General features: G+C 40.9%; 3 protein-coding genes across 3 annotated transcripts; all 3 read right to left on the bottom strand.

Moving 5' to 3' along the window:
* Positions 1-10,047: 10,047 nt before the first annotated feature.
* LOC119480960 (CD5 antigen-like) lies at positions 10,048-28,058 on the bottom strand. The gene is made up of 5 exons (XM_037757618.1): positions 27,710-28,058; positions 22,204-22,236; positions 22,088-22,103; positions 10,859-11,139; positions 10,048-10,079 (listed from the first exon to the last, which is right to left on the bottom strand). The coding sequence occupies exons 1-5, from the start codon at positions 27,753-27,755 to the stop codon at positions 10,048-10,050; spliced, it is 408 nt and encodes a 135-aa protein (XP_037613546.1). The 5' UTR covers positions 27,756-28,058.
* A 5,250-nt stretch (positions 28,059-33,308) lies between these two features.
* Positions 33,309-38,368, bottom strand: LOC119480959. Its single transcript, XM_037757617.1, has 5 exons — positions 38,363-38,368; positions 38,153-38,309; positions 33,846-34,175; positions 33,621-33,703; positions 33,309-33,497 (listed from the first exon to the last, which is right to left on the bottom strand). The coding sequence occupies exons 1-5, from the start codon at positions 38,366-38,368 to the stop codon at positions 33,309-33,311; spliced, it is 765 nt and encodes a 254-aa protein (XP_037613545.1).
* A 4,329-nt stretch (positions 38,369-42,697) lies between these two features.
* On the bottom strand, positions 42,698-45,921 carry LOC119480958 (scavenger receptor cysteine-rich type 1 protein M130-like). Its single transcript, XM_037757616.1, has 3 exons — positions 45,633-45,921; positions 43,063-43,368; positions 42,698-42,741 (listed from the first exon to the last, which is right to left on the bottom strand). The coding sequence occupies exons 1-3, from the start codon at positions 45,817-45,819 to the stop codon at positions 42,698-42,700; spliced, it is 537 nt and encodes a 178-aa protein (XP_037613544.1). The 5' UTR covers positions 45,820-45,921.
* Positions 45,922-60,948: the final 15,027 nt, after the last annotated feature.

The raw sequence follows: 60,948 nt of genomic DNA, 5'->3' as shown, positions 1-60,948 counted from the left end.
AATTATAAGTAAATTACTTCAATAGGAAAATTTGCTAAATCCTTGATTACAACATTAAGTGAAATCCTTATGAAATAAGCAAATCCTTCATATGAAAAAAAAGTAGTAAAAGTAAAATCCTCAATTATAAATTTTCTTTATGTACAAAATTAAGCAAAATTCTAATGAAATACTAAAATTCCTTCATCACACTACAAGCTGTTAGTACTCTTTTATTTTTGCTCCCATTTGTATTATTATGGTTATTTGTTTTAGCTTAATGTGGTGTGTGCTTCCAACAATAAATGAGCCATGTGAACCACAAGGGAGTGCTAAAGTGAGGTTATAAAGTTCACGTGTCACTAACAAGATGAAACTGATGTGAAAACAGCCTCTGGCTTTTAATACTGTACTTTGTTTGCTAGCTACATGACTTTGATTCATTCATTATATATATTGGTGAATCACAAACATCAACAGATTGTCAACGTGGCAGCAGATGTGCTTCACCAACCCTGGATGTGCTCCAGATCCAACAGTCGGTGGCTCTGTGACATGTTTTTACTCTTATCTCAGGATTTCATTCTTCAATTGTCTTCAAATTTGATTTGCACATTGGTAACTCAGAGTTTAAAGGATATATATCAATGTTTCACAGTTATTTTGATGTAATATATAGCATTGTTCCCGATCGGCCTGGGTCAGACTCCTGCCGGTATTCCTGCTTTCAAGTCTAGTTTTCAATGACACTTTATGTTTGTGAGGTGTTTTTAGAGATTTACATCTTCGGTAGGAACCAATGGCCTACATACGTTCTGACAGAAAGTCAGAAAGTATGAAAAGACTAACACATTGTTGGTTTTCATGTTGAGAGTAAGACAAATATAGTATATAAAGTGACATAATGAATCCAGCCTTCTTGTTTAAAGGTCCCATATCATGCTCATTTTCATGTTCATACTTGTATTTTGTGTTTCTACTAGAACATGTTTACATGCTGTAATGTTAAAAAAAGAACTTTATTTTCCTCATACTGTCTGCCTGAATATACCTGTATTCACCCTCTGTCTGAAACGCTCAGTTTTAGTGCATTTCAATGGAATTGCAACGGAATTGCGTTGCTAGGCAGCAGTTTGGGTCCATGTTTGCTTCCTGTCATCTAATGTCATTCACATGCACTGCAACAGGAAATAAACTGGGACACATTTCGAATGTTTACGTTTAAAACCGTCAAATTATCTAAATATTGTATATTTGTGACATCACAAATGGACAGTAATCCTAACGGCTCGTTTCAAACGCACAATTTCTGAATGCGGGCTGTGTGTGTTTCTCCATATATTGAGCGTTTTGATAGTTTAACAGTATTTATATAGCACTTAAACCTGCTTTATAATATTAAAGAAAAAGAAAATCTCACTTTTTACAATGTGGGACCTTTTAAAGGGAACATTCATCTAAAATGACCTGCTGCTGGGTTGTGTGTTATAAATCCATCTGGATGTGAGATGAGCTCCTTGGAGGTGCTGCTCTGCTCCCCGAGCTCCTTCCTCTTCAGTCGGCCCTCCTTCAGTTGCAGGAACACCCAGGTTATAATAATCCGGCTCAGCCTTCTCACGTCTGCCTGGCCTCTGCCCCCTTTTGGCCTGGAGACACATGAAAGCACACAGATGTGACATCCTGCATCACTCCTCTCTCTTCATTTCAATAAACACGGACTGAGTGCTTCATGTCAGTCAGCGGTCTGAACAACAGACGTGTGTCAGTACCTTATAGTAGAAGTAAAGGGCAATGTTCGCCAACAGCAGAATCAGCGGCAGGATGATCGCTCTGATGATAAAAGGCCTTAGATCTGATCAAAAAACATGGACAGTCATCACATCACATCACATGACATGACATCACATCACATCACATCACATGACATCACATCACATCACATGACATCACATGACATCACATCACATCACATCACATGACATCACGAGTCCAACAGCTCCCGTTAAACACAAACTGTAGTGACCTGAAATCTAAAATCACTTCTTGAATCTTACCTGCGACGGTGAGAGAGATCGGACGGCTCTCAGAGAAGAAGTTGTGAGAAAAAACATAGACGTGATAAACACAGCGGTAGTTTCCTTGGTGGGCGGGCTCTGCGGCAGGAAACAGGAAGTGGGCGGAGTGATTGACAGCTGGCTTGGTGTAGTTGAGTGCTGAGCTGGAGGAGGTGAAGGCGAGCCGGAAGGAGCCTCCTGGGTACTGTGGCTGGACGGAGCAGCTGATGTTGAAGGCGGAGCCCCTTAACACGTGAAACCCTTGCTGCTGGGCCTCGGAGACCCCGTCCACAGAGGAGGACCCAGAGATGTTGGGCTGAAGCAGCAGATCTGTAAATACAGAGAGATGATTGGCTGAGAGCTGGGGGCACGTTCAGTCTGAAAACAGCGTCCACTGGTTTGCTACGGTTTCCGGGTTGAACGGCGTGTTTCCTCTAAATGGTGATCAACAGGCTTTTGAGGTGCGTTTCCTCTCATTTGGTGGGTGTGTCAGAGGTGAATCCCAATCAGCAGCGACGTGCACAAACCCCGTCGTATTATAAAGGCAGTGCATTTGCGTAGCACAGGGGTTAGCAACCTTTACTATCAGAGAGCCATTTTAGAAAAAAAAACTAAAAAAAAACTGTCTGGAGCCGCAAAACATTTGCAGTGAAGTATGGGGCCACATTGAGGGGAAAAAAATTTAGATTTCGAGAATAAAGTTACAACTTTACAAGAAAAAGTCATAATATTACGAGAAAAAAGTCGTAGTATTACGAGAATAAAGTAATAACTTTACAAGAAAAAAGTCGTAGTATTACGAAAATAAACTAATAACTTTAAGACAAAAAAAGTCATATAACAAGGAATAAAGTCATAACTTTACGAGGAAAAAAGAAAATAATACGTTAAATTACTACTACCATACATATGTATACTAATATTCTGATTTTATTCTCATAATATTATGACTTTATTTTTCATAATATTATGACTTTATTTTCATAATATTATGACTTTATTCCCATTATATTATGATTTCATTTTCATAATATTATGACGTTATTCTCATAATATTGACTTTATTTTCGAAATCTCAGATTTTTTTTTTTTCCTCAATGTGAACATAATACTCCGTTGTACCGTCGTAGTTTGACCTACAACAATGATGAATAAAAATGAAAATGTAAACAAAAAAAAAGTTATTTATTTCCACTAATTTTTTAAAAAATCCACAGGGAGCCACTGGAAAGGAGCTAAAGAGCCGCATGTGGCTCCGGAGTCGCAGGTTGCTGATCCCTTGCGTAGCACAACAGAGTCTTCAAAGAATTTACTTAAAATAACACACAAATTGATGAAATAGAACTGCGAACAGAGACACCTGTGACGTAGCAAAGAGGCGTGGCAATGTGCCACACGTCATATTGAATTGATGTGGCTTTAAAATGATGTCTCATTTTGTTAAAAGCCTTGTGCCTCAACTCCTCTCTTCCTCGCGTCTCTTCCTCGCCTCCTCAGCTCGCATCTCTCGTGGGCGGGATTAATACGCGAGGAGAGGAGGCGAGGAAAGGAATGGAGGATGTACACGCGTAGGCAAAATTGTTGGTACCCTTCCGTTAAAGAAAGAAAAACCCACAATGGTCACTGAAATAACTTGAAACTGACAAAAGTAATAATAGATAAAAATTGACTGAAAATGAACTAATGAAAATCAGCTGTTGCTTTTGAATTGTGGTTCAACAGAATCATTTAAAAAAACAAAGTAATGAAACTGGCCTGGACAAAAATGATGGTACCCCTAGAAAAGATTGAAAATAATTTGACCATAGGGACATATTAAACTAAGGTGTGTCCTGTAATTAGCATCACAGGTATTTTCAAACTTTTAATCAGTCAGTCTGCCTATTTAAAGGGTGAAAAGTAGTCACTGTGCTGTTTGGTATCATGGTGTGTACCACACTGAACATGGACCACAGAAAGCTAAGGAGAGAGTTGTCTCAGGAGATCAGAAAGAACATTATAGACCTTCATGTTAAAGGTAAAGGCTATAAGACCATCTCCAAGCAGCTTGACGTTCCTGTGACTACAGCTGCACATATTATTCAAAAGTTTAAGGTCCATGGGACTGTAGCCAACCTCCCTGGACGTGGCCGCAAGAGGAAAATTGATGACAAATTGAAGAGACGGATAATACGAATGGTAACCAAAGAGCCCAGAACAACTTCCAAAGAGATTAGAGGTAATCTCCAAGGTCAAGGTACATCGGTGTCAGATCGCACCATCTGTCACTGTTTGAGCCAAAGTGGACTTAATGGAAGATGACCAAGGAGGACACCAAATCATAAAAAAACGAGACTGGAATTTCCCAAATGCATATTGACAAGCCACAAAGCTTCTGGGAGAATGTCCTTTGGACAGATGAGACAAAACTGGAGCTTTTTGGCAAGTCACATCAGCTCTATGTTCACAGACGCAAAAATGAAGCATCCAAAGAAAAGAACACTGTACCTAATGTGAAACATGGAGGAGGCTCGGTTATGTTCTGGGGCTGCTTTGCTGCATCTGGCACAGGATGTCTTGAATCTGTGCAGGGTACAATGAAATCTGAAGACTATCAAGGCCTTCTGGAGTGAAATGTGCTGCCCAGTGTCAGAAAGCTTGGTCTCAGTTGCAGGTCATGGGTCCTCAAACAGGATAATGACCCAAAACACAGCTAAAAACACCCAAGAATGGCTAAGAACAAAACATTGGACTATTCTGAAGTGGCCTTCTATGAGCCCTGATCTAAATCCTATTGAACATCTGTGGAAGGAGCTGAAACATACAGTCTGGAGAAGGCACCCTTCAAACCTGAGACAGTTTGAGACAGTTTGCTCACGAGGAGTGGGCCAAAATACTTGTGGACAGGTGCAGAAGTCTCATTGAGAGTTACAGAAATCGCTTGATTGCAGTGATTGCCTCAAAAGGTTGTGCAACAAAATATTAAGTTAAGGGTACCATCATTTTTGTCCAGGCCAGTTTCATTAGTTTGTTTTTTAAAATGATTCTGTTGAACCACAATTCAAAAGCAATATCTGATTTTCATTAGTTCATTTTCAGTAATTTTTTTTCTTTCTTTAACGGAAGGGTACCAACAATTTTGCCTACGTGTGTACAAACTGTGAAATGGGAAAGGCCTACAGACAGACAGGTGTGTCCTGTCAGGTGAAGCTCAGCAGTCTGTGGAGAGTTTGAAGCTTTCAGAAACAAGCCCACTTCTACAGCAAGCTGTTTTAACATTTAATAGCTAGACAGGAGATTCAGTAGAGATATCTGCAACGTTGTTTTGACTAGTCATAACTGTAATACAGATATCTGTATTTACATTTTGACTAGTCATAACTCTAATTTTAGATATCTGTAATTACATTTACACTAGTCATAACTCTAATTCTAGATATCCGTAATTACATTTTGAATAGTACCATTCAAACTATTTTTGCCATTCATGTGTATGGGGTTTCTCATTATGGATATCCACAACTGATATCTTTAATTTAAAGCCGTATGGGTTTATAAAGTGTGTCTGGAGACAATAAAACTACAATAGGCTGTACATTTCTACCACAACTCTCTAGTGAACAAAGCTCTCGTTGGCCACAGATTCCTCGATGATGAGCTCTTTCTATTTCATGTTAATCTTTGTTAAACTATCTGATCCACAGCGGTCCCCGACCACTCGTCTCACAGCCAGCTCCACAAATAGACCGATCTCATGTATGTGTCCAGCTCGGAGGACTAAAGGCTCTCTGTGATTAAAATGAGCTTGTAGCTCGTTGTCTACCTCACTACGGTTAGAAAGAGCCCTCGTTGGTGTTTTGGCTATGTTTCTCTAATGAGTTATTGATCCGGGAAGTTTGAATCTGTGAATCTTCCCAACTTTACCAACTATCCAAGTTAGAAAAAGCTTCTGCTGACACTGTTCAGATGCTTTGTTGGGCCGATATCCAATGGGAAGCCTTGATGAGAAACGTCATAAAAGCAACTCTGACTAGTCATGATGAGGTTTGAGAGATCTGTAACTGTTATTTAGGATAGTCAGGACTGAACTACAGATATCTCTAAATGTCCTTTTGACTAGTCACAATGACGTTATAGATATCTGGAATAAGAACTCTGACTAGTCACAATGTAATTACGACTAGTCAAAATGTAGTTGTAGATATCGCTAATGTTAATTCTGGATGACTTTACAGTTCAGTCCAATGGAAATCACCGACTGTTACTGTGACAGAGGAAGGAACATACTGGAAACTTTACTGTCATAGATGATGTCACTGATGGGCTTACCTGAACAGGTGAGATTCAGGATGGAGTAAGAGGTATCGGATGTTGCACACTCCCTCAGAGCAGATCCAGACTGAACACAGTCAGACCTGATACTCCACACAGATATGGATGAGGACGCCGCTCTCAGTTCTACAGAAACAGCAGAGCCACAATTTAACTCTCTGCAGGCAACAGCTGCTTCATTCAGGGTCCAGCTAGAGTAACGGCCACGGTCATCCACTGGTCTCCAGTCTCCCTGTTTCACCTCCAGTGTTCCTGCACAGCGACTGTCTCCTCCCACCAACCTGACAGGCTCTGAACAGAAACAAGAGAGTCGTCAGTAAAAGAGTAAAGTGAGTTTCATTAGAACAGAAATGAACCAGATCAGAGCTGCAGCTCCTCTTCTACCTGAACAGGTGAGTCCAACAGCTTTGCCAGGTGAGCAGGTGTTTCTCTCTGAGCCTGAGCTTCTACAGTCCAGGAGAGCAGACTCTTTTCCTCCACACTGGAACTCTTTGGTCCACATTGGATCCTCCACTTCTCCATAGAGCGCCCCCTGGAGGACTGAAGGAGCCCCACAGCTGAGCTCCCTACAGACCACCTCTGCATCCTGCTGGTCAAAGTCAGCTTCACACACTGAGGACCACCGGCTAGACTGGTTGGACTTCACCTCCAGTCTGCCTGAGCACAGACTAGTCCCATTCACCAGCCTGACAGAGTCTGGAGAGATGACAGAAGATAAAATAGAGAGAGATAAAAGACACCAGACACTCAATAAAAAGATGTCATGAAACAACAATTCAGTGATTCAAACTGGACTCAGAACAGTTCCAACATGAGTTCATCATCAGGACACATCTTTTCACTGCTCACTGACAGTGGCTAGAAGAGGGTCAATAGTAGAGGCAGGGGGATGGATGGGAACCAGGAAGAGAATAAACATCTTGGTGCATTCAGCAGCTGATTTACGGAGGCAGCAACTCATCAGACTCCATCATGGCTGCTCAGACAGTCTGTTGTCATTCTACCTGGTGCATGTGTGTGTCAACCTGGGTACATTATTAGATGATGTCATAGATGATGTCACTGATGGGTTTACCTGAGCAGGTGAGATCCAGAATGGAGAAAGAGGTATCTGATTTTGCACACTCCCTCACAGCAAAAAAAGTTATTTATCTCCACTAATTTTTTAAAAATCCACGGGGAGCCACTGGAGAGGAGCTAAAGAGACGCATGTGTCTCCAGAGCCGCAGGTTGCTGACCCCTGGTGTAGCACAACAGAGTCTTCAATGCACCACCGTTTCCGTTTAAACGTTTTTCTACGTTTGTTGACCCTCCGTTAAACTAAATGGACCTGATTTTGTGCCTCCTCGACCCTCAATACTCCGGCTTCTGAACCAGAAATCGATCTCAGCGCTCCATCTTGAAGGACATCCCAATTCCTAAAATGCATCAGGAGGAGCAAGGAGGCTTGCTGTGTATACTTTGTGTAAGTCTTCTCGACACCCGTGTTTGTTTAAAAATTTGTTATCAACTTTATTGAGGCAGTTGTCAAGTTTAAAACACTTGTGTATACAACTCAAGTCTACAATTACAAACACGCCACGGGGACTAAAGGTTGTAATAAAAGAGATTAAATAATAAATAAAAGTTAGATAACTATCTTGTAAAGCTTACAGTGGTTTATATGTTTTAGTAGCTTTTTGGTTTGTACATTCAGATCAATAGGAAATATATTGTCTGACATGGACATGAAGAATTTTGATTTGTGAATATAGAATTTAGTTAAAATAACACACAAATTGATGAAATGGAACTGCGAACTGAGACACCTGTGACGTAGCAAAGAGGAGTGACAATGTGCCACACGTCATATTTAACTGATGTGGCTTTAAAATGACGGCTCCGAGGCGAGGATGTCTCATTTTGTTAAAAGCCTGTTGCCTCAACTCCTCTCTTCCTCGCGTCTCTTCCTCGCCTCCTCAGCTCGCATCGCTCGTGGGCGGGCCTAAGACCCGAGGAGAGGAGGCGAGGAAAGGAATGGAGGGGGGAGTGAAGCTATTCAAACATACTTTGGCGCTGCATTGCAGCCGTGTGGGTTTATAAAGTGTGTCTGGAGACAATAAATCTACAATAGGCTGTAAATTTCTACCACAACTCTCCAGTGAACAAAGCTCTCGTTGGCCACAGATTTCTCGATGATGAGCTCTTTCTATTTTATGTTAATCTTCTGACTATCTGATCCACAGCAGTCCCCGACCACTCGTCTCACAGCCAGCTGCACATAGAGACCGATGTTGTGTGTCCAGTTAGGACGACTAAAGGCTCGTTGTGATTAAAATGAGCTTGTAGCTCGTTGTCTACCTCACTACGGTTAGAAAGAGCCCTCGTTGGTGTTTTGACTACGTTTCTCTAATGAGTTACTCATCCGGGAAGTTTGAATCTGTGAATCATCCCAACTTTACCAAACTATCCAAGTTAGCAAAATCTTCTGCTGACACTGTTCAGATGCTTTGTTGGGCCGATATCCAATGGGAAGCCTTGATGAGCAACGTCATGACAACAACTCTGACTAGTCATGATGAGGTTTGAGAGATCTGTAACTGTTATTTAGGATAGTCAGGACTGAACTACAGATATCTCTAAATGTCCTTTTGACTAGTCACAATGACCTTATAGATATCTGGAATAAGAACTCTGACTAGTCACAATGTAATTACGACTAGTCAAAATGTAGTTGTAGATATCTCTAATGTTAATTCTGGATGACTTTACAGTTCAGTCCAATGGAAACCACTGACTGTTACTGTGACGGAGGAAGGAACATACTGGAAACATTACTGTCATAGATGATGTCACTGATGGGCTAACCTGAGCAGGTGAGATTCAGGATGGAGTCAGAGGTATATGATATTGCACACTCCCTCAGAGTAGATTCAGACTGAACACAGCCAGACCTGATACTCCACATAGATCTGGATGAGGACTCCTTTCTCAGTTCTACAGAAACAGCAGAGCCACAGTCTAACTCTCTGCAGGCAACAGCTGCTTCCTTCAGGGTCCAGTCAGAGTAAGGGTCATTCACTGGTCTCCAGTCTCCCTGTTTCACCTCCAGTGTTCCTGCACAGCGACTGTTGTCTCCTCCCACCAACCTGACAGGCCCTGAACAGAAACAAGAGAGTCGTCAGTAAAAGAATAAAGTGAGTTTCATTAGAACAGAAATGAACCAGATCAGAGCTGCAGCTCCTCTTCTACCTGAGCAGGTGAGTCCAACAGCTTTGCCAGCTGAGCAGTTGTTTCTCTCTGAGCCTGAGCTTCTACAGTCCAGGAGAGCAGACTCTTTTCCTCCACACTGGAACTCTTTGGTCCACATTGGATCCTCCACTTCTCCATAGAGCACCCCCTGGAGGACTGAAGGAGCCCCACAGCCAAGCTCCCTACAGACCACCTCTGCATCCTGCTGGTCAAAGTCAGCTTCACACACTGAGGACCACCGGCTAGACTGGTTGGACTTCACCTCCAGTCTGCCTGAGCACAGACTAGTCCCATTCACCAGCCTGACAGAGTCTGGAGAGATGATAGAAGATAAAATAGAGAGAGATAAAAGACACCAGACACTAAATAAAAAGATGTCATGAAACAACAATTCAGTGATTCAAACTGGACTCAGAACAGTTCCAACATTAGTTCATCATTAGAAAGCTGTCAAGCTGAAGAAGGAGTCCTTTCAGGCTGGTGTCTGGTTGGCCGAGGGGACTCCTGAAGCAGCAGACATGTATGTTTCATATCAGTGATGTGACGGTGAGGAACTTTTCCCACCAGTTAATATTCTTATGACAACATTGGTGTGTTACCGATTACACTGGACATTTTAAAAGAACAGATGACGGTCAACATGTGTAGCGCGCTGACTCTGATCTTTACCGTCTGGTGGCGGTGTGTCTCACCTCTCCAGTAGAGCATTTGCTGAGGGGCTGTAGGGGTTTACCAGGCGCCGCTGCGCCACACACACCGGCTCTGACCGCTCCGTCCTCATCGCAGCGATTACCTCATTAACATTTTGGTCCCCTCATAGCATTTGGGTTTAAATGAGAAATATTGCCAAATAGGCGCGTTTGCTTTTCACTTCGACACCAAATCCTCCGTCATCGTCTTGTCTGTCAACTCTCTCTCGTCTCGTGTGTGTGAAATCTGACTCCTGCTACTCTGAGCTGACTCCTTACGGAGCAGATGAATTCACTTTCACATTGTAGCGTCCGTCGTCAGACTATCTATTGATAACATGCTGCTGATACGCCAAAATTAACTAAACAGGTTTTATTTCTGTAAAAAAAAGCAAGACGACGGTGGGGAAGGTAGGGATGTCATGTAATCGGTGTGTGTCAGATCACCGTGTAACACCGATTACCTAGCAGATCAACAGACTCCATCATGGCCTGCAAAGACAGACTGCTGTGATTCTAGCTGGTGCATGTGTGTCAACCTGGGTACATTACTGTCATAGATGATGTCACAGATGATGTCACTGATGGGCTTACCTAGGCAGGTGAGATCCAGGATGGATTTAGAGAAACGTGGTGTTACACACTCCCTCAGAGTAGATCCATACTGAACACAGTCAGACCCGATACCCCACATAGATCTGTATGAGGACTCCTCTCTCAGTTCTAGAGAAACAGCAGAGCCACAATCTAACTCTCTGCAGGCAACAGCTGCTTTCTTCAGGGTCCAGTCAGAGTAACGGTCACCCACTGGTTTCCAGTCTCCCTGATGTTTCAGCTCCAGTGTTCCTGCACAGCGACTGTCTCCTCCCACCAACCTGACAGGCTCTGAACAGAAACAAGAGAGTCGTCAGGAAAAGAATAAAGTGAGTTTCATTAGAACAGAAATGAACCAGATCAGAGCTGCAGCTCCTCTTCTACCTGAGCAGGTGAGTCCAACAGCTTTGCCAGCTGAGCAGCTGTTTCTCTCTGAGCCTGAGCTTCTACAGTCCAGGAGAGCAGACTCAGTTCCTCCACACTGGAACTCTTTGGTCCACATTGGATCCTCCACTTCTCCATAGAGCACTCCCTGGAGGACTGAAGGAGCCCCACAGCCAAGCTCCCTACAGACCACCTCTGCATCCTGCTGGTCAAAGTCAGCTTCACAGACTGAGGACCACCGGCTAGACTGGTTGGACTTCACCTCCAGTCTGCCTGAACACAGACTAGTCCCATTCACCAGCCTGACAGAGTCTGGAGAGATGACAGAAGATAAAATAGAGAGAGATAAAAGACACCAGACACTCAATAAAAAGATGTCATGAAACAACAATTCAGTGATTCAAACTGGACTCAGAACAGTTCCAACATGAGTTCATCATCAGGACACATCTTTTCACTGCTCACTGACAGTGGCTAGAAGAGGGTCAATAGTAGAGGCAGGGGGATGGATGGGAAACCAGGAAGAGAATAAACATCTTGGTGCATTCAGCAGCTGATTTACGGAGGCAGCAACTCATCAGACTCCATCATGGCTGCTCAGACAGTCTGCTGCCATTCTAGCTGGCACATGTGTGTGTCAACCTGGGTACATTATTAGATGATGTCATAGATGATGTCACTGATGGGTTTACCTAAGCAGGTGAGATCAAGGATGGAGGAAGAGGTATCTGATTTTGCACACTCCCTCACAGCAAAAAAACAGTTATTTATTTACACTAATTTTTAAAAAATCCACGGGGAGCCACTGGAGAGGAGCTAAAGAGACGCATGTGTCTCCGGATCCGCAGGATGCTGACCTCTGGCGTAGCCCAACAGAGTCTTCAATGCACCACCATTTCCATTTAAACGTTTTTTCTATGTTTTGTTGACCCTCCGTTCAACTAAATGGACCTGATTTTGTGCCTCCTCGATCCTCGATGCTCAGGCTTGTGATCCAGAAATTGCTCTCAGCGCTCCATCTTGAAGGACATCCCAATTCCTAAAATGCATCAGGAGGAGCAAGGAGGCTTGCTGTGTATACTTTGTGTAAGTCTTCTCGACACCTGTGCTTTTTTAGTTTTTTTTATCAACTTTATTGAGGCAGTTGTCAAGTTTAAAACACTTGTGTATACAACTCAAGTCCACAATTACAAACACGCCACGGGGACTAAAGGTTGTAATAAAAGAGATTAAATAATAAATAAAAGTTAGATCACTATCTTGTAAAGCTTACAGTGGTTTATATGTTTTAGTAGCTTTTTGGTTTGTACATTCAGATCAATAGGAAATATATTGTCTGACATGGACATGAAGTATTTGGATTTGTGAATATAGAATTTAGTTAAAATAACACACAAATTGATGAAATGGAACTGCGAACAGAGACACCTGTGACGTAGCAAAGAGGCGTGGCAATGTGCCACACGTCATATTTAATTGATGTGGCTTTAAAATGACGGCTCCGAGGCTCCAAGGTCTCATTTTGTTAAAAGCCTGTTGCCTCAACTCCTCTCTTCCTCGCGTCTCTTCCTCGCCTCCTCAGCTCGCATCTCTCGTGGGCGGGATTAAGACGCGAGGAGAGGAGGCGAGGAAAGGAATGGAGGATGTACAAACTGTGAAATTGGAAAGGCCTACAGACAGACAGGTGTGTCCTATCAGGTGAAGCTCAGCAGTCTGTGGAGAGTTTGAAGCTTTCAGAAACAAGCCCACTTCTACGGCAAGCTGTTTTAACATTTAATAGACAGGAGATTCAGTAGAGATATCTGCAACGTTGTTTTGACTAGTCATAACTGTAATACCAGATATCTGTAATTACATTGTGACTAGTCATAACTCTAATTCTAATTAATAGGCTGAGAATTTCTAGCATAACTCTCTAGTGAACAAAGTTCTCGTTGGCCACAGATTTCTCGATGATGAGCTCTTTCTATTTCATGTTAATCTTCTAACTATCTGATCCACAGCAGTCCCCGACCACTCGTCTCACAGCCAGCTGCACATAGTGACCGATGTCGTGAGTCCAGCTCAGAGGACCTCACTACGGTTAGAAAGAGCCCTCGTCGGTGTTTTGACTATGTTTGTCTGATGAGTTATTGATCCGGGAAGTTTGAATCTGTGAATCTTCCCAACTTTACCGAACTATCCAAGTTAGAAAAATCTTCTGCTGACACTGTTCAGATGCTTTGTTGGGCCGATATCCAATGGGAAGCCTTGATGAGCAACGTCATGACAACAACTCTGACTAGTCATGATGAGGTTTGAGATATCTGTAACTGTTATTTAGGATAGTCAGGACTGAACTACAGATATCTCTAAATGTCCTTTTGACTAGTCACAATGACCTTATAGATATCTGGAATAAGAACTCTGACTAGTCACAACGTAATTACGACTAGTCAAAATGTAGTTGTAGATATCTCTAATGTTAATTCTGGATGACTTTACAGTTCAGTCCAATGGAAACCACCGACTGTTACTGTGACGGAGGAAGGAACATACTGGAAACATTACTGTCATAGATGATGTCACTGATGGGCTTACCTGAACAGGTGAGATGCAGGATGGAGTCAGAGGGAAAAGATGTTGCACACTCCCTCAGAGCAGATCCAGACTGAACACAGTCAGACCCGATACTCCACATAGATCTGAATGAGGACTCCTCTTTCTGTTCTACAGACACAGCAGAGCCACAATCTAACTCTCTGCAGGCAACAGCTGCTTCCTTCAGGGTCCAGTCAGAGTAAGGGTCATTCACTGGTCTCCAGTCTCCCTGATGTTTCACCTCCAGTATTCCTGCACAGCGACTGTCTCCTCCCACCAACCTGACATCATCAGAATCTGAACAGAAACAAGAGAGTCGTCAGTAAAAGAATAAAGTGAGTTTCATTAGAACAGAAATGAACCAGATCAGAGCTGCAGCTCCTCTTCTACCTGAGCAGGTGAGTCCAACAGCTTTGCCAGCTGAGCAGCTGTTTCTCTCTGAGCCTGAGCTTCTACAGTCCAGGAGAGCAGACTCTTTTCCTCCACACTGGAACTCTTTGGTCCACATTGGATCCTCCACTTCTCCATAGAGCGCCCCCTGGAGGACTGAAGGAGCCCCACAGCCAAGCTCCCTACAGACCACCTCTGCATCCTGCTGGTCAAAGTCAGCTTCACACACTGAGGACCACCGGCTAGACTGGTTGGACTTCACCTTCAGTCTCCCTGAGCACAGACTAGTCCCATTCACCAGCCTGACAGAGTCTGGAGAGATGATAGAAGATAAAATAGAGAGAGATAAAAGACACCAGACACTAAATAAAAAGATGTCATGAAACAACAATTCAGTGATTCAAACTGGACTCAGAACAGTTCCAACATGAGTTCATCATCAGGACACATCTTTTCACTGCTCACTGACAGTGGCTAGAAGAGGGTCAATAGTAGAGGCAGGGGGATGGATGGGAAACCAGGAAGAGAATAAACATCTTGGTGCATTCAGCAGCTGATTTACGGAGGCAGCAACTCATCAGACTCCATCATGGCTGCTCAGACAGTCTGTTGCCATTCTACCTGGCACATGTGTGTGTCAACCTGGGTACATTATTAGATGATGTCATAGATGATGTCACTGATGGGTTTACCTGAGCAGGTGAGATCAAGGATGGAGAAAGAGGTATCTGATTTTGCACACTCCCTCACAGCAAAAAAAACAGTTATTTATTTACACTAATTTTTTTAAAAATCCACAGGGAGCCACTGGAGAGGAGCTAAAGAGACGTATGTGGCTCCGGAGCCGCAGGTTGCTGACCCCTGGTGTAGCACAACAGAGTCTTCAATGCACCACCATTTCCATTTAAACGTTTTTTTATGTTTTGTTGACCCTCATTCAACTAAATGGACCTGATTTTGTGCCTCCTTGATCCTCGATGCTCCAGCTTGTGATCCAGAAATCGATCTCAGCGCTCCATCTTGAAGGACATCCCAATTCCTAAAATGCATCAGGAGGAGCAAGGAGGCTTGCTGTGTATACTTTGTGTAAGTCTTCTCGACACCTGTGCTTTATTTAATTTTTTTTTATCAACTTTATTGAGGCAGTTGTCAAGTTTAAAACACTTGTGTATACAACTCAAGTCTACAATTACAAACACGCCACGGGGACTAAAGGTTGTAATAAAAGAGATTAAATAATAAATAAAAGTTAGCCCTCCTGTTGTCTTCCCGTCGACCATGCAACTTTTGTCTTCCCGGGTCAAAACTGACCCGGTTTTGTTTGACTGTTTTCAAGGCATACACTGTAAATTATCACCCAATTCTGTATTACACCTTTTTGGCCAACTTCATTCCAACTTATTACCGCAAGTTTTACACTTTTTTTTTTTTAAATTAGGGTTATAAACTTAATATCCGTGAAATTTTACCTATTTTTTGAGTAAAAATAAGCAGAAATTATGACTATAGTTATTATCAGAGTAACATAATGTTGATGCATTATCACAGGCTGGTATATGTCAAAGTTTAGTCAAAAACATTTTTTGAAACCATTTCAATTTTTTGAATGGCAGCAAATAGTGACACCTATTTTCCTCCCGGGTCAAAATTGACCCGGGAAGACAATAGTTGTCACTATTTACTGCCATTTTTATTTTTTGAATGGCAGCAAATAGTGACACCTATTGTCTTCCTGGGTCAATTTTGACCCGGGAAGACAATAGGTGTCAAAATTGACCCGGTCTGGTTTGACTGTTTATATAAGGCATGCAGTATAAATTATCACCCAATTCTGTGTTACATCTTTTTAGCCAACTTCATTCCAACTCATTACCACAAGTTTTACACTTTGTTTTTAAAATTCATGGTCAATAATCTTCATTTATATGAAATTAAACCTAATTTTTTTTAGGAAAAAAACGCAGAAATTATGAATTATTTGGACTTTACTCAAAATTGTAGGAACATATTTTGATGGATTATCACAGACTGGTATATGTCAAAGATTAGTCAGAATGTTATAAATATTATAATATTCAATGACAGCACATAATGACACATTTTTAGCCAACTTCATTTCAACTCATAACCACAAGTTTTACAGCTCTTGTTGGAATGTATGGTCAATAAGCCTCATATACATGAAATTATACCACTTGTTTTTGAGTAAGATAAGCAGAAATTTAGTTATTTTGGATTATCACAGACTGGTATCTGTATGGAGTGTTGATTCTGCATGTAAACAGAAATAAGCGCTACTCTTCCGCAAGACGCAATATGAACATGAACAGTAGGGGCAGTGTAGGGGCAGTATGGTGATGTCTGTGACAGGGTCAGGGGTCAGTAGGCATGTCAGCTGTGACAACAATGGCAGAAAGTTTTGAAGACAAGCTAATAATAATAATAATATATTAAACTTATATAGCGCTTTTTAGGGATCTCAAAGACACTTAACATATTCGGGGGGAAAACGGTGTGAGGTAGACCAAGTCCACAATGACCTGCATCTGTACAATGTGTCATTACTGCTGCACAGTAGCAATTATGCTTGTCAAAATAGCTGGCGACCGATCGGTACCATTTTAGTAAAGTCGCGGTGCAGAACTCCTTCGTTGCACCAGACAAACTCAGCGATGGAAGCTGGTAGACACTGCGAAAGTCTACAGACTACAGCAGCAGAAAGTGAAAGCAGAGTGAAAGTGCCAGCAGACAATTTATTTCTGTCCATTGACTGCTGTTGTCCTACATGTTGTCCTCCATAGCTCTCTGCTAGCAGCAGCATGGATTCTGCCCAGCACTTCCACATTTTCAAATCCAATTTGGGAGGCCAGAACGTCCGGCCTGAGACGCATCTGTAGAAATCTGTTTGGAATCGCAGTTTCAAATTTGCATTTCATATGTTTTTTCTGCTGTCCAGACTTTCTAAAATCAATCTGGATACAATCTGGATATGTTTTCTTATTATGTATGTATATATCACAAAATGGATTTGGGCTTGCAGCCTGAACAAGCCCATGGTGGGACCGGTACATCCAAGATGTGATAAGAACAGGTTTACACAGCTTTAGCTTTGAAGTTGTGCTGGAAAGCACAATAGTGATACATTCAGTTTGTGTGTGTGGCATGCGAGCATGCGTGCGCATGTGTGTTTGTGCGTGGCATGATTTTGTGTTGTCTGGAAGCTCTGGTTCCGATGTAGGAAAAAGTTGTGATAAAATCAGGTTTACACACCTGTAGCTTTGAAGATGTGTACGCGTGTGCGTGAGAGTGCGTGTGTGTGTGTGTGTGTGGGGGGGGGGGGGGGTTGTGCGCGTGTGATTGTTCGTGTGTGTGCGCGTGTGTGTGTGTGTGTGTGTGTGTTCATCTGCTGGAAATGTACAATGCCCACTATAGAGTATGGGTGCGTGTGTGAGTAAGTGTGTGTGTTGTGTGTGTATGCGCGTGCATATCTGAATCATATCTGAATTGTTCGTGTGTGTGTGGTTGTGTGCGTGTGGTTGTTCGTGTGTGCGCGTGTGTGTGTGTTCATATGCTGGAAATGTACAATGCCCAGTATAGAGTATGGGTGACTATTGCTGCTGCTGTGTGTGTGTGTGTGTGTGTGCGCGCAAGTGTGTGCGTGTACATATGCGCGTGGGTGCGTCCAAGTGTGTGTGTATGTGCGTGGTTGTGTGCAAGTGTGTTTTAGTAGTGTATTCATGTGCTGGAAAACACAGTAATGTGTGAGTACATGAGTAATGTGGCTGTGTGTGTGTGTGTGTGTGTGTGTGTGTGCGCAAGTGTGTGCGTGTACATATGCGCGTGGGTGCGTCCAAGTGTGTGTGTATGTGCGTGGTTGTGTGCAAGTGTGTTTTAGTAGTGTATTCATATGCTGGAAAACACAGTAATGTGTGAGTACATGAGTAATGTGGCTGTGTGTGTGTGTGTGTGTGTGTGTGTGTGTGTGTGTGCGTGTGTGTGTGTGAGTGTGTGTTTGTGTGTGTGTGTATGCACGTGCGTATCTGAGGAGTGTGTGAGGTGTGTTTGAGGTGTGTGTATGTGTGTGGTTGTGCATCTGTGTGTTTATTTGCTGAAAAACACAATAGTGTGACACATTGCACCACCGGGTCAAAATTGACCCGGGAAGACAACAGGTGTTACAAAATTGAATAAAATACCCATAATGCAATGAAAATAGTGGTCATTAATTTTTTTTGCAAAGACCATAGAAGGGAACCACTCATGCAATTTTGGGGCAATTACGTGAAAGAAATCCATATTTATGATAAAATGAAGTTTGAAAACGGGTCAAATTTGACCCGAGGACAACAGGAGGGTTAGATCACTATCTTGTAAAGCTTACAGTGGTTTATATGTTTTAGTAGCTTTTTGGTTTGTACATTCAGATATAGAGGAAATATATTGTCTGACATGGTCATGAAGTATTTGGATTTGTGAATATAGAATTTAGTTAAAATAACACACAAATTGATGAAATGGAACTGAGAACAGAGACACCTGTGACGTAGCAAAGAGGCGTGGCAATGTGCCACACGTCATATTTAACTGATGTGGCTTTAAAATGACGGCTCCGAGGCTCCAAGGTCTCATTTTGTTAAAAGCCTGTTGCCTCAACTCCTCTCTTCCTCGCGTCTCTTCCTCGCCTCCTCAGCTCGCGTCTTTCGTGAGCGGGATTAAGACGCGAGGAGAGGAGGCGAGGAAAGGAATGGAGGATGTACAAACTGTGAAATGGGAAAGGCCTATAGACAGACAGGTGTGTCCTGTCAGGTGAAGCTCAGCAAGTCTGTGGAGAGTTTGAAGCTTTCAGAAACAAGCCCACTTCTACAGGCAAGCTGTTTTTTTTTATTTATTTTTTATTTTTTTTTAAATTATTATTTTGGGGTCATTTTTTAAGCGTTTATTGATAGGACAGTGGATAGAGTCTTGGAAAGGGGGAGAGAGAGAGATGACATGCGGAAAGGTCCACAGGCCAGGATTCGAACCCGGGTCCACCGCTGCCAGGACTGAGCCTTGGCCACACATGGGCGCCCGCTCTACCGACTGAGCTAGCCAGGCGCCCATGGCAAGCTGTTTTAACATTTAATAGCTGGACAGGAGATTCAGTAGAGATATCTGCAACGTTGTTTTGACTAGTCATAACTGTAATACCAGATATCTGTAATTACATTGTGACTAGTCATAACTCTGATTCTAATTAATAGGCTGAGAATTTCTAGCACAACTCTCTAGTGAACAAAGCTCTCATTGGCCACAGATTTCTCGATGATGAGCTCTTTCTATTTCATGTTAATCTTCTAACTATCTGATTCACAGCGGTCCCCGACCACTCGTCTCACAGCCAGCTGCACGTAGTGACCGATGTCGTGAGTCCAGCTCAGAGGACCTCACTACGGTTAGAAAGAGCCCTCGTCGGTGTTTTGACTATGTTTGTCTGATGAGTTATTGATCCGGGAAGTTTGAATCTGTGAATCTTCCCAACTTTACCGAACTATCCAAGTTAGCAAAAGCTTCTGCTGACACTGTTCAGATGCTTTGTTGGGCCGATATCCAATGGGAAGCCTTGATGAGCAACGTCATGACAACAACTCTGACTAGTCATGATGAGGTTTGAGAGATCTGTAACTGTTATTTAGCATAGTCAGGACTGAACTACAGATATCTCTAAATGTCCTTTTGACTAGTCACAATGACCTTATAGATATCTGGAATAAGACCTCTGACTAGTCACAATGTAATTACGACTAGTCAAAATGTAGTTGTAGATATCTCTAATGTTAATTCTGGATGACTTTACAGTTCAGTCCAATGGAAACCACCGACTGTTACTGTGACAGGAGGAAGGAACATACTGGAAACATTACTGTCATAGATGATGTCACTGATGGGCTTACCTGAACAGGTGAGATGCAGGATGTAGACAGAGGTATATGATATTGCACACTCCCTCAGAGCAGATCCAGACTGAACACAGTCAGACCTGATACTCCACATAGATCTGGATGAGGACTCCTCTCTCAGTTCTACAGACACAGCAGAGCCACAGTCTAACTCTCTGCAGGCAACAGCTGCTTCCTTCAGGGTCCAGTCAGAGTAAGGGTCATTCCACTGGTCTCCAGTCTCCCTGATGATTCATCTCCAGTATTCCTGCACAGCGACTGTCTCCTCCCACCAACCTGACATCATCAGGCTCTGAACAGAAACAAGAGAGTCATCAGTAAAAGAATAAAGTGAGTTTCATTAGAACAGAAATGAACCAGATCAGAGCATGCAGCTCCTCTTCTACCTGAGCAGGTGAGTCCAACAGCTTTGCCAGCTGAGCAGCTGTTTCTCTCTGAGCCTGAGCTTCTACAGTCCAGGAGAGCAGACTCAGTTTCCTCCACACTGGAACTCTTTGGTCCACATTGGATCCTCCACTTCTCCATAGATCACCCCCTGGAGGACTGAAGGAGCCCCACAGCCAAGCTCCCTACAGACCACCTCTGCATCCTGCTGGTCAAAGTCAGCTTCACACACTGAGGACCACCGGCTAGACTGGTTGGACTTCACCTCCAGTCTGCCTGAGCACAGACTAGTCCCATTCACCAGCCTGACAGAGTCTGGAGAGATGACAGAAGATAAAATAGAGAGAGATAAAAGACACCAGACACTCAATAAAAAGATGTCAGTGAAACAACAATTCAGTGATTCAAACTGGACTCAGAACAGTTCCAACATTAGTTCATCATTAGAAAGCTGTCAAGCTGAAGAAGGAGTCCTTTCAGGCTGGTGTCTGGTTGGCCGAGGGAACTCCTGAAGCAGCAGACATGTATGTTTCATATCAGTGATGTGACGGTGAGGAAATTTTCCCACCGGTTAATAAACTTATGACAACATTGGTGTGTTACCGATTACACTGGACATTTTAAAAGACCAGATGACGGTCAACATGTGTAGCGCGCTGACTCTGATCTTTACCGTCTGGTGGCGGTGTGTCTCGCCTCTCCAGTAGAGCATTTGCTGAGGGGCTGTAGGGGTTTACCAGGCGCCGCTGCGCCACACACACCGGCTGTGACCGCTCCGTCCTCCTCGCAGCGATTACCTCATTAACATTTTGGTTCCCTCATAGCATTTGGGTTTAAATGAGAAATATTGCCAAATAGGCGCGTTTGCTTTTCACTTCGACACCAAATCCTCCGTCATCGTCTTGCCTGTCAACTCTCTCTCTCGTCTCGTGTGTGTGAAATCTGACTCCTGCTACTCTGAGCTGACTCCTTACGGAGCAGATGCATTCACTTTCACATTGTAGCGTCCGTCGTCAGACTATCTATTGATAACATGCTGCTGATACGCCAAAATTAACTAAACAGGTTTTATTTCTGTAAAAAAAAGCAAGACGACGGTGGGGAAGGTAGGGATGTCATGTAATCGGTGTGTGTCAGACCACCGTGTAACACCGATTACCTAGCAGATCAACAGACTCCATCATGGCCTGCAAAGACAGACTGCTGTGATTCTAGCTGGTGCATGTGTGTCAACCTGGGTACATTACTGTCATAGATGATGTCACAGATGATGTCACTGATGGGCTTACCTAGGCAGGTGAGATCCAGGATGGATTTAGAGAAATGTGGTGTTACACACTCCCTCAGAGCAGATCCAGACTGAACACAGTCAGACCTGATCCTCCACACAGATCTGGATGAGGACTCCTTTCTCCGTTCTACAGAAACAGCAGAGCCACAGTCCAACTCTCTGCAAACTGCTTCCTTCAGGGTCCAATAGCCATCCACTGGTCTCCAGTCTCCCTGATGTTTCAGCTCCAGTGTTCCTGCACAGCGACTGTCTCCTCCCACCAACCTGACATCATCAGGCTCTGAACAGAAACAAGAGAGTCATCAGTAAAAGAACTGAATTTAAGAAAAGATTAAACTGAGACTTGACTTTATTTCTTTATTTCTCTTTTTTTAATTTACCTGTTGAGTTGTGATTTTCTTCAGCCTGGAGTCCTGTAGAAAAACACAAATATTTATTGTTTAAGTAACTTTTTGGAGATGTGACGAAGCCCCTGACGGAGTGCCTTGAGACCGTACTGGCCGTCAGTCATGTGAGATAAAAGCTGTTAATATGTCACTTTATTTAGTTTTAATATGTATTAATGCGAGAAAGTAAACATTTAGATTCCCAATATGTGGTCAGTTGATCCAAATAATGCCTGTTTGGAAATTTGCTGCCATGTTTTCTGAGATGCGAGAGCAGATGGTGGGGTGCCTTGAGACCAGCCAGTCAGTCATATGATACGTCTTGCTTGAGTATACTTCAGTGTTTACAGTCTGCAAACTTAATCTTTCATTTAGTCTGCAGTATGCAGTAAAATATGGGTGTGAATCTTCCAGTATTTCACGATTCAATTTTGATTCTTGGGGTCACGATTAGATTCAAAATCGATCCTCGATTCAGTACATAGCGGTGCTAATTTCAGGATCTACTCCATTCCGCTGTGCACTAATAAAGGTGGTGGGGTAAATTGTATCATGAAAGCAGAATAAAGTGTGTATAATATTATGGAGTTTTTATAATTAAAAAAGTTATATCAAAAAATGTAAACACAAACATTTATTCATGCTAAACTTGCAAATAAACACATTTTACTAAAAAGGGTTTATTATTTCTCAATTCTCAGTGACTTCAAGAATAACAAGTTCAAGCTATACAAAAATTAAAAATGCTGCCTGTTATGTAAATAATTAGTTATTTATGGCTAGCTGCCTTTTTATTTCTCAGAAACTTGACCATTTCAACATAAATTGTGCACAAATAACACTGCAAAATTGGGATTTTGTGTGATTTTTAACTAATCACACAATAATGCTTGTCATAACTTTGACTTGGTGTATATTGCCCATCAGTAGCAATATCTTGGTTCTTTTGTAAAAAAAATATTAAAAATCGGCCCAATGGCCTCACGTGACGGACACGGAAGTTGTAGTACCGCCGTTTGGCCACTACGAATCAACGACTGCGTTTTTTTTTAATTTTTGTATGGTATTTCATTCTTAAATTAACTTTGATTCACCATCAATTTTCGTAAAACTACCAATATCCGGGCCTTTCTAGTTCATTGCGCTGGTTAGCATTATAGCTAGGCTAATGTTAGCGTTTAGCAGATGCCTGGAATGCCTGGAAGGGTATAGCCAAACAGAAGCAGAGTAGGGGTGGGCATCATACTGGGTCTGCGCGCCCAGCGAGTCACGATAGTCTCTCCCTTAGAAATATATACATAGATGCTGCATTGAAAGCTTCAGCCCGTTGCGGCGATATGTCAACGTGGGCACCATATTGGACCTGGCAAGACTGGCCTGTAACCCTATACAAGTGAACGGGGGAGCTGCTCCACCGTTTTCAACGAGTCGTTATATATTAAAGGGATTATGATCTACGAGTAGTTGAAAAATTAAGTTTATTCTCCAGTTACTTAGACTCTGGATAGTTAATCTATAATATATAATCTATAATACTGAGGTCCCTGTATAATATAATATAATATAATATAATGTACAATGAAATGTCTTCCTCCCTTTTAGCGATCATGCTTTCAATCTATAGGCTACGACTAACACTGCTGCTGATATTACTATTAAATACTTACCAATAAGATCAATCAGAATAACAGGTAAATAGTAGTGTATAAATAAACAATGGTAACAATAAATATTAGTATAATAATATTAGTTATGATCTGAATTTATTGAAATAATGGTGATAATACAGCAATTATAAAAAACTAAATAATCTAATAGTGTAAATGTTAACCAAGACATGCCATTAGTTTTTTTGTTTACAATATTACACACATATTATTTTTAATACATATCGTACATTTCATGTTTTAAACACGATATGTTAGATATGAACATCAATAAGCTAACATTAGCCGATATCAATTAGTTAAAAATAAGGAACATTAGCTAACATTAGCTTATATTGATTAGTTAACAATAAGGAACATTAGCTAACATTAGCTTATATCGATTAGTTAATAAGGAACGTTAGCTACCTCTTATCTGATGTTACAGACACAAACGTTTTGTAAAGATGTAAGGTTATATATATAAAGTTAAAAATGCTTAAAGCAAAATGTGATTTGATAGTACTAGTTTTTAATAATGACCTAATAATTGATTGAATCTACCATATCGAAGGACAGACCGCTAATCCATGAACCTGAAGCAGTGACGTTAACGTATTTAACAGTTTTTCACCAAAATCTTTCCGAAAATATTGTTATGTTGACTTAACGTTACTCCTCGTAGATCATAATTGTTTGAATATAATAACGACTCGTTGAAATTGGTTTAGAAACGTAGACGTTATAGTGCTTTATATCCAGAAAAACAGCAGCTCCCTTGTTCACTTGTAGGGTTACAGGCCAGTCTGGCCAGGTCCAATATGGCGCCCACATTGAAGTACGATCCAGGGGTCAATGTGGTGTCTTTGTATATATGTCTGTGTATATATGTCTGTACATATGTCTGTGTATATATGTCTCTGTATATATGTCTCTGTATATATGTCTGTATATATGTCTGTGTATATATGTCTGTATATGTGTCTCTGTATATATGTCTCTGTATATACTGTATGTCTATGTAAACATGTCTATGTATACATGTCTATGTACATATGTCTATATATATACTGTATGTCTATGTATATATGTTTATGTATACGTGTCTATGTATACGTGTCTATGTATATATACTGTGTATGTCTATGGTCTCTCCCGTTTTTGACCTCAGTGATGAATAAGTTGGGTTTCCTGTGGCTGTTTCACAATAAAAGTCCCACTGTGTTTGTCCAGTTGAGGTGTTTTAATGTGAAGCAGCAGCAGCAGCAGGAAATGTTTGTGTTAGAATTAGCAGTAACTTAAAGGTCTCATATTGTAAAAAGTGAGATTTTCATGTCTTTTATATTATAAAGCAGGTTTAAGTGCTATATAAATACTGTTAAACTATCAAAGCGCTCAATATTCGGAGAACTAGACACAGTCCGTATTCAGAAATTGTGCGTTTGAAACAAGCCGTTTGGATTTCTGTCCTTTTGTAATGTCACAAATATACAATATACAGATCATTACACGGTTTTAAACGTAAACATTATAAATGTGTCCCATTTTATTTCCTGTTGCAGTGTATGTGAATGACATCAGCTGACAGAAAGTAAGCATGGACCCTAGCAACGCAATTCTGTTGCAATTCCGTTGAAATGCACTAAAACAGAGCGTTTCAGACAGAGGGTGAATACAGGTATATTCAGGCAGACAATATAAGGAAAATAAAGATTTTTTTCAACATTACAGCATGTTAACATGTTCTAGTAGAAACACAAAATACAAGTATGAACCTGAAAATGAGCATGATATGGGACCTTTAATGCAGCTCAGATACGGCTGTAGGAGAGTGAACAGGAAACAGTGAGGCTGATATCAATCATAGCAGCTTACAGACATCGTCACTGGTTACATGCTGCATCGTTTCCTCTCAATGTGTCATAAGTCTCAATCTCATGAAAACTACTGTCCAGAGAGATCATTACTGAGTATACATTCGGGTACATTGATTGCAGAAATAATAACTGACTAAAAATAGAATCAAAAACTTAGTTTGATTTGGTGAAAATATGAAAGATTATACGAGGGCTGTCAAAGTTAATGCGTCTAGGCCAAGGGTCAGCAACCTTTACTATCAAAAGAGCCATTTCAGGCAAAAAAAAAAAATCTGTCTGGAGCCGCAAAACATTTGAGCATTGTGATGAAGGTAAAACAGTTTATAGTCTAACTATATAGTATATAAGTCTAATGCAGTGAGGGCCAAAGTGCAAATGTACGACGGAGTATTAGGGCCACATTGAGGAAAAAAAATTGTAGATTTCCAAAATAAAGTCATAATATTACGAGAATAAGTCATAACTTTACAAGAAAAAATTGTAATTTTACGAGAAAAAGTCATAACATTACGGGAAAAAAAACTTAATATTACGAGAATAAAGTAAAGTCAAAACTTTACAAGAAAAAAAGAAAATAACACTTAAAATGTCTACGTTATTAAATTCTGACTTTATTCTCATAATATTGTGACACTATTCTCAAAATCTCAGATTTATTTTTTTTCCTCAATGTGTGCCCTAATACTCCGTCGTACCGTCGTACCATAGACCTTCAACAATGATGAATACAAATGAAAATGTAAAAAAACGAGAATAAAGTCATAACTTACCGAGAAAAAGGTCGTAATATTACGAGAATAAAGTCATAACTTTACAAGAAAAAAACGTAATATAACGAGAATAAAGTCGTAATATAACGAGAATAAAGTCATAATATTACGATAATAAATTCATATCTTTACGAGAAAAAAAAGTTGAAATATTACGAGACTAAAGTCATAACTTTACCAGAAAAAAGTCGTATTATTACGAGAATAAAGTCCTAACTTTACGAGAAAAAAAAGTCGGAATATAACGAGAATAAAGTCATACCTTACGAGAAAAAAAAGTGGGAATATTACGAGAATAAAGTCATAACTTTACAAAAAATAAAGAAAATAACACTTAAAATTACTACTTTATAATATTATGACTTTATTCTCATAATATTACGTTTTTTTTCTCGTAAACCTATGAATTTGTTCTCATAATATTATGACTTTATTTTCATAATATTATGACTTTATTCTCATAATATTATGACTTTATTCTCGAAATCTCAGATTCATTTTTTTTCCTCAATGTGTGCCCTAATACTCCGTTGTACCGTCGTACCATAGACCTACAACAATGATGAATAAACATGAAAATGTAAACAAAAAACAGTTATTCATTTCCATTTTTAAAAATCCACAGGGAGCCACTGGAGAGGGGCTAAAGAGCCGCATGTGGCTCCAGAGCCGCAGGTTGCTGACCCCTGGTCTAGGCAAATATGTTTTAATGCCATTCTATGGGTACCCACGAGTCTCCCCTTTACAGACATGCCCACTTTATAATAATCACATGCAGTTTGGGGTAAGTCATAGTCAAGTCAGCACACTGACACACTGACAGCTGTTGTTGCCTGTTGGGCTGCAGTTTGCCATGTTATGATTTGAGCATATTTTTTATGTTAAATGCAGTGCATGTGAGGGTTTCTGGACAATATCTGTCATGTTTTGTGTTGTTAATTGATTTACAATGATAAATATATACATACATTTGCATAAAGCAAGCATATTTGTCCACTCCCATGTTGATAAGAGTATTAAATACTTGACAAATCTCCTTTTAAGGTACATTTTGAACGGATAAAAAAATGTGCCATTAATTTGCGATTAATCGTGATTAATCATGGATAATCATGCGGTTGCATGTTGGTGTGTGTGATCAGTTTGTTTGTAAAGATCAATATAAAGGTGTGAATAATAACACATCATGGTTAAAGCAGAGTCCTACCTGAGCTCCACAGCAGCAGCAGCAGCAGCAGCAACAGGTGATCCATGACGTCCAGGTAGACCGTCTGTCTGCTCTGTGTGTGCTGTCCTCACTGGAAGAGCTGCAGCTTCACTTATCACTTACTTCTCTTTAGTTTTACACATGATATTTATACCCCTCTGAGCTGCATTTCTGTGAACTGATATTTTGATAAAAAGCTGCTGACAGATCACTGATTGTAGGACTGTGGTTTTCTGTTACCTTGACAACCAGGGCAGGCTGAGATGTTCCTCTCAGATTAATGCTGTCAGAGTGTTCTTATCATTTCCAGTTAAATGTGTTAACCTCAGCAGAGAGTCATTCAGAGCAGACTGAACTACAGCTGCAGCTAACCGTTATATTAATAGTTGATGAATCTGTCCGTTCTCTTATTCAAGTAATCAATCAGTGAGGAAGGAAACACGCTGATCATAAATGGTGCTGGATGATATTTCAGTGTTTCAGTGTGTCGTCTCCTCGGTAACTGCTGCTTGTTTTACTGACTGTGTCTCACTCGTTTCACTGACATCATGTTTCTGTGTTGTTTCACTTGAACGAGTCCTTCAGAAAGCTGCAGGATGTCTTCAGCTCTGCTGCTTTCTTTATTCATATCAACTCACGAGCTACTGCTTAACCCACCATAGCAGCTGAGGTTTGGGTTAACATTGTTAAAGTTCCCATATTATAAAAAAGTGAAATTTCCAATTTTTGTTTTATTATAAAGCAGGCTTAAGTCCCCTATAAATAGTGTGAAAGTATCGAAACGCTCAATCCACAGAGAAATACACGTATTCAGAAATTGTGCGCTTGAAACAAGCTGTTAGGATTTCTGTCCATTTGTGATGTCACAAACATACAATATTTAGACCATTACATGGTTTTATATGTAAACATTCTAAATGTGTCCAAGTTTGTTTCCTGTTGCAGTGTATGTACTGTAAATAATATCAGCTGACAGGAAGTAAACATGGACCCAAACTGTTGCCTAGCAACGCAATTCCTTTGCAATTCCGTTGAAATGCACTAAAACAGAGCGTTTCAGACAGAGGGTAAATACAGGTATATTCAGGCAGACAGTACGAGGAAAATAAAGTTTTTTTTAACATTACAGCATGTAAACATGTTCTAGTAGAAACACAAAATACAAGTATGTACCTGAAAATGAGCACGACATTGGACCTTTAAAGGAAATGGTAACATATTTTGAGCATGTATGTATGTAACATCCCCCCTTTCTTGTACCATAGCAATACCACACAGAATATTTCAACCATAAGGGCTGGCATTCGATCACCCTGCAGGCTGTTGTGGATGGAAAAGGTTTCTTTATAGGAATGTATAAACGGAGCACCAGGGAGCCTGCATGATGCCAGAGTGCTGCCCTTGTCAGGCTTGTGGGGGTCTGGTGGATGTGGGTTTGCTACTCCCTGATGAAACAAAGAACATTTGGGGACATGATGTGGGGTACTATATGTCCTTGGTGACGCAGCCTATCTTTTGAAAAGCTGCCTGATGAAATCTCTCACAGACAACGGACGTCTGACACCCCCAGCAACTTGAGTACAACCACTAAACAAGCAGACGGATGCGGTTGTGGTTGAGAACGCTTTTGGCAGACGAAGGGCCTTAACTATTTGCTTAACTATTATTTTGACTTATTAAGTACATCACCTGCAATTCAGCATAAGGACCTTTTGCTTAATGAAGCTTATGCGAAAATTCAGACAGGAAGACTAGGGGTGCAAGCTCATTCATTCTCATTCATTCTGGTTCTCTCTCTCTCATGGGCTATTAATATGTCAGCTGATTATGGGCGTCTCTCTTTTCAGCGACCAATCAGAGCTTGCCATATCTCCCTCAACCAATCACAGGCTGCTGTCAAAAGTTTAAAAACCATTCTCCTCTATGCGCTTTCAGTGTCAGCATTCAGCACTAACGGACGCGACCCTCCACCACCCCATCACCTCCAGATTCATCACATCAGAGTAATCCTGCTCCACTTCATTCATCGGATCTGCATCAGTCTTCACCACCACCACCACCAGTGTCTAGACCCGGGGGGAATATTTCTACATCCTACTACAGCTTCACTTCCCCTTTATTATTTCACATCGGGTCTAAATCGCCGAAGACTGTTACTATTCATAATTTGTGCATTTTGTAATAAATCATCATTCAATTCATACGAGTCTTTCCTGATTGAATTATAACCAATAAACTCTAACCCATTTACAAAACTGTGCTTACTGGGGGATAATGGTGAAATTGTCCACCACTACTTCCTCAGAGCGTTGTATTGAGTCAATAACATTTTTCAAAGATTATATTTACACTGAGTGAAGAAAGGAGGTTAAACGTGCTTCAACCGCTTCACAAGCAACAGTAGGCCTGTCTGGTGCTCACAGAGTAGGGCAATCCAGTAACAGGAGAGACTTCAGAGACCAGGTCCAAGCACACTGGAGCACACGGGGATTAAAGGGGACATATCATGCTCATTTTCAGGTTCATGCTTGTATTTTGGGATTCTACCAGAACATGTTTACATGCTTTAATGTAAAAAACACACATTATTTTTCTCTTACTGTCTGTCTGAATATTACCCGTATTCACCCTCTGTCTGAAACGCTCAGTTTTAGCGCATTTCAACGGAATTGCAACAGAATTGCGATGCTAGGCAACAGCTTGGGTCCATGTTTACTTCCTGTCAGCTGATGTTATTTACATACACTACAACAGGAAATAAACTGGGACACATTTAGTATGTTTACGTTTAAAACTGTGAAATGGTCTAAATATTGTAGATTTGTGACATCACACATGGACAGAAATCCTAACGACTTGTTTCAAACGCACAATTTCTAAATACGGGCTGTGTGTATTTCTCTGTGGATTGAGTGTTTTGATAGTTTAACAGTATTTATATATCACTTAAACCTGCTTTATAATATAAAAGACATGAAAATCTAACTTTTTACAATATGGGACCTTTAAGGCAGTAAACTTTATTAAAGACTAACGTTTCAACGCCACCTGCGTGTAGGCAGTTTAAACTATCATATATCATATAATATTAAAAAAGTACATACTGCGTTCCTGAGTAGTATGCAGAATGCCACGATTAAAGTGATGTATTTTGCAGTGTACTAGACCATGGCTTTAACCTTTAAACCAGCTCTTAAATACTAGTGTAGTATGAGGTTGTACTACTAGTATAAGGGTTGTAATACTAGTGTAGTATGATGTTGTACTAGTATAGTATAAGGGTTGTACTACTACTATAGTATGAGGGTTGTACTAATAGTATAGTACGAGGTTGTACTATTAGTATAGTATGAGGGTTGTACTACTAGTATAGTATAAGGGTTGTACTACTAGTATAGTATGAGGTTGTACTACTAGTATAGTATGAAGTTGAACTACTAGTATAGTATGAGGTTGTACTACTTGTATAGTATGAAGTTGAACTACTAGTATAGTATGAGGTTGTACTACTTGTATAGTATAAGGGTTGTACTACTAGAGTAGTATGAGGTTAATTATAGTAGTTAATAGTAGTTAATTACAAAATTAAGTAAAATTCTTTAAAAACAAGTAATTTATGAAAATCATGAAAATTTGCAAAATTCTTTATTACAACATTAAGTGAAATTCTTATGAAATAAGCAAAATCCTTCATTAGAAAAGAAGTAGTAAAAGTAACATCCTCAATTATAAATTTGTGTAAATTTAAGTACAAAATTAAGAAAATTCCTTGAATACAAAAGTAAAATTCATAGAAATTAAACAAATTCTTTAAGTGCAAAATGAAGTGAACTCATTATGTACAAAATTAAGCAAAATTATTTTGAATAAAGAAAATTCCTCAATTATAAAAAAGCTAGTTCCTTAACTACAACATGAATCGATATTCTTAAATAAAAAAATAAGCAGGATTCTTCAGTACAAAAATAAGCCAAATTCTACTGAAATAAAATATTTTTTTTAAGTACAACATTAAGAAAATTCAAAAAATACAAAATCCCTTGAATACAAAAGTAAGTAAAAATCATACAAATTAAGTAAATTCTTTAAGTGCAAAATTAAGTAAACTCTTTATGTACAAAAAAAGCAAAATTCTAATGAATAAAATTAAGTAAAATTCTTAAAATTATAAGTAAATTACTTCATTAGAAAAATTTGCTAAATCCTTGATTACAACATTAAGTGAAATCCTTATGAAATAAGCAAATCCTTCATTAGAAAAAAAAGTAGTAAAAGTAAAATCCTCAATTATAAATTTTCTTTATGTACAAAATTAAGCAAAATTCTAATGAAATACTAAAATTCCATCATCACACTACAAGCTGTTAGTACTCTTTTATTTTTGCTCCCATTTGTATTATTATGGTTATTTGTTTTAGCTTAATGTGGTGTGTGCTTCCAACAATAAATGAGCCATGTGAACCACAAGGGAGCGCTAAAGTGAGGTTATAAAGATCACGTGTCACTAACAAGATGAAACGGGAGTGAAAACAGCCTCTGGCTTTTAATACTGTACTTTGTTTTCTCGCTACATGACTTTGATTCATTCATTATATATATTGGTGAATCACAAACACCAACAGATTGTCAACGTGGCAGCAGATGTGCTTCACCAACCCTGGATGTGCTCCAGATCCAACAGTCGGTGGCTCTGTGACATGTTTTTACTCTTATCTCAGGATTTCATTCTTCAATTGTCTTCAAATTTGATTTGCACATTGGTAACTCAGAGTTTAAAGGATATATATCAATGTTTCACAGTTATTTTGATGTAATATATAGCATTGTTCCCGATCGGCCTGGGTCAGACTCCTGCCGGTATTCCTGCTTTCAAGTCTAGTTTTCAATGACACTTTATGTTTGTGAGGTGTTTTTAGAGATTTACATCTTCGGTAGGAACCAATGGCCTACATACGTTCTGACAGAAAGTCAGAAAGTATGAAAAGACTAACACATTGTTGGTTTTCATGTTGAGAGTAAGACAAATATAGTATATAAAGTGACATAATGAATCCAGCCTTCTTGTTTAAAGGTCCCATATCATGCTCATTTTCATGTTCATACTTGTATTTTGTGTTTCTACTAGAACATGTTTACATGCTGTAATGTTAAAAAAAGAACTTTATTTTCCTCATACTGTCTGCCTGAATATACCTGTATTCACCCTCTGTCTGAAACGCTCAGTTTTAGTGCATTTCAATGGAATTGCAACGGAATTGCGTTGCTAGGCAGCAGTTTGGGTCCATGTTTGCTTCCTGTCATCTAATGTCATTCACATGCACTGCAACAGGAAATAAACTGGGACACATTTCGAATGTTTACGTTTAAAACCGTCAAATTATCTAAATATTGTATATTTGTGACATCACAAATGGACAGTAATCCTAACGGCTCGTTTCAAACGCACAATTTCTGAATGCGGGCTGTGTGTGTTTCTCCATATATTGAGCGTTTTGATAGTTTAACAGTATTTATATAGCACTTAAACCTGCTTTATAATATTAAAGAAAAAGAAAATCTCACTTTTTACAATGTGGGACCTTTTAAAGGGAACATTCATCTAAAATGACCTGCTGCTGGGTTGTGTGTTATAAATCCATCTGGATGTGAGATGAGCTCCTTGGAGGTGCTGCTCTGCTCCCCGAGCTCCTTCCTCTTCAGTCGGCCCTCCTTCAGTTGCAGGAACACCCAGGTTATAATAATCCGGCTCAGCCTTCTCACGTCTGCCTGGCCTCTGCCCCCTTTTGGCCTGGAGACACATGAAAGCACACAGATGTGACATCCTGCATCACTCCTCTCTCTTCATTTCAATAAACACGGACTGAGTGCTTCATGTCAGTCAGCGGTCTGAACAACAGACGTGTGTCAGTACCTTATAGTAGAAGTAAAGGGCAATGTTCGCCAACAGCAGAATCAGCGGCAGGATGATCGCTCTGATGATAAAAGGCCTTAGATCTGATCAAAAAACATGGACAGTCATCACATCACATCACATGACATGACATGACATCACATCACATGACATCACGAGTCCAACAGCTCCCGTTAAACACAAACTGTAGTGACCTGAAATCTAAAATCACTTCTTGAATCTTACCTGCGACGGTGAGAGAGATCGGACGGCTCTCAGAGAAGAAGTTGTGAGAAAAAACATAGACGTGATAAACACAGCGGTAGTTTCCTTGGTGGGCGGGCTCTGCGGCAGGAAACAGGAAGTGGGCGGAGTGATTGACAGCTGGCTTGGTGTAGTTGAGTGCTGAGCTGGAGGAGGTGAAGGCGAGCCGGAAGGAGCCTCCTGGGTACTGTGGCTGGACGGAGCAGCTGATGTTGAAGGCGGAGCCCCTTAACACGTGAAACCCTTGCTGCTGGGCCTCGGAGACCCCGTCCACAGAGGAGGACCCAGAGATGTTGGGCTGAAGCAGCAGATCTGTAAATACAGAGAGATGATTGGCTGAGAGCTGGGGGCACGTTCAGTCTGAAAACAGCGTCCACTGGTTTGCTACGGTTTCCGGGTTGAACGGCGTGTTTCCTCTAAATGGTGATCAACAGGCTTTTGAGGTGCGTTTCCTCTCATTTGGTGGGTGTGTCAGAGGTGAATCCCAATCAGCAGCGACGTGCACAAACCCCGTCGTATTATAAAGGCAGTGCATTTGCGTAGCACAGGGGTTAGCAACCTTTACTATCAGAGAGCCATTTTAGAAAAAAAAACTAAAAAAAAACTGTCTGGAGCCGCAAAACATTTGCAGTGAAGTATGGGGCCACATTGAGGGGAAAAAAATTTAGATTTCGAGAATAAAGTTACAACTTTACAAGAAAAAGTCATAATATTACGAGAAAAAAGTCGTAGTATTACGAGAATAAAGTAATAACTTTACAAGAAAAAAGTCGTAGTATTACGAAAATAAACTAATAACTTTAAGACAAAAAAAGTCATATAACAAGGAATAAAGTCATAACTTTACGAGGAAAAAAGAAAATAATACGTTAAATTACTACTACCATACATATGTATACTAATATTCTGATTTTATTCTCATAATATTATGACTTTATTTTTCATAATATTATGACTTTATTTTCATAATATTATGACTTTATTCCCATTATATTATGATTTCATTTTCATAATATTATGACGTTATTCTCATAATATTGACTTTATTTTCGAAATCTCAGATTTTTTTTTTTTTCCTCAATGTGAACATAATACTCCGTTGTACCATCGTAGTTTGACCTACAACAATGATGAATAAAAATGAAAATGTAAACAAAAAAAAAGTTATTTATTTCCACTAATTTTTTAAAAAATCCACAGGGAGCCACTGGAAAGGAGCTAAAGAGCCGCATGTGGCTCCGGAGTCGCAGGTTGCTGATCCCTTGCGTAGCACAACAGAGTCTTCAAAGAATTTACTTAAAATAACACACAAATTGATGAAATAGAACTGCGAACAGAGACACCTGTGACGTAGCAAAGAGGCGTGGCAATGTGCCACACGTCATATTGAATTGATGTGGCTTTAAAATGATGTCTCATTTTGTTAAAAGCCTTGTGCCTCAACTCCTCTCTTCCTCGCGTCTCTTCCTCGCCTCCTCAGCTCGCATCTCTCGTGGGCGGGATTAATACGCGAGGAGAGGAGGCGAGGAAAGGAATGGAGGATGTACACACGTAGGCAAAATTGTTGGTACCCTTCCGTTAAAGAAAGAAAAACCCACAATGGTCACTGAAATAACTTGAAACTGACAAAAGTAATAATAGATAAAAATTGACTGAAAATGAACTAATGAAAATCAGCTGTTGCTTTTGAATTGTGGTTCAACAGAATCATTTAAAAAACAAAGTAATGAAACTGGCCTGGACAAAAATGATGGTACCCTAGAAAAGATTGAAAATAATTTGACCATAGGGACATATTAAACTAAGGTGTGTCCTGTAATTAGCATCACAGGTATTTTCAAACTTTTAATCAGTCAGTCTGCCTATTTAAAGGGTGAAAAGTAGTCACTGTGCTGTTTGGTATCATGGTGTGTACCACACTGAACATGGACCACAGAAAGCTAAGGAGAGAGTTGTCTCAGGAGATCAGAAAGAACATTATAGACCTTCATGTTAAAGGTAAAGGCTATAAGACCATCTCCAAGCAGCTTGACGTTCCTGTGACTACAGCTGCACATATTATTCAAAAGTTTAAGGTCCATGGGACTGTAGCCAACCTCCCTGGACGTGGCCGCAAGAGGAAAATTGATGACAAATTGAAGAGACGGATAATACGAATGGTAACCAAAGAGCCCAGAACAACTTCCAAAGAGATTAGAGGTAATCTCCAAGGTCAAGGTACATCGGTGTCAGATCGCACCATCTGTCACTGTTTGAGCCAAAGTGGACTTAATGGAAGATGACCAAGGAGGACACCAAATCATAAAAAAACGAGACTGGAATTTCCCAAATGCATATTGACAAGCCACAAAGCTTCTGGGAGAATGTCCTTTGGACAGATGAGACAAAACTGGAGCTTTTTGGCAAGTCACATCAGCTCTATGTTCACAGACGCAAAAATGAAGCATCCAAAGAAAAGAACACTGTACCTAATGTGAAACATGGAGGAGGCTCGGTTATGTTCTGGGGCTGCTTTGCTGCATCTGGCACAGGATGTCTTGAATCTGTGCAGGGTACAATGAAATCTGAAGACTATCAAGGCCTTCTGGAGTGAAATGTGCTACCCAGTGTCAGAAAGCTTGGTCTCAGTTGCAGGTCATGGGTCCTCAAACAGGATAATGACCCAAAACACAGCTAAAAACACCCAAGAATGGCTAAGAACAAAACATTGGACTATTCTGAAGTGGCCTTCTATGAGCCCTGATCTAAATCCTATTGAACATCTGTGGAAGGAGCTGAAACATACAGTCTGGAGAAGGCACCCTTCAAACCTGAGACAGTTTGAGACAGTTTGCTCACGAGGAGTGGGCCAAAATACTTGTGGACAGGTGCAGAAGTCTCATTGAGAGTTACAGAAATCGCTTGATTGCAGTGATTGCCTCAAAAGGTTGTGCAACAAAATATTAAGTTAAGGGTACCATCATTTTTGTCCAGGCCAGTTTCATTAGTTTGTTTTTTAAAATGATTCTGTTGAACCACAATTCAAAAGCAATATCTGATTTTCATTAGTTCATTTTCAGTAATTTTTTTTCTTTCTTTAACGGAAGGGTACCAACAATTTTGCCTACGTGTGTACAAACTGTGAAATGGGAAAGGCCTACAGACAGACAGGTGTGTCCTGTCAGGTGAAGCTCAGCAGTCTGTGGAGAGTTTGAAGCTTTCAGAAACAAGCCCACTTCTACAGCAAGCTGTTTTAACATTTAATAGCTAGACAGGAGATTCAGTAGAGATATCTGCAACGTTGTTTTGACTAGTCATAACTGTAATACAGATATCTGTATTTACATTTTGACTAGTCATAACTCTAATTTTAGATATCTGTAATTACATTTACACTAGTCATAACTCTAATTCTAGATATCCGTAATTACATTTTGAATAGTACCATTCAAACTATTTTTGCCATTCATGTGTATGGGGTTTCTCATTATGGATATCCACAACTGATATCTTTAATTTAAAGCCGTATGGGTTTATAAAGTGTGTCTGGAGACAATAAAACTACAATAGGCTGTACATTTCTACCACAACTCTCTAGTGAACAAAGCTCTCGTTGGCCACAGATTCCTCGATGATGAGCTCTTTCTATTTCATGTTAATCTTTGTTAAACTATCTGATCCACAGCGGTCCCCGACCACTCGTCTCACAGCCAGCTCCACAAATAGACCGATCTCATGTATGTGTCCAGCTCGGAGGACTAAAGGCTCTCTGTGATTAAAATGAGCTTGTAGCTCGTTGTCTACCTCACTACGGTTAGAAAGAGCCCTCGTTGGTGTTTTGGCTATGTTTCTCTAATGAGTTATTGATCCGGGAAGTTTGAATCTGTGAATCTTCCCAACTTTACCAACTATCCAAGTTAGAAAAAGCTTCTGCTGACACTGTTCAGATGCTTTGTTGGGCCGATATCCAATGGGAAGCCTTGATGAGAAACGTCATAAAAGCAACTCTGACTAGTCATGATGAGGTTTGAGAGATCTGTAACTGTTATTTAGGATAGTCAGGACTGAACTACAGATATCTCTAAATGTCCTTTTGACTAGTCACAATGACGTTATAGATATCTGGAATAAGAACTCTGACTAGTCACAATGTAATTACGACTAGTCAAAATGTAGTTGTAGATATCGCTAATGTTAATTCTGGATGACTTTACAGTTCAGTCCAATGGAAATCACCGACTGTTACTGTGACAGAGGAAGGAACATACTGGAAACTTTACTGTCATAGATGATGTCACTGATGGGCTTACCTGAACAGGTGAGATTCAGGATGGAGTAAGAGGTATCGGATGTTGCACACTCCCTCAGAGCAGATCCAGACTGAACACAGTCAGACCTGATACTCCACACAGATATGGATGAGGACGCCGCTCTCAGTTCTACAGAAACAGCAGAGCCACAATTTAACTCTCTGCAGGCAACAGCTGCTTCATTCAGGGTCCAGCTAGAGTAACGGCCACGGTCATCCACTGGTCTCCAGTCTCCCTGTTTCACCTCCAGTGTTCCTGCACAGCGACTGTCTCCTCCCACCAACCTGACAGGCTCTGAACAGAAACAAGAGAGTCGTCAGTAAAAGAGTAAAGTGAGTTTCATTAGAACAGAAATGAACCAGATCAGAGCTGCAGCTCCTCTTCTACCTGAACAGGTGAGTCCAACAGCTTTGCCAGGTGAGCAGGTGTTTCTCTCTGAGCCTGAGCTTCTACAGTCCAGGAGAGCAGACTCTTTTCCTCCACACTGGAACTCTTTGGTCCACATTGGATCCTCCACTTCTCCATAGAGCGCCCCCTGGAGGACTGAAGGAGCCCCACAGCTGAGCTCCCTACAGACCACCTCTGCATCCTGCTGGTCAAAGTCAGCTTCACACACTGAGGACCACCGGCTAGACTGGTTGGACTTCACCTCCAGTCTGCCTGAGCACAGACTAGTCCCATTCACCAGCCTGACAGAGTCTGGAGAGATGACAGAAGATAAAATAGAGAGAGATAAAAGACACCAGACACTCAATAAAAAGATGTCATGAAACAACAATTCAGTGATTCAAACTGGACTCAGAACAGTTCCAACATGAGTTCATCATCAGGACACATCTTTTCACTGCTCACTGACAGTGGCTAGAAGAGGGTCAATAGTAGAGGCAGGGGGATGGATGGGAACCAGGAAGAGAATAAACATCTTGGTGCATTCAGCAGCTGATTTACGGAGGCAGCAACTCATCAGACTCCATCATGGCTGCTCAGACAGTCTGTTGTCATTCTACCTGGTGCATGTGTGTGTCAACCTGGGTACATTATTAGATGATGTCATAGATGATGTCACTGATGGGTTTACCTGAGCAGGTGAGATCCAGAATGGAGAAAGAGGTATCTGATTTTGCACACTCCCTCACAGCAAAAAAAGTTATTTATCTCCACTAATTTTTTAAAAATCCACGGGGAGCCACTGGAGAGGAGCTAAAGAGACGCATGTGTCTCCAGAGCCGCAGGTTGCTGACCCCTGGTGTAGCACAACAGAGTCTTCAATGCACCACCGTTTCCGTTTAAACGTTTTTCTACGTTTGTTGACCCTCCGTTAAACTAAATGGACCTGATTTTGTGCCTCCTCGACCCTCAATACTCCGGCTTCTGAACCAGAAATCGATCTCAGCGCTCCATCTTGAAGGACATCCCAATTCCTAAAATGCATCAGGAGGAGCAAGGAGGCTTGCTGTGTATACTTTGTGTAAGTCTTTTCGGCACCCGTGTTTGTTTAAAAATTTGTTATCAACTTTATTGAGGCAGTTGTCAAGTTTAAAACACTTGTGTATACAACTCAAGTCTACAATTACAAACACGCCACGGGGACTAAAGGTTGTAATAAAAGAGATTAAATAATAAATAAAAGTTAGATAACTATCTTGTAAAGCTTACAGTGGTTTATATGTTTTAGTAGCTTTTTGGTTTGTACATTCAGATCAATAGGAAATATATTGTCTGACATGGACATGAAGAATTTTGATTTGTGAATATAGAATTTAGTTAAAATAACACACAAATTGATGAAATGGAACTGCGAACTGAGACACCTGTGACGTAGCAAAGAGGAGTGACAATGTGCCACACGTCATATTTAACTGATGTGGCTTTAAAATGACGGCTCCGAGGCGAGGATGTCTCATTTTGTTAAAAGCCTGTTGCCTCAACTCCTCTCTTCCTCGCGTCTCTTCCTCGCCTCCTCAGCTCGCATCGCTCGTGGGCGGGCCTAAGACCCGAGGAGAGGAGGCGAGGAAAGGAATGGAGGGGGGAGTGAAGCTATTCAAACATACTTTGGCGCTGCATTGCAGCCGTGTGGGTTTATAAAGTGTGTCTGGAGACAATAAATCTACAATAGGCTGTAAATTTCTACCACAACTCTCCAGTGAACAAAGCTCTCGTTGGCCACAGATTTCTCGATGATGAGCTCTTTCTATTTTATGTTAATCTTCTGACTATCTGATCCACAGCAGTCCCCGACCACTCGTCTCACAGCCAGCTGCACATAGAGACCGATGTTGTGTGTCCAGTTAGGACGACTAAAGGCTCGTTGTGATTAAAATGAGCTTGTAGCTCGTTGTCTACCTCACTACGGTTAGAAAGAGCCCTCGTTGGTGTTTTGACTACGTTTCTCTAATGAGTTACTCATCCGGGAAGTTTGAATCTGTGAATCATCCCAACTTTACCAAACTATCCAAGTTAGCAAAATCTTCTGCTGACACTGTTCAGATGCTTTGTTGGGCCGATATCCAATGGGAAGCCTTGATGAGCAACGTCATGACAACAACTCTGACTAGTCATGATGAGGTTTGAGAGATCTGTAACTGTTATTTAGGATAGTCAGGACTGAACTACAGATATCTCTAAATGTCCTTTTGACTAGTCACAATGACCTTATAGATATCTGGAATAAGAACTCTGACTAGTCACAATGTAATTACGACTAGTCAAAATGTAGTTGTAGATATCTCTAATGTTAATTCTGGATGACTTTACAGTTCAGTCCAATGGAAACCACTGACTGTTACTGTGACGGAGGAAGGAACATACTGGAAACATTACTGTCATAGATGATGTCACTGATGGGCTAACCTGAGCAGGTGAGATTCAGGATGGAGTCAGAGGTATATGATATTGCACACTCCCTCAGAGTAGATTCAGACTGAACACAGCCAGACCTGATACTCCACATAGATCTGGATGAGGACTCCTTTCTCAGTTCTACAGAAACAGCAGAGCCACAGTCTAACTCTCTGCAGGCAACAGCTGCTTCCTTCAGGGTCCAGTCAGAGTAAGGGTCATTCACTGGTCTCCAGTCTCCCTGTTTCACCTCCAGTGTTCCTGCACAGCGACTGTTGTCTCCTCCCACCAACCTGACAGGCCCTGAACAGAAACAAGAGAGTCGTCAGTAAAAGAATAAAGTGAGTTTCATTAGAACAGAAATGAACCAGATCAGAGCTGCAGCTCCTCTTCTACCTGAGCAGGTGAGTCCAACAGCTTTGCCAGCTGAGCAGTTGTTTCTCTCTGAGCCTGAGCTTCTACAGTCCAGGAGAGCAGACTCTTTTCCTCCACACTGGAACTCTTTGGTCCACATTGGATCCTCCACTTCTCCATAGAGCACCCCCTGGAGGACTGAAGGAGCCCCACAGCCAAGCTCCCTACAGACCACCTCTGCATCCTGCTGGTCAAAGTCAGCTTCACACACTGAGGACCACCGGCTAGACTGGTTGGACTTCACCTCCAGTCTGCCTGAGCACAGACTAGTCCCATTCACCAGCCTGACAGAGTCTGGAGAGATGATAGAAGATAAAATAGAGAGAGATAAAAGACACCAGACACTAAATAAAAAGATGTCATGAAACAACAATTCAGTGATTCAAACTGGACTCAGAACAGTTCCAACATTAGTTCATCATTAGAAAGCTGTCAAGCTGAAGAAGGAGTCCTTTCAGGCTGGTGTCTGGTTGGCCGAGGGGACTCCTGAAGCAGCAGACATGTATGTTTCATATCAGTGATGTGACGGTGAGGAACTTTTCCCACCAGTTAATATTCTTATGACAACATTGGTGTGTTACCGATTACACTGGACATTTTAAAAGAACAGATGACGGTCAACATGTGTAGCGCGCTGACTCTGATCTTTACCGTCTGGTGGCGGTGTGTCTCACCTCTCCAGTAGAGCATTTGCTGAGGGGCTGTAGGGGTTTACCAGGCGCCGCTGCGCCACACACACCGGCTCTGACCGCTCCGTCCTCATCGCAGCGATTACCTCATTAACATTTTGGTCCCCTCATAGCATTTGGGTTTAAATGAGAAATATTGCCAAATAGGCGCGTTTGCTTTTCACTTCGACACCAAATCCTCCGTCATCGTCTTGCCTGTCAACTCTCTCTCTCGTCTCGTGTGTGTGAAATCTGACTCCTGCTACTCTGAGCTGACTCCTTACGGAGCAGATGCATTCACTTTCACATTGTAGCGTCCGTCGTCAGACTATCTATTGATAACATGCTGCTGATACGCCAAAATTAACTAAACAGGTTTTATTTCTGTAAAAAAAAGCAAGACGACGGTGGGGAAGGTAGGGATGTCATGTAATCGGTGTGTGTCAGACCACCGTGTAACACCGATTACCTAGCAGATCAACAGACTCCATCATGGCCTGCAAAGACAGACTGCTGTGATTCTAGCTGGTGCATGTGTGTCAACCTGGGTACATTACTGTCATAGATGATGTCACAGATGATGTCACTGATGGGCTTACCTAGGCAGGTGAGATCCAGGATGGATTTAGAGAAACGTGGTGTTACACACTCCCTCAGAGTAGATCCATACTGAACACAGTCAGACCCGATACTCCACATAGATCTGTATGAGGACTCCTCTCTCAGTTCTAGAGAAACAGCAGAGCCACAATCTAACTCTCTGCAGGCAACAGCTGCTTTCTTCAGGGTCCAGTCAGAGTAACGGTCACCCACTGGTTTCCAGTCTCCCTGATGTTTTCAGCTCCAGTGTTCCTGCACAGCGACTGTCTCCTCCCACCAACCTGACAGGCTCTGAACAGAAACAAGAGAGTCGTCAGGAAAAGAATAAAGTGAGTTTCATTAGAACAGAAATGAACCAGATCAGAGCTGCAGCTCCTCTTCTACCTGAGCAGGTGAGTCCAACAGCTTTGCCAGCTGAGCAGCTGTTTCTCTCTGAGCCTGAGCTTCTACAGTCCAGGAGAGCAGACTCAGTTCCTCCACACTGGAACTCTTTGGTCCACATTGGATCCTCCACTTCTCCATAGAGCACTCCCTGGAGGACTGAAGGAGCCCCACAGCCAAGCTCCCTACAGACCACCTCTGCATCCTGCTGGTCAAAGTCAGCTTCACAGACTGAGGACCACCGGCTAGACTGGTTGGACTTCACCTCCAGTCTGCCTGAGCACAGACTAGTCCCATTCACCAGCCTGACAGAGTCTGGAGAGATGATAGAAGATAGAGAGAGATAAAAGACACCAGACACTCAATAAAAAGATGTCATGAAACAACAATTCAGTGATTCAAACTGGACTCAGAACAGTTCCAACATGAGTTCATCATCAGGACACATCTTTTCACTGCTCACTGACAGTGGCTAGAAGAGGGTCAATAGTAGAGGCAGGGGGATGGATGGGAAACCAGGAAGAGAATAAACATCTTGGTGCATTCAGCAGCTGATTTACGGAGGCAGCAACTCATCAGACTCCATCATGGCTGCTCAGACAGTCTGCTGCCATTCTAGCTGGCACATGTGTGTGTCAACCTGGGTACATTATTAGATGATGTCATAGATGATGTCACTGATGGGTTTACCTAAGCAGGTGAGATCAAGGATGGAGGAAGAGGTATCTGATTTTGCACACTCCCTCACAGCAAAAAAAACAGTTATTTATTTACACTAATTTTTAAAAAATCCACGGGGAGCCACTGGAGAGGAGCTAAAGAGACGCATGTGTCTCCGGATCCGCAGGATGCTGACCCCTGGCGTAGCCCAACAGAGTCTTCAATGCACCACCATTTCCATTTAAACGTTTTTTCTATGTTTTGTTGACCCTCCGTTCAACTAAATGGACCTGATTTTGTGCCTCCTCGATCCTCGATGCTCAGGCTTGTGATCCAGAAATTGCTCTCAGCGCTCCATCTTGAAGGACATCCCAATTCCTAAAATGCATCAGGAGGAGCAAGGAGGCTTGCTGTGTATACTTTCCGTAAGTCTTCTCGACACCTGTGCTTTTTTAGTTTTTTTTATCAACTTTATTGAGGCAGTTGTCAAGTTTAAAACACTTGTGTATACAACTCAAGTCCACAATTACAAACACGCCACGGGGACTAAAGGTTGTAATAAAAGAGATTAAATAATAAATAAAAGTTAGATCACTATCTTGTAAAGCTTACAGTGGTTTATATGTTTTAGTAGCTTTTTGGTTTGTACATTCAGATCAATAGGAAATATATTGTCTGACATGGACATGAAGTATTTGGATTTGTGAATATAGAATTTAGTTAAAATAACACACAAATTGATGAAATGGAACTGCGAACAGAGACACCTGTGACGTAGCAAAGAGGCGTGGCAATGTGCCACACGTCATATTTAATTGATGTGGCTTTAAAATGACGGCTCCGAGGCTCCAAGGTCTCATTTTGTTAAAAGCCTGTTGCCTCAACTCCTCTCTTCCTCGCGTCTCTTCCTCGCCTCCTCAGCTCGCGTCTCTCGTGGGCGGGATTAAGACGCGAGGAGAGGAGGCGAGGAAAGGAATGGAGGATGTACAAACTGTGAAATTGGAAAGGCCTACAGACAGACAGGTGTGTCCTATCAGGTGAAGCTCAGCAGTCTGTGGAGAGTTTGAAGCTTTCAGAAACAAGCCCACTTCTACGGCAAGCTGTTTTAACATTTAATAGACAGGAGATTCAGTAGAGATATCTGCAACGTTGTTTTGACTAGTCATAACTGTAATACCAGATATCTGTAATTACATTGTGACTAGTCATAACTCTAATTCTAATTAATAGGCTGAGAATTTCTAGCATAACTCTCTAGTGAACAAAGTTCTCGTTGGCCACAGATTTCTCGATGATGAGCTCTTTCTATTTCATGTTAATCTTCTAACTATCTGATCCACAGCAGTCCCCGACCACTCGTCTCACAGCCAGCTGCACGTAGTGACCGATGTCGTGAGTCCAGCTCAGAGGACCTCACTACGGTTAGAAAGAGCCCTCGTCGGTGTTTTGACTATGTTTGTCTGATGAGTTATTGATCCGGTAAGTTTGAATCTGTGAATCTTCCCAACTTTACCGAACTATCCAAGTTAGAAAAATCTTCTGCTGACACTGTTCAGATGCTTTGTTGGGCCGATATCCAAAGGGAAGCCTTGATGAGCAACGTCATGACAACAACTCTGACTAGTCATGATGAGGTTTGAGATATCTGTAACTGTTATTTAGGATAGTCAGGACTGAACTACAGATATCTCTAAATGTCCTTTTGACTAGTCACAATGACGTTATAGATATCTGGAATAAGAACTCTGACTAGTCACAACGTAATTACGACTAGTCAAAATGTAGTTGTAGATATCTCTAATGTTAATTCTGGATGACTTTACAGTTCAGTCCAATGGAAACCACCGACTGTAACTGTGACGGAGGAAGGAACATACTGGAAACATTACTGTCATAGATGATGTCACTGATGGGCTTACCTGAACAGGTGAGATGCAGGATGGAGTCAGAGGTTTCGGATGTTGCACACTCCCTCAGAGCAGATCCAGACTGAACACAGTCAGACCCGATACTCCACATAGATCTGGATGAGGACTCCTCTCTCTGTTCTACAGACACAGCAGAGCCACAATCTAACTCTCTGCAGGCAACAGCTGCTTCCTTCATGGTCCAGTCAGAGTAACGGTCACCCACTGGTCTCCAGTCTCCCTGATGTTTCACCTCCAGTATTCCTGCACAGCGACTGTCTCCTCCCACCAACCTGACAGGCTCTGAACAGAAACAAGAGAGTCGTCAGTAAAAGAATAAAGTGAGTTTCATTAGAACAGAAATGAACCAGATCAGAGCTGCAGCTCCTCTTCTACCTGAGCAGGTGAGTCCAACAGCTTTGCCAGCTGAGCAGCTGTTTCTCTCTGAGCCTGAGCTTCTACAGTCCAGGAGAGCAGACTCTTTTCCTCCACACTGGAACTCTTTGGTCCACATTGGATCCTCCACTTCTCCATAGAGCGCCCCCTGGAGGACTGAAGGAGCCCCACAGCCGAGCTCCCTACAGACCACCTCTGCATCCTGCTGGTCAAAGTCAGCTTCACACACTGAGGACCACCGGCTAGACTGGTTGGACTTCACCTTCAGTCTCCCTGAGCACAGACTAGTCCCATTCACCAGCCTGACAGAGTCTGGAGAGATGATAGAAGATAAAATAGAGAGAGATAAAAGACACCAGACACTAAATAAAAAGATGTCATGAAACAACAATTCAGTGATTCAAACTGGACTCAGAACAGTTCCAACATGAGTTCATCATCAGGACACATCTTTTCACTGCTCACTGACAGTGGCTAGAAGAGGGTCAATAGTAGAGGCAGGGGGATGGATGGGAAACCAGGAAGAGAATAAACATCTTGGTGCATTCAGCAGCTGATTTACGGAGGCAGCAACTCATCAGACTCCATCATGGCTGCTCAGACAGTCTGCTGCCATTCTACCTGGCACATGTGTGTGTCAACCTGGGTACATTATTAGATGATGTCATAGATGATGTCACTGATGGGTTTACCTAAGCAGGTGAGATCAAGGATGGAGAAAGAGGTATCTGATTTTGCACACTCCCTCACAGCAAAAAAAACAGTTATTTATTTACACTAATTTTTTTAAAAATCCACAGGGAGCCACTGGAGAGGAGCTAAAGAGACGTATGTGGCTCCGGAGCCGCAGGTTGCTGACCCCTGGTGTAGCACAACAGAGTCTTCAATGCACCACCATTTCCATTTAAACGTTTTTTTATGTTTTGTTGACCCTCATTCAACTAAATGGACCTGATTTTGTGCCTCCTTGATCCTCGATGCTCCAGCTTGTGATCCAGAAATCGATCTCAGCGCTCCATCTTGAAGGACATCCCAATTCCTAAAATGCATCAGGAGGAGCAAGGAGGCTTGCTGTGTATACTTTGTGTAAGTCTTCTCGACACCTGTGCTTTATTTAATTTTTTTTTATCAACTTTATTGAGGCAGTTGTCAAGTTTAAAACACTTGTGTATACAACTCAAGTCTACAATTACAAACACGCCACGGGGACTAAAGGTTGTAATAAAAGAGATTAAATAATAAATAAAAGTTAGCCCTCCTGTTGTCTTCCCGTCGACCATGCAACTTTTGTCTTCCCGGGTCAAAACTGACCCGGTTTTGTTTGACTGTTTTCAAGGCATACACTGTAAATTATCACCCAATTCTGTATTACACCTTTTTGGCCAACTTCATTCCAACTTATTACCGCAAGTTTTACACTTTTTTTTTTTAAATTAGGGTTATAAACTTAATATCCGTGAAATTTTACCTATTTTTTGAGTAAAAATAAGCAGAAATTATGACTATAGTTATTATCAGAGTAACATAATGTTGATGCATTATCACAGGCTGGTATATGTCAAAGTTTAGTCAAAAACATTTTTTGAAACCATTTAAATTTTTTGAATGGCAGCAAATAGTGACACCTATTTTCCTCCCGGGTCAAAATTGACCCGGGAAGACAATAGTTGTCACTATTTACTGCCATTTTTATTTTTTGAATGGCAGCAAATAGTGACACCTATTGTCTTCCCGGGTCAATTTTGACCCGGGAAGACAATAGGTGTCAAAATTGACCCGGTCTGGTTTGACTGTTTATATAAGGCATGCAGTATAAATTATCACCCAATTCTGTGTTACATCTTTTTAGCCAACTTCATTCCAACTCATTACCACAAGTTTTACACTTTGTTTTTAAAATTCATGGTCAATAATCTTCATTTATATGAAATTAAACCTAATTTTTTTTAGGAAAAAAACGCAGAAATTATGAATTATTTGGACTTTACTCAAAATTGTAGGAACATATTTTGATGGATTATCACAGACTGGTATATGTCAAAGATTAGTCAGAATGTTATAAATATTATAATATTCAATGACAGCACATAATGACACATTTTTAGCCAACTTCATTTCAACTCATAACCACAAGTTTTACAGCTCTTTTTGGAATGTATGGTCAATAAGCCTCATATACATGAAATTATACCACTTGTTTTTGAGTAAGATAAGCAGAAATTTAGTTATTTTGGATTATCACAGACTGGTATCTGTATGGAGTGTTGATTCTGCATGTAAACAGAAATAAGCGCTACTCTTCCGCAAGACGCAATATGAACATGAACAGTAGGGGCAGTGTAGGGGCAGTATGGTGATGTCTGTGACAGGGTCAGGGGTCAGTAGGCATGTCAGCTGTGACAACAATGGCAGAAAGTTTTGAAGACAAGCTAATAATAATAATAATATATTAAACTTATATAGCGCTTTTTAGGGATCTCAAAGACACTTAACATATTCGGGGGGAAAACGGTGTGAGGTAGACCAAGTCCACAATGACCTGCATCTGTACAATGTGTCATTACTGCTGCACAGTAGCAATTATGCTTGTCAAAATAGCTGGCGACCGATCGGTACCATTTTAGTAAAGTCGCGGTGCAGAACTCCTTCGTTGCACCAGACAAACTCAGCGATGGAAGCTGGTAGACACTGCGAAAGTCTACAGACTACAGCAGCAGAAAGTGAAAGCAGAGTGAAAGTGCCAGCAGACAATTTATTTCTGTCCATTGACTGCTGTTGTCCTACATGTTGTCCTCCATAGCTCTCTGCTAGCAGCAGCATGGATTCTGCCCAGCACTTCCACATTTTCAAATCCAATTTGGGAGGCCAGAACGTCCGGCCTGAGACGCATCTGTAGAAATCTGTTTGGAATCGCAGTTTCAAATTTGCATTTCATATGTTTTTTCTGCTGTCCAGACTTTCTAAAATCAATCTGGATACAATCTGGATATGTTTTCTTATTATGTATGTATATATCACAAAATGGATTTGGGCTTGCAGCCTGAACAAGCCCATGGTGGGACCGGTACATCCAAGATGTGATAAGAACAGGTTTACACAGCTTTAGCTTTGAAGTTGTGCTGGAAAGCACAATAGTGATACATTCAGTTTGTGTGTGTGGCATGCGAGCATGCGTGCGCATGTGTGTTTGTGCGTGGCATGATTTTGTGTTGTCTGGAAGCTCTGGTTCCGATGTAGGAAAAAGTTGTGATAAAATCAGGTTTACACACCTGTAGCTTTGAAGATGTGTACGCGTGTGCGTGAGAGTGCGTGTGTGTGTGTGTGTGTGGGGGGGGGGGGGGTTGTGCGCGTGTGATTGTTCGTGTGTGTGCGCGTGTGTGTGTGTGTGTGTGTGTTCATCTGCTGGAAATGTACAATGCCCACTATAGAGTATGGGTGCGTGTGTGAGTAAGTGTGTGTGTTGTGTGTGTATGCGCGTGCATATCTGAATCATATCTGAATTGTTCGTGTGTGTGTGGTTGTGTGCGTGTGGTTGTTCGTGTGTGCGCGTGTGTGTGTGTTCATATGCTGGAAATGTACAATGCCCAGTATAGAGTATGGGTGACTATTGCTGCTGCTGTGTGTGTGTGTGTGTGTGTGCGCGCAAGTGTGTGCGTGTACATATGCGCGTGGGTGCGTCCAAGTGTGTGTGTATGTGCGTGGTTGTGTGCAAGTGTGTTTTAGTAGTGTATTCATGTGCTGGAAAACACAGTAATGTGTGAGTACATGAGTAATGTGGCTGTGTGTGTGTGTGTGTGTGTGTGTGTGTGCGCAAGTGTGTGCGTGTACATATGCGCGTGGGTGCGTCCAAGTGTGTGTGTATGTGCGTGGTTGTGTGCAAGTGTGTTTTAGTAGTGTATTCATATGCTGGAAAACACAGTAATGTGTGAGTACATGAGTAATGTGGCTGTGTGTGTGTGTGTGTGTGTGTGTGTGTGTGTGTGTGTGTGTGTGTGTGTGTGTGTGTGTGTGTGAGTGTGTGTTTGTGTGTGTGTGTATGCACGTGCGTATCTGAGGAGTGTGTGAGGTGTGTTTGAGGTGTGTGTATGTGTGTGGTTGTGCATCTGTGTGTTTATTTGCTGAAAAACACAATAGTGTGACACATTGCACCACCGGGTCAAAATTGACCCGGGAAGACAACAGGTGTTACAAAATTGAATAAAATACCCATAATGCAATGAAAATAGTGGTCATTAATTTTTTTTGCAAAGACCATAGAAGGGAACCACTCATGCAATTTTGGGGCAATTACGTGAAAGAAATCCATATTTATGATAAAATGAAGTTTGAAAACGGGTCAAATTTGACCCGAGGACAACAGGAGGGTTAGATCACTATCTTGTAAAGCTTACAGTGGTTTATATGTTTTAGTAGCTTTTTGGTTTGTACATTCAGATATAGAGGAAATATATTGTCTGACATGGTCATGAAGTATTTGGATTTGTGAATATAGAATTTAGTTAAAATAACACACAAATTGATGAAATGGAACTGAGAACAGAGACACCTGTGACGTAGCAAAGAGGCGTGGCAATGTGCCACACGTCATATTTAACTGATGTGGCTTTAAAATGACGGCTCCGAGGCTCCAAGGTCTCATTTTGTTAAAAGCCTGTTGCCTCAACTCCTCTCTTCCTCGCGTCTCTTCCTCGCCTCCTCAGCTCGCGTCTTTCGTGAGCGGGATTAAGACGCGAGGAGAGGAGGCGAGGAAAGGAATGGAGGATGTACAAACTGTGAAATGGGAAAGGCCTATAGACAGACAGGTGTGTCCTGTCAGGTGAAGCTCAGCAATCTGTGGAGAGTTTGAAGCTTTCAGAAACAAGCCCACTTCTACGGGAAGCTGTTTTTTTTTATTTATTTTTTATTTTTTTTTAAATTATTATTTTGGGGTCATTTTTTAAGCGTTTATTGATAGGACAGTGGATAGAGTCTTGGAAAGGGGGAGAGAGAGAGATGACATGCGGAAAGGTCCACAGGCCGGATTCGAACCCGGGTCCACCGCTGCCAGGACTGAGCCTTGGCCACACATGGGCGCCCGCTCTACCGACTGAGCTAGCCAGGCGCCCATGGCAAGCTGTTTTAACATTTAATAGCTGGACAGGAGATTCAGTAGAGATATCTGCAACGTTGTTTTGACTAGTCATAACTGTAATACCAGATATCTGTAATTACATTGTGACTAGTCATAACTCTGATTCTAATTAATAGGCTGAGAATTTCTAGCACAACTCTCTAGTGAACAAAGCTCTCGTTGGCCACAGATTTCTCGATGATGAGCTCTTTCTATTTCATGTTAATCTTCTAACTATCTGATTCACAGCGGTCCCCGACCACTCGTCTCACAGCCAGCTGCACGTAGTGACCGATGTCGTGAGTCCAGCTCAGAGGACCTCACTACGGTTAGAAAGAGCCCTCGTTGGTGTTTTGGCTATGTTTCTCTAATGAGTTATTGATCCGGGAAGTTTGAATCTGTGAATCTTCCCAACTTTACCGAACTATCCAAGTTAGCAAAAGCTTCTGCTGACACTGTTCAGATGCTTTGTTGGGCCGATATCCAATGGGAAGCCTTGATGAGCAACGTCATGACAACAACTCTGACTAGTCATGATGAGGTTTGAGAGATCTGTAACTGTTATTTAGCATAGTCAGGACTGAACTACAGATATCTCTAAATGTCCTTTTGACTAGTCACAATGACCTTATAGATATCTGGAATAAGACCTCTGACTAGTCACAATGTAATTACGACTAGTCAAAATGTAGTTGTAGATATCTCTAATGTTAATTCTGGATGACTTTACAGTTCAGTCCAATGGAAACCACCGACTGTTACTGTGACGGAGGAAGGAACATACTGGAAACATTACTGTCATAGATGATGTCACTGATGGGCTTACCTGAACAGGTGAGATGCAGGATGTAGACAGAGGTATATGATATTGCACACTCCCTCAGAGCAGATCCAGACTGAACACAGTCAGACCTGATACTCCACATAGATCTGGATGAGGACTCCTCTCTCAGTTCTACAGACACAGCAGAGCCACAGTCTAACTCTCTGCAGGCAACAGCTGCTTCCTTCAGGGTCCAGTCAGAGTAAGGGTCATTCACTGGTCTCCAGTCTCCCTGATGATTCATCTCCAGTATTCCTGCACAGCGACTGTCTCCTCCCACCAACCTGACATCATCAGGCTCTGAACAGAAACAAGAGAGTCATCAGTAAAAGAATAAAGTGAGTTTCATTAGAACAGAAATGAACCAGATCAGAGCAGCAGCTCCTCTTCTACCTGAGCAGGTGAGTCCAACAGCTTTGCCAGCTGAGCAGCTGTTTCTCTCTGAGCCTGAGCTTCTACAGTCCAGGAGAGCAGACTCAGTTCCTCCACACTGGAACTCTTTGGTCCACATTGGATCCTCCACTTCTCCATAGATCACCCCCTGGAGGACTGAAGGAGCCCCACAGCCAAGCTCCCTACAGACCACCTCTGCATCCTGCTGGTCAAAGTCAGCTTCACACACTGAGGACCACCGGCTAGACTGGTTGGACTTCACCTCCAGTCTGCCTGAGCACAGACTAGTCCCATTCACCAGCCTGACAGAGTCTGGAGAGATGACAGAAGATAAAATAGAGAGAGATAAAAGACACCAGACACTCAATAAAAAGATGTCGTGAAACAACAATTCAGTGATTCAAACTGGACTCAGAACAGTTCCAACATTAGTTCATCATTAGAAAGCTGTCAAGCTGAAGAAGGAGTCCTTTCAGGCTGGTGTCTGGTTGGCCGAGGGAACTCCTGAAGCAGCAGACATGTATGTTTCATATCAGTGATGTGACGGTGAGGAAATTTTCCCACCGGTTAATAAACTTATGACAACATTGGTGTGTTACCGATTACACTGGACATTTTAAAAGACCAGATGACGGTCAACATGTGTAGCGCGCTGACTCTGATCTTTACCGTCTGGTGGCGGTGTGTCTCGCCTCTCCAGTAGAGCATTTGCTGAGGGGCTGTAGGGGTTTACCAGGCGCCGCTGCGCCACACACACCGGCTGTGACCGCTCCGTCCTCCTCGCAGCGATTACCTCATTAACATTTTGGTTCCCTCATAGCATTTGGGTTTAAATGAGAAATATTGCCAAATAGGCGCGTTTGCTTTTCACTTCGACACCAAATCCTCCGTCATCGTCTTGTCTGTCAACTCTCTCTCTCGTCTCGTGTGTGTGAAATCTGACTCCTGCTACTCTGAGCTGACTCCTTACGGAGCAGATGAATTCACTTTCACATTGTAGCGTCCGTCGTCAGACTATCTATTGATAACATGCCGCTGATACGCCAAAATTAACTAAACAGGTTTTATTTCTGTAAAAAAAAGCAAGACGACGGTGGGGAAGGTAGGGATGTCATGTAATCGGTGTGTGTCAGACCACCGTGTAACACCGATTACCTAGCAGATCAACAGACTCCATCATGGCCTGCAAAGACAGACTGCTGTGATTCTAGCTGGTGCATGTGTGTCAACCTGGGTACATTACTGTCATAGATGATGTCACAGATGATGTCACTGATGGGCTTACCTAGGCAGGTGAGATCCAGGATGGATTTAGAGAAATGTGGTGTTACACACTCCCTCAGAGCAGATCCAGACTGAACACAGTCAGACCTGATCCTCCACACAGATCTGGATGAGGACTCCTTTCTCCGTTCTACAGAAACAGCAGAGCCACAGTCCAACTCTCTGCAAACTGCTTCCTTCAGGGTCCAATAGCCATCCACTGGTCTCCAGTCTCCCTGATGTTTCAGCTCCAGTGTTCCTGCACAGCGACTGTCTCCTCCCACCAACCTGACATCATCAGGCTCTGAACAGAAACAAGAGAGTCATCAGTAAAAGAACTGAATTTAAGAAAAGATTAAACTGAGACTTGACTTTATTTCTTTATTTCTCTTTTTTTAATTTACCTGTTGAGTTGTGATTTTCTTCAGCCTGGAGTCCTGTAGAAAAACACAAATATTTATTGTTTAAGTAACTTTTTGGAGATGTGACGAAGCCCCTGACGGAGTGCCTTGAGACCGTACTGGCCGTCAGTCATGTGAGATAAAAGCTGTTAATATGTCACTTTATTTAGTTTTAATATGTATTAATGCGAGAAAGTAAACATTTAGATTCCCAATATGTGGTCAGTTGATCCAAATAATGCCTGTTTGGAAATTTGCTGCCATGTTTTCTGAGATGCGAGAGCAGATGGTGGGGTGCCTTGAGACCAGCCAGTCAGTCATATGATACGTCTTGCTTGAGTATACTTCAGTGTTTACAGTCTGCAAACTTAATCTTTCATTTAGTCTGCAGTATGCAGTAAAATATGGGTGTGAATCTTCCAGTATTTCACGATTCAATTTTGATTCTTGGGGTCACGATTAGATTCAAAATCGATCCTCGATTCAGTACATAGCGGTGCTAATTTCAGGATCTACTCCATTCCGCTGTGCACTAATAAAGGTGGTGGGGTAAATTGTATCATGAAAGCAGAATAAAGTGTGTATAATATTATGGAGTTTTTATAATTAAAAAAGTTATATCAAAAAATGTAAACACAAACATTTATTCATGCTAAACTTGCAAATAAACACATTTTACTAAAAAGGGTTTATTATTTCTCAATTCTCAGTGACTTCAAGAATAACAAGTTCAAGCTATACAAAAATTAAAAATGCTGCCTGTTATGTAAATAATTAGTTATTTATGGCTAGCTGCCTTTTTATTTCTCAGAAACTTGACCATTTCAAACATAAATTGTGCACAAATAACACTGCAAAACTGGGATTTTGTGTGATTTTTAACTAATCACACAATAATGCTTGTCATAACTTTGACTTGGTGTATATTGCCCATCAGTAGCAATATCTTGGTTCTTTTGTAAAAAAAATATTAAAAATCGGCCCAATGGCCTCACGTGACGGACACGGAAGTTGTAGTACCGCCGTTTGGCCACTACGAATCAACGACTGCGTTTTTTTTTAATTTTTGTATGGTATTTCATTCTTAAATTAACTTTGATTCACCATCAATTTTCGTAAAACTACCAATATCCGGGCCTTTCTAGTTCATTGCGCTGGTTAGCATTATAGCTAGGCTAATGTTAGCGTTTAGCAGATGCCTGGAATGCCTGGAAGGGTATAGCCAAACAGAAGCAGAGTAGGGGTGGGCATCATACTGGGTCTGCGCGCCCAGCGAGTCACGATAGTCTCTCCCTTAGAAATATATACATAGATGCTGCATTGAAAGCTTCAGCCCGTTGCGGCGATATGTCAACGTGGGCACCATATTGGACCTGGCAAGACTGGCCTGTAACCCTATACAAGTGAACGGGGGAGCTGCTCCACCGTTTTCAACGAGTCGTTATATATTAAAGGGATTATGATCTACGAGTAGTTGAAAAATTAAGTTTATTCTCCAGTTACTTAGACTCTGGATAGTTAATCTATAATATATAATCTATAATACTGAGGTCCCTGTATAATATAATATAATATAATATAATGTACAATGAAATGTCTTCCTCCCTTTTAGCGATCATGCTTTCAATCTATAGGCTACGACTAACACTGCTGCTGATATTACTATTAAATACTTACCAATAAGATCAATCAGAATAACAGGTAAATAGTAGTGTATAAATAAACAATGGTAACAATAAATATTAGTATAATAATATTAGTTATGATCTGAATTTATTGAAATAATGGTGATAATACAGCAATTATAAAAAACTAAATAATCTAATAGTGTAAATGTTAACCAAGACATGCCATTAGTTTTTTTGTTTACAATATTACACACATATTATTTTTAATACATATCGTACATTTCATGTTTTAAACACGATATGTTAGATATGAACATCAATAAGCTAACATTAGCCGATATCAATTAGTTAAAAATAAGGAACATTAGCTAACATTAGCTTATATTGATTAGTTAACAATAAGGAACATTAGCTAACATTAGCTTATATCGATTAGTTAATAAGGAACGTTAGCTACCTCTTATCTGATGTTACAGACACAAACGTTTTGTAAAGATGTAAGGTTATATATATAAAGTTAAAAATGCTTAAAGCAAAATGTGATTTGATAGTACTAGTTTTTAATAATGACCTAATAATTGATTGAATCTACCATATCGAAGGACAGACCGCTAATCCATGAACCTGAAGCAGTGACGTTAACGTATTTAACAGTTTTTCACCAAAATCTTTCCGAAAATATTGTTATGTTGACTTAACGTTACTCCTCGTAGATCATAATTGTTTGAATATAATAACGACTCGTTGAAATTGGTTTAGAAACGTAGACGTTATAGTGCTTTATATCCAGAAAAACAGCAGCTCCCTTGTTCACTTGTAGGGTTACAGGCCAGTCTGGCCAGGTCCAATATGGCGCCCACATTGAAGTACGATCCAGGGGTCAATGTGGTGTCTATGTATATATGTCTATGTATATATGTCTATGTACATATGTCTGTGTATACATGTCTATGTATACATGTCTATGTATATAAGTATGTATACATGTCTATGTATACGTGTCTATGTGTCTATGTATATATGTCTATGTATATACTGTATGTCTATGTAAACATGTCTATGTATACATGTCTATGTACATATGTCTATATATATACTGTATGTCTATGTATATATGTTTATGTATACGTGTCTATGTATACGTGTCTATGTATATATACTGTGTATGTCTATGGTCTCTCCCGTTTTTGACCTCAGTGATGAATAAGTTGGGTTTCCTGTGGCTGTTTCACAATAAAAGTCCCACTGTGTTTGTCCAGTTGAGGTGTTTTAATGTGAAGCAGCAGCAGCAGCAGGAAATGTTGTGTTAGAATTAGCAGTAACTTAAAGGTCTCATATTGTAAAAAGTGAGATTTTCATGTCTTTTATATTATAAAGCAGGTTTAAGTGCTATATAAATACTGTTAAACTATCAAAGCGCTCAATATTCGGAGAACTAGACACAGTCCGTATTCAGAAATTGTGCGTTTGAAACAAGCCGTTTGGATTTCTGTCCTTTTGTAATGTCACAAATATACAATATACAGATCATTACACGGTTTTAAACGTAAACATTATAAATGTGTCCCATTTTATTTCCTGTTGCAGTGTATGTGAATGACATCAGCTGACAGAAAGTAAGCATGGACCCTAGCAACGCAATTCTGTTGCAATTCCGTTGAAATGCACTAAAACAGAGCGTTTCAGACAGAGGGTGAATACAGGTATATTCAGGCAGACAATATAAGGAAAATAAAGATTTTTTTCAACATTACAGCATGTTAACATGTTCTAGTAGAAACACAAAATACAAGTATGAACCTGAAAATGAGCATGATATGGGACCTTTAATGCAGCTCAGATACGGCTGTAGGAGAGTGAACAGGAAACAGTGAGGCTGATATCAATCATAGCAGCTTACAGACATCGTCACTGGTTACATGCTGCATCGTTTCCTCTCAATGTGTCATAAGTCTCAATCTCATGAAAACTACTGTCCAGAGAGATCATTACTGAGTATACATTCGGGTACATTGATTGCAGAAATAATAACTGACTAAAAATAGAATCAAAAACTTAGTTTGATTTGGTGAAAATATGAAAGATTATACGAGGGCTGTCAAAGTTAATGCGTCTAGGCCAAGGGTCAGCAACCTTTACTATCAAAAGAGCCATTTCAGGCAAAAAAAAAAAATCTGTCTGGAGCCGCAAAACATTTGAGCATTGTGATGAAGGTAAAACAGTTTATAGTCTAACTATATAGTATATAAGTCTAATGCAGTGAGGGCCAAAGTGCAAATGTACGACGGAGTATTAGGGCCACATTGAGGAAAAAAAATTGTAGATTTCCAAAATAAAGTCATAATATTACGAGAATAAGTCATAACTTTACAAGAAAAAATTGTAATTTTACGAGAAAAAGTCATAACATTACGGGAAAAAAAACTTAATATTACGAGAATAAAGTAAAGTCAAAACTTTACAAGAAAAAAAGAAAATAACACTTAAAATGTCTACGTTATTAAATTCTGACTTTATTCTCATAATATTGTGACACTATTCTCAAAATCTCAGATTTATTTTTTTTCCTCAATGTGTGCCCTAATACTCCGTCGTACCGTCGTACCATAGACCTTCAACAATGATGAATACAAATGAAAATGTAAAAAAACGAGAATAAAGTCATAACTTACCGAGAAAAAGGTCGTAATATTACGAGAATAAAGTCATAACTTTACAAGAAAAAAACGTAATATAACGAGAATAAAGTCGTAATATAACGAGAATAAAGTCATAATATTACGATAATAAATTCATATCTTTACGAGAAAAAAAAGTTGAAATATTACGAGACTAAAGTCATAACTTTACCAGAAAAAAGTCGTATTATTACGAGAATAAAGTCCTAACTTTACGAGAAAAAAAAGTCGGAATATAACGAGAATAAAGTCATACCTTACGAGAAAAAAAAGTGGGAATATTACGAGAATAAAGTCATAACTTTACAAAAAATAAAGAAAATAACACTTAAAATTACTACTTTATAATATTATGACTTTATTCTCATAATATTACGTTTTTTTTCTCGTAAACCTATGAATTTGTTCTCATAATATTATGACTTTATTTTCATAATATTATGACTTTATTCTCATAATATTATGACTTTATTCTCGAAATCTCAGATTCATTTTTTTTCCTCAATGTGTGCCCTAATACTCCGTTGTACCGTCGTACCATAGACCTACAACAATGATGAATAAACATGAAAATGTAAACAAAAAACAGTTATTCATTTCCATTTTTAAAAATCCACAGGGAGCCACTGGAGAGGGGCTAAAGAGCCGCATGTGGCTCCAGAGCCGCAGGTTGCTGACCCCTGGTCTAGGCAAATATGTTTTAATGCCATTCTATGGGTACCCACGAGTCTCCCCTTTACAGACATGCCCACTTTATAATAATCACATGCAGTTTGGGGTAAGTCATAGTCAAGTCAGCACACTGACACACTGACAGCTGTTGTTGCCTGTTGGGCTGCAGTTTGCCATGTTATGATTTGAGCATATTTTTTATGTTAAATGCAGTGCATGTGAGGGTTTCTGGACAATATCTGTCATGTTTTGTGTTGTTAATTGATTTACAATGATAAATATATACATACATTTGCATAAAGCAAGCATATTTGTCCACTCCCATGTTGATAAGAGTATTAAATACTTGACAAATCTCCTTTTAAGGTACATTTTGAACGGATAAAAAAATGTGCCATTAATTTGCGATTAATCGTGATTAATCATGGATAATCATGCGGTTGCATGTTGGTGTGTGTGATCAGTTTGTTTGTAAAGATCAATATAAAGGTGTGAATAATAACACATCATGGTTAAAGCAGAGTCCTACCTGAGCTCCACAGCAGCAGCAGCAGCAGCAGCAACAGGTGATCCATGACGTCCAGGTAGACCGTCTGTCTGCTCTGTGTGTGCTGTCCTCACTGGAAGAGCTGCAGCTTCACTTATCACTTACTTCTCTTTAGTTTTACACATGATATTTATACCCCTCTGAGCTGCATTTCTGTGAACTGATATTTTGATAAAAAGCTGCTGACAGATCACTGATTGTAGGACTGTGGTTTTCTGTTACCTTGACAACCAGGGCAGGCTGAGATGTTCCTCTCAGATTAATGCTGTCAGAGTGTTCTTATCATTTCCAGTTAAATGTGTTAACCTCAGCAGAGAGTCATTCAGAGCAGACTGAACTACAGCTGCAGCTAACCGTTATATTAATAGTTGATGAATCTGTCCGTTCTCTTATTCAAGTAATCAATCAGTGAGGAAGGAAACACGCTGATCATAAATGGTGCTGGATGATATTTCAGTGTTTCAGTGTGTCGTCTCCTCGGTAACTGCTGCTTGTTTTACTGACTGTGTCTCACTCGTTTCACTGACATCATGTTTCTGTGTTGTTTCACTTGAACGAGTCCTTCAGAAAGCTGCAGGATGTCTTCAGCTCTGCTGCTTTCTTTATTCATATCAACTCACGAGCTACTGCCAAGCAGGTGAAATATAGAGTGATATTGTGCTTTTAGCTGACGTGTGTCGCCTCACTGTTTTGAGCGATGCTCGTTCATGTCTATGTAGAGCGAGCACGAGCGCGAGCAACAAGACGCTGACTTCCGTTGACTTAAAGGCCACAGGTGTCGCTGTTAACAAGCAATTTCTGATTCTTACAAACAGTCCCTTTAAGGTCCTTTCTTTTTGGTGAAGACGGCTGACGATGTCAGGGTTTGTCTGGATGTGTGACAGACGAGGAGGCGCTGGAGAGCCTGGTGGTGGACAGGAAATTAGAGATGATGAAAAGGAGGAGGAGGAGGAAAAGGAGGAGTAGGGGTGGCTCTCTGCGCAGAGAATCAGGAGGCAGACCAGAAGAGAAAACCTCGCAGAAAAGACACACCTGTCCTCAACTCTCCTCCACATATACCAGGTCATCAGCACACACACACACACACACACACACACACGCACACGCACACACACACACACACACGCACACACACACAATAACTTGTTGTAAGGCCGACAAAGATCAATGCAGTGTTTCCACGTTTATTTTGTGATTATTTTAACAGGAATCTGTGCTGCGTTTTGAAGCTCTGTGTCGACGATATTACACATAGTCATAAAGGTTTGTCATTACCTTCCAAAACAACTCTTACGACCATAAAAAATGATTCATTTTCTGATAACCCACCATAGCAGCTGAGGTTTGGGTTAACATTGTTAAAGTTCCCATATTATAAAAAAGTGAAATTTCCAATTTTTGTTTTATTATAAAGCAG

Source organism: Sebastes umbrosus, chromosome 21 (assembly GCF_015220745.1).
Source record: "Sebastes umbrosus isolate fSebUmb1 chromosome 21, fSebUmb1.pri, whole genome shotgun sequence".
Lineage (NCBI taxonomy): Eukaryota > Metazoa > Chordata > Actinopteri > Perciformes > Sebastidae > Sebastes > Sebastes umbrosus.
This window is presented reverse-complemented; position numbering and strand designations above follow the sequence as displayed.

Bases quoted from the DNA above. Each gene is read 5' to 3' on its own strand.
- LOC119480960 (XM_037757618.1), bottom strand. From the start codon at position 27,755: ATGGATCACCTGTTGCTGCTGCTGCTGCTGCTGCTGTGGAGCTCAG. The intron at 22,237-27,709 runs GTAGGACTCTGC...GTTTTTCTACAG, and splicing joins GCTGCTGCTGTGGAGCTCAG to GACTCCAGGCTGAAGAAAAT. The intron at 10,080-10,858 runs GTAAGCCCATCA...CTGCTGCTTCAG, and splicing joins CCTGGATCTCACCTGCCTAG to GAGTCCCCTCGGCCAACCAG.
- LOC119480959 (XM_037757617.1), bottom strand. The intron at 34,176-38,152 runs GTAAGCCCATCA...CTGTATTTACAG, and splicing joins CCTGAATCTCACCTGTTCAG to ATCTGCTGCTTCAGCCCAAC. The intron at 33,498-33,620 runs GTACTGACACAC...ATGTGTCTCCAG, and splicing joins CCCTTTACTTCTACTATAAG to GCCAAAAGGGGGCAGAGGCC.
- LOC119480958 (XM_037757616.1), bottom strand. From the start codon at position 45,819: ATGAAGGAAGCAGCTGTTGCCTGCAGAGAGTTAGATTGTGGCTCTGCT. The intron at 43,369-45,632 runs GTAAGCCCATCA...TCATCTCTCCAG, and splicing joins CCTGCATCTCACCTGTTCAG to ACTCTGTCAGGCTGGTGAAT. The intron at 42,742-43,062 runs GCTCAGGTAGAA...GACTGTGTTCAG, and splicing joins CAAAGCTGTTGGACTCACCT to TATGGATCTACTCTGAGGGA.